Here is a 66,588-nt window from a genome sequence, read left to right as displayed (position 1 = left end):
GAGCATTTTCTGAGCGAAATCTTCCGAGCGTCCGAGCGAAGGAAAAAAAAAGCTTCCAACTATGCATAAATATGGCAAAAATCGATCAGAAGAAAACATAGTTTCACTTAGAAATATGCAAAGTATTATAGCAATGCCTATTTTATACAAAAATCTTTAGGTGAATCTTTAGGAGTGGTGAGAGCATAATGGGATGGCTTTTGAAGAAACCCACATTTAGAGTAGACTTCTCTATGAAAATTCCCTTATGATCCTTCTTACAACTTTTACTTAATAGGGGGTGACATTGAAAACCCTCTCTCAACCTATCTTCATGAAAGGGTTTCTTCAAAGAAAACTCATTGAAGCAAGCCATCCAGGTAGTTTCGCCAGCGAAACGCCTTTGAAGTAGGTCTCCCAAGGTAGTTTCGCTGGCGAAACTACCTTGAACAGCACTTTTAAAAGTAACATAACTTTCATATCCAATGTCCAAATATAGTCATTCAACCACTCAAATTGATCGGAACACCCCCTTTGAGCACATCTATGGAGTTATATTTTGGAAAATCTTGCATATATTGTATTAAATACTACATGTATTTTATGAGAGTGATATATAAGCCCAAGTTAATACTTATTTATAGTAATTTAAACTTCTTTAGAAACATGTCCATAAATATCTTGTTATTTATGCTATGAAAACACTAAAAAGACATTGCCATATGATATAAATGTGTTAATAAGTAATTATCTATGCATAGTATTATTACATTGAGAGTGATTATGAGGGATGTTTCTTAAAGGAATCAACACTTTTTTAAGGTAATAACAGGGGTACAAAGGGATGTCTCTAAATAAGAAATTTATGTTGTGTAAAAATGAATGAGTGACTAGTCTATATATTTTTATGATAAAGGGATCTAGTTCTAGTGAAAGTAAAAGTGTAAAAACCATATTTCCTAAAGAAATACATTTTTTTAAATCTCTTGAAAAACACGCTCGGATAAACCTGCTCATAGGTTTTTGCTCGTAAAATTGACGCATCCAATATGATGAAGTACTTTGTTAGCCAACCTCACACTAATAAGCGCCATTGCTTTGTTGTTCTGCTCATCCCAAGCTAATGGGTCTTCACCACGAGGATGAGGCTCCATAGTAGTAAACCGAGGTCAGATTTTATAATAGTAAATGAAGGTCCAACAAGACAAAATGAATAACTAGCCAATAGAGGGGCTGGTCTAAGGCCCTGAAATGAACCAACAGCCTAAGAAATGCTTGAATAAATGTGTCCAGCAGCAACAGCTGGTAGATGACCTTGGAAAATGCAAACCCTAATGAAAAAGCAGCAAGAATGCACCTCGAAATGTAGAACTGGCTGGATATGAATCAAAGAGCAGCAAGTATATGCCCCAAAATGCAATGTAGAAATAAATCAAGAGATGGACACTTATGGGCGTGGAAACTACTGGAAGTGCTACAACAAGTCCGAAATCCTCAAAGATGTAGCTGTAGGTGTACCAAATGCAAAAGTAGGTCTCGAAATTTGTAAAGCGGCTCAGCAAGATAGCTCCAAGGTACACTGAGGGGTTGTAGCAGGTGTGTAGGTGTACCAAAATGCACCAGAAGTCTCTAAAGTGAAAGGCGGCTGCCTACAACTCCGAATGTTGTAGCAGGCCACTATAATGACAAATGATTGTTGTAGATGAGTTGGAAGCAACAGACTACTTGAAAATGCCTTCAAATGACTCGAAATGCTACAGAGAATGCTGTCAGGTGGTCAACTACACAACAGTAGCAATATAGAGTTGTTCTTAGTGTTGAAAACCTTCGAAACTTGGCATGGAAACCTCTGAAATAACTCTATCAAAGGCGACTATGCAGCAGTACCCCAAAAACCCTAAATCCAATGATGGAGAGCTCCACAACAGCCTTGGGAACCACACGTGCATGAGCAACCTGAAGGAAGCACTGACCAGCAGGTAAAAGGGCTGCCTATAGCTTCAAAATGATCCAAATGAATGTGAAAAGAAGAGAGGAATAGAGGCAGTAGGCTATGGAAGTTGTAGACAGGTAGAAATGGAAGCAAGCGACTGAGAGGAGGCGGAAATGAGCTGAGAGGAAGCTGACTAGAATTAGGCTTAGGTTAGGAATATGATGATGTGGCAAGGTGGGCTAGGGTGAGACTGACTTGCTCTAATACCACATTGGAAACATGGTGAGAGTGAGAGAGAGAGATTGGCTAGAGAATGAAGAATTGATACAAAAATGTAGAAACCATGGAAGGCTTTCATTCATTCATCATCAACACTACGAAAATGTATTTCCTAACCATGACCAACCAAAAGTGAAGGAGAACTAAGGCATAACATGTGCTTAAGAGAGCAATTTGGCATACCTAAAATAACAGCTAGAGAGATTATGAAGTCTTCTACATCTAAGATACCCTATCGGACTCTAAACAACAGATACAAACTTTTTGAGGCCTTTTGTAGTGTGGGGCCACTACTAAATGGATATGACTAAAAAAATGAAAAACTGTGCTTAAGAAAGTGATTTTGGCTATTGTAGGATTGTCCAACAGACAAAATCACTTTCTTAAGCACATATTATAGAATCATTGCTTAGTATCCACACTCAATAGAGGCCCCACACTTTTGAAGGAGTCATGACATAGAAAAGGACACATAGAGTGATGAACATATCTAGTCTAGGATGGTCCATGACCCTAACCCCAGAAGTAAACTCCATTATCTTTTATGGGGGGCCTTTACCCTTATCTTTTTTATCTAGGAAGAAAACATATTTGCAAATCATGAGAAACCAAAATGGGAGCAAAACTAGAGTAGAAAATGTGTTTAAAGGAATAATTTGGCATACGTCAAGAATTGTGCTTAAGAAAGCGATTTGGTCTATTGGACAGATCTCCACAATCAAAATCATCACATTCTTAAGCAAACTTCGGCATTACTTAGTAGTCAAAATTAAACTATTAGAAGAATAGAACTCCTGACACAAAAAGTGTTCATCCTACCTGGTATAGGATGTTGCTTGGACATAATCTAAGAGGTGAAGTTTAGCTTCCTTGTTTGCGATACTCTGCCTAGATCCCTTTCATATGAAAGGAAATACAATAGTTTAGAGAGTTGAACCCAAGAAATAATGGAAGCAGAACAATCCTTAGAAATGAGCTTAAGAAGCGATTTGGCCTGTTGGCCATGTCTCTACATCCCAAAATCACTTCCTTAAGCACATTTTTAGGATTGTGCTTAAGAAAGCAATTTGGCGTGTTGGCTTGGCCTCCACAGCCCCAAATCACTTTCTTAAGCACATTTCCAAGATTGTGTTAAAGAAAGAGATTTGGCCTCTTGCCCAGGACTCCAAAAGCACAAATCCCATTCTCCAGATCGTTTAGTAAATGCATACCTCCTAACTACTGCTTCATTTCTAGGGCAGCCAATGTTGTTGCTACTGCAGCCTCAGAGTGGAGGTCAAAGAGTGTACATCGTGAAGAAGAAGGAGAGTACGACAGTGCTGTAGAAGGCTGTAAGGGAGAACCGAAGTAGGGAAGTGAGACATGAAGAGTAGGAGGCCAGAAGTAAGCAGTGCAGCCTTGTATATCACTGGGCACAACTACCGAGGTCCGTATCATATCCATACATGGGGCACTCGTCTCGAGGTTGATGTTATTATTGAGACATGCTTCTATTTATGGAATGTATGGTACTCATAACTAAGGTCTAAATGTGGCATCCTTCTATTATTGAGACATGCTTCTATTTATGGAATGTATGGTACTCATAACTAAGGTCTAAATATGGTACACACATGTACATGAGTTTCAAGGCAATTTGACCATTTTTGGAGGCAGTTGCATATAACTCTCCCGGTACCTCATTAATCTGGTTTACTCGAGATCCCTTCCTTCTAATTCTGTTCCCTTGCTTCGTTGCCTGCACTCCAGGATCTGTCACACTCACTCCACATCCATTAACCGTACATCTAGTCTATTCATGTATCATACAGATAGTCAAATGTGCTTAAGAAAGCAATTTGAGTTGTTGGTCTAGACTCCAACACTCAAAATTTCTTTCTTAAGCACATTTCTTGATTTCCCCTGGAAAGAGACTAGAATGCATTCATTTTTGAAATCTGGATAGTTAGTAACTCTCGAAAGGACACAAATGCACTCATGTAGTATTCACATTGGAAAGGCTCCCAAGGAAGTGATTTGGTCTATTGGACCTATCACCAACTCTGCAAATCGCTTTTTTAGGCAAACTTCTACAGTTGCTTTTTGTTTTGGATTTTCGATGCTGTTCTTCTCCTTAGGTTAGCTAGAAACTACAACAATGTGTGAAAAGCTTCAGGGACACGTGAAATGTTCTCAAGAAATTAATTGGGATGTTGGGCATCCCCCCAAACCTTAAAATATCTTTCTTAGGCACATCTATAAAGCAACGTTCTGAGGGTAAGTTGTTCTGAAGCAGGGTCATCAATTCCTTTTAGTTTAGTATTTGGATAAATATTTATTTATGTTGGAAGCATATTTGATCTTGTTTACCAGTGTTTTGGAAATATATTTTGCAAATGTGTTCAATAAAGCGATTTGGACTATTGGGCTCTCCCAAGTCTTAAAATCACTTTCTTAAGTACAATTCCATATTTGGGATGCTGCTCATTTTTCTACATTATTGTGTGTGTCATTTTTCAACTACTTTGGACTTTTGATCAATTTAATGTAATTTGGGAGACAAATGGATTGTGTGGGACAGTTTTTTAACAATGTGCTTAAGAAAGCAATTTGGCTTGTTGGAAAAGTCCCAACCCTCAAAAACACTTCCTTAAGCACACTTTTACATATGTTTTTGGTTGCAAGTTTTTTCTTTGTCTTCTTCCTCTATAGGATCAATTGGGACTACTTCTCTAATTAAGCTCTTACTTGCACGTTGGATGACTATCATGGCAAGGACAAAGAAAACAACCATGGTGGTTGGTAAGGGGCCTCCCATTGCTCAAGATTCCATTGTTGCCACACTGCCAGTGTCAGAGGTTCTCATAAGAGGAAGGGGAAGTCAGTTCATATCCTCAAACAAGCAAAGAAGAAGAGGTTTTCCTAGAAGGTGTCAATGCTTAGGGAGATAAGGAAGGCACAAAAGGCCATGGGATGTGCAATTCCAAAGGCTCCCTTTCAAAGGCTTGTGAGGGAGATCTATGATGATAATCTATTGGGATATAGATGGCATAGGTCTACAATGTTTGCCCTACAAGAGTCAGTTGAAAATTGGATGATAGAATTATTCTAAGATAGCATGATTATTGCTTCTCATACTCATAGACTCACCTTGATGGTGAAGGATTTCGAGACACTCAAGCGAGTTCATTAAAGATAGGACAGACTCCTTCATCCATGCAATCGGGTGGACTTGAAAATGAGGGATATTCTATTAGTGCCACTAGTGAGGAAACCAAAGGATGAAGGGATACAAATAGAGGACGTAACACACAACAAGGACACAAGGGGCAAGGCTTCTTATGAGTAGGCCATGAGAGAGCAGAGGGATGCTTCCAACTAGGAATTCGTCCAAGAGACTACGCTAAAGGACCTTAGAAATAATCAAAGGCCAATTGAGATGGGTTCCAATATTGTCATCAAGTTGCAAGATGCCACTTCTATAAGAGATATAAAACTGACCCAAGATTGTTTGCGAGCTTTGAGGTCACGAGGAGAGTGGGTGACTGATACAATTCTTTTGGTTGTTCTCAGGTAATTGATCTTCATGCTTAAGTGATGAATGTGGGTTGAGTATCTTGATTAATTGATGATATGGATTGAGTTTCTTATACAACTAATAACAATAGTTTTACTAGCATGTATAGAGCAAGGTTAAAAGAGCAGCATCAAATTGAGGTGCATGTACTTGATCCCTACATCTCTCCCTTACTAAGAAATCCAAAGGTTTCTCCAAATGATCTTGTCAAGCGGTTTAAACATTGTGACTTCACCGTGATCATAGTCACCCTCTTACCTTATCACTCTAAGTAAGTGAATAAGACATTTTACTTCATATCTTCTATCATTTGTTATTGTAATGTTGGCTGATTTATCTGTCTTTTTTTTGTAGCAACCATTGGAGCCTAGTGTGTATTAATCTAACAAAAACAAGTCTTTCGTATGAACTCTCTCTATGGAACACATAAGGAGCTTGACCTGTATGTTTCCTTTCTTTACTATAGCCCCATATAAATAAATCTTTGAGTTGTCACTTCACCATTGTTAAAAATAGCATTTAATCTTGCAGAGGTGTGAGATGGTTATTGGATGTCTTGGATCATTGTCCTCCAAATATAGACCTACTCTATTCAAACTATTGACTTAAGGATAAGGACATTTTTGAATGTTAAACAATGTTTTTGGCCTAATGAATTATATACCATATCTTAAGGTTGTTAAGTTTGTGAAGGCGCCACAATAGGATGATGCCCATTCATGTGGATGGAGGACAATGATCCATGCCAAGTATTTGTTAGATACTTACTTTGCAGATCTATAACCAGATAGGGTAAGTATATAAATCTATATATTCATAATGACTCTTGTACAAATACCATTATGAAACAAAATATAATCTAATCTTTCTTGTTCTCGATTGCGGGTTACAGAGGATAGCTTCGCATCAGTGTATGTGGATGCATATAGATACATGGTCATAGAAAAGCTCCTAGGTTATGCTCATAGAGAATCCTAAGGGAGACACATGGAGAGCTCCAGAGGTAGTGCTTTTAGAACCAAGGAGCCCACTGTCATGGAGGCTACTACTATCATGGAGCATGTTGCTAAAGGGAAGGAGCCTACCGCCACAAGTGGTATGAAGGAGCAGGGGGGTGAGGAAACCATTATAGCTGAGGACATTCCCAATGTGGAGGAGAAGCTTTCAAGTGAGGGCCATCATCTATGTAAGGAGGACCTACAGTGGCCTATTGAGCAGCCTCTGACTGCATTTGCATAAGAGTAGATACTGTCATCATAGTTGTACTTTAGATTTTGATTTTGACTCTCATTGTATTGATCCAATACCTGTAATAGGAGTTTTGATTTATTTCAACAATCCCATTTGGGTGGTCTTTGCTTATGTCTCACTGATTTTTGTATTGATACAATTGACCTGTAATATGGGTTTTGAATTCTCAAACAATTAATCCCATTTGGGATGTCTTTACATAGAATTATTCTTTCTCTTCCTTTCAATAAGTATAACATGTAGCATTAGTCAATGGTAGATACATTGAATTCAATTTAAGACATAAGGGTGCCTTCTTTGCGAGGATTTATAGATAGCATATGGGAAATCAATAAAATCAGCAAAGGTTGAGACCTTATCAATTAAAAAACCATAAGCTTTCCATTATGAATAATTCATGTATAAAAGTCTCATACAAGATTTAAAAATTTAGTTTGCATTACTGTTTGTTACAATTGAAGGAGGGCTGTTACAATTCAAAGTATGTATATAGCTTTAGAGCTAGACTAGTAGTAGCAAAGCTTTTGCAATATGTTTCCCCAATAGTTGAGAGTACAGGGCCAGACTAGTAGCAGAGGTTCTCTAGTATGCTTCTCTGATAGTTCAGAGTACACAAAGCAAAAAGCTCAAGAAGAGATGACAATGAGGTGTTGGAGAAGACTTTAGAGGAGAAAATGATACAAGAGGAGCAGGTGCACGAGGAGAAGATAGAGTATCGTGCAGGTGCATCACATGCTGAGAGTCCTCCTGAGGAGCGTCTAGGTACAACAAAAGCTGAAAGTCTCCACCGCAACAGTAAGAAAAATCACATGCAGAACGGGATCTAGAAAAGCAACAGCATGCAAATGAGGATCAGCCTCCTCCATGAGTTGGACCGTAAAAGATATCTACACATGTACACAATTACTAAGAGCAGTGTGGTCACAAAATCATTGAGAAGTACCAAACATGTACAAAAATCATGAGAAGTCCTATACATTGTTATTGAGAAGTAATATAAACATACTCTCCAGCGATGCTTTTGCATTTAATTGTGCTCTCTCCTATGCAGTAGTTGTTGCAATGTTTTGTTAGTAACAAGTGAAGACAATGAATGAATCATGTAAATATAACAAATGGAGATAATAAAGAACGGATTTGTAAACATTCAAGATACCTTTTTGTTGTTGATAATGAATGAGAATTCTTTCGAAATACTCTCTTCTGTCTCAACTTAAATGTTATGACGCAATTGGGCTAGCGTACAGCACTGTCTTATTGAGATTACACTTACTAGTATTCCATCTTCATAGACCTTGATCTCCAATATTTCATTTTCAGGGCCAAACCAGTTAAGGTCTTGGTCCATTGGAAAAAAATTGTCTACAATGAACCTACTTCATTTGTAGTAGAAAACAAATATAAAATCATGGCTTGCAATCATATGCTTAATGGTGATTGTACTTGGCACAACCTCTTAGACCTTATTAGATGTTGAAATATCCCAACCATCGTCCAAGAAGTCAAGGTTCTCATCATTTCCAATTGCTCTATAGGTGAGAATTGTTTTGCATACCTTGGCTGGATACTTGTTAAATAAGTCAACAAAAACAATGATTGGCATGCATACATTGATTTTTACAATTCTTGTAGCAATGCTTGGATGTAAAGATCATTGAACTTCTACAAATAGCTTGGCCCTATATGTCTCTGTCACACTACTAGGGCACTAGCTAGCCTATCGTATTCCAGGGTAGAAGATCTTGTTTCTCAACACACCGTGAGTGCTTGCTTTGTCCAACAGTTCGTAAAAATGGTCATACAATAAGATACCTGTCTGATCTAATTGAGTTGCAGATCTACCTTGATGTTGTAGTTCTCCTATTGCTCCATACAAGACATCCAAGAATCCCAAAATGCACTCGACCGCGTATGATGATGGATACAAATCTAAAAACCAAATCATGTTTTAGTTTACACAAAAAATAGCAATGCTCAAAACTACCATTCCAAAGCTGAAAGTTTAAAAACTCACAATTGGGCATGTGCCGTGGAAGATAATCTAGATAATCAAGCAACTGTGTATTCACATGCTCAACTAGTATTTCCTTGATACCTTTCTTACCATCTATTATTTTGAAATCTTTGTCCCTACCTTTCTAAGTGGCCAGAAATAGATTATTTAACCGTAGTATTTTCCTCCGTGTTTGCTGATATAGCACCCAACACAACCATCTTTTTCCATCGACCATTTGCATTCACCCTATTGACAAACTCTATAGATGATATGCATGTTTTAGGTTACCGAGAAACAACTCTTATCTCTATGTCAAGGTCTTCAGCATTCTGAGTTACACACCGCTTCACATTGGGACGCCCTCAGTTGCGTGTTACCATGGATGATTTGTGAAAGAGAACCAAACTTGCAAATGGGTGAAATGCAAGCGAGAGGACTAGGAGGAAAAGTAGGAACACAAGCAACAAAACATGTTTAGGTAAGAAAGACACCATGGGTTGTCTATTGCCATAGATGGAAGCAAGCAAGAGAACTAGGGGGAAAACCCGAAGAATCCTAGACTTGAGAAAGAACATTCGTACAAGCCGAAAAACTAGTTTAGGAGGGAAATCACATTTGAGTCCGTGATCTTTTTTGAAATTGACTCCTTGTCAGGTTACAGTTGTACATCCGTCAAGTTTTGTTTCTCTCTCTTAATATGTGAAATTATTTGGTATTTTCTTAATTGTCCCAACGTTACATTGACCCTCTTGTGATTGGTGAAGAGGGATTTTCGATTTTGGCCAAAAGGCCCCACAATGAGTTCCCTTTTTCCCTAATGCCTCAAGATTTATCTTCGGGGGAAGGAAGATAGGACGAAGATTGTTTGTGTTTCAAGAAACACAAATTGAAGCATCTTACTGGTTCAATTGGATTGCATGCAGAAGTGCCATGTTGGTCAACATCAATCTACTCGAAGGAGAGGATTTCCTACTATGGCGGGCAGTCCTTACTGCTCTGATTGTGATCGTTACTTTAGAAATGCGCTCAATGCCCTTCACAATCATCTTGCCTCCACGTCCATCCATCATCCAAGAAACTTCAAGTGTTGTCATTGCCTAACATCCTAACAATTGAAATTGTTGCGTTTTGCAGACTTGGAGAACAGATTCCGGAGACTGCATGCAAAGGGACAGGAGGACGATTCCAATTTTGTGTTTCGTAGTATTGCATCAAATCACTTGTGACTTCGATAATCCAATTTTCTGTATAATTCATGGAATTGTTTCTGAGTCGGAACTCAGTGTGACACTTGTAGAGTTCTAAAACATATTTGGGAACCATGCTAAGGGAGGTTTTGTTAGCACTCCAAAGGTGAGGGACAAACTTGACCATAATAAAAGCTAGTACTTAAAGGAAAGAAAATACATTAAAAGATCCACATTAAGAGGCTACAAGCAAACACATTGCACCAAGGGCTACACCTACATATCCAAAAGAAGGTCACTTACTCTCCTTTGAATGCTGTAAAGAATGAGAAATAAAGGATACTTAGATATCTATAAAAGACCTTTCATTCTCAAGATTGGCCAATTGGGGCTAGTCAAAGTTGGGTATTTGACTAGGTCAATCTAAGTTAATCCTTGACTTTTTGACCCAAAAATTCAACTTTATATGTTCTAGGTTATAACATATTTTGTATGTTTATGGACTCTTTTGAGTGTCCTAGAACCAAAAATGAACTTAGAATATCTAATGTAAGCCTCCTTTATTCTTCATAATACAAGCTAACACTGTGGAATAAACACAAGATTGCATGGGGAATATGTGTGGGTGTCTACCACACATATTGACTTTTTGACCCAAAAATTCAACTTTATATGTTCTAGGTTATAACATATTTTGTATGTTTATGGACTCTTTTGAGTGTCCTAGAGCCAAAAATGAACTTAGAAGATCTAATGTAAGCCTCCTTTCTTCTTCATAATACAAGCTAACACTTTGGAATAAACACAAGATTGCATGGGGAATATGTGGGTGTCTGCCATATGCTATACCAAGAATGTGTGTACACGTGCATGGGTGGACGTCTGTGTCTACATGCGTGCACGCACGTATGAGCGTGCATGTGTTGTGTTGTTTTTTTTTTTTTTTTGTTGGGGGGGAGATGCAATCTTTGCAAAGGGATTGGTAAGTTGCAACCCACCACCATAACCTTCACTTGGAGCCCATGCATGTTCAAGCTTGGTGTATTGCTTTAAGATCCAAAAGGTACATCTTATTGCTTTGCTAGAGATTTGGAAAGTTATATTGCTTAATCTCTCACTATCGAGTTAGTTTTTCACAATCAACGCAATAAGCATGATTGACATGATATTGCTTAGAGATTTTATTAAGCGAAAGACGCAATTGAGCTTCAATGTCCACAACTTGGCATGCTAGGCCCTTAGTTCCATTGCTTTTAGCTATTATAATCTCCTTGAGACCTTTGCTAGATTTGCATGGCTCTGTCTAAGATCTACTAGGCTACATGCATTTAGCATTTAAGCCATCGTGCTTCAATTTATGTTGTTGGCATTTCCATCTTGTTGAGCCTACACTAGCTGGAGCTTATGTGAACAGGTCTAGACCCTCAATACAAGGCACCTCCAGTAGAGCAAAGTTTTAAATCTCAAAGAGAAGCTCACTTTAGCTTCCCTTAGGAGTAGCAACACCCTATAAGCAAGAAAGTAACAAAAGAAAAAGCCTTTGTGTAGCTAGTCAAGCTCTACGCTGCAACCAAGTGATTGAGCTTCCATTTCCCTATACATTGCTATTGGTGATAAATAGAGTCAATTTCACTCTACATAGACAATCATTCTTCTTGCTTTGATGCTTAGCATCCATTCCAATTATTAAGCTTTAATGGGCTTGTTTCAAGCCCTTTGACTATGTAATCCCAGTGGCTGTAATCTTGGGTTTTTTTTTTTTTCCAAAATAACCTCAAAACAAAGAAGGCCCCCCCCAAAGAGAGAGACAGAGACAGAGGCAGAGAGAGATACAGAGAGAGAGCTTTGTACAAAGAGACAAGTACAAACAAAACAATTAGTGCAATTTTGACAGGTTTCTATAAGGTTGAAAACCTCCAACTCCATGCATAGTAAGGACTAGCTAAAATAACATTCCCACCAGAGTCATCAACGCCCACCTTGAATATATATGCATATGCCTGCAGAGCATTATATATATAAATATTCCAATGAGCTTGGAAACATGCCCAAAGCATCCCTGAAAAAAAAAGAACAAGTGTGCAGCTTAAACCTCACGATAGGCAGCAATAATCTTGAAAACCTCCCAAGTCTATTACATAGTAGGGACTAGGCTCTAGTAACTGTGACATCTCCATTTAAGTTATCAATGACCGACGTGGGTGTAGACCATTGTGCATCATATTGCCCTTGACCATGCACATATCCACAAACCCCCTTGTATAAGAATATCACCTCAGTTGCTGGACAAGCTTTGTTGGCGACATCATCCCAACATTGCAATGCTTTGATTCTCAAAAATTGCTTTCACAAAACTGTACTCTTGATAGTCTCATCCCAACATCCTGAGCTTTGTGGTTGCCTCAACTGTACCACAAGCATCCATGGCCGGAAAAACGAGCCTTTTCCCCTTTCGTGGACATACGTGCATTTCAGTTTATAGAAATCCAACAATAAACAAATAAAACATGCATGTGTTATAACACGTGCAAAGGACATACGTGCATTTGCTTTTACAATGAGATCCATCAAATAAACCAACAAAACGCCATGAGTGGAAGGACAAGGTGGGCCTGCCAACTGTGCATAATCCTGGGAACAGTTTGACGGCACACATGCTGTAGCAGGTTGCCACACTTCACACCGAGTCACACAAGCTGACTGAACCAACCAACGGGGAACCCACAAAAAAACATAGATGAATCTGCTAAACTTCATCACTATGCTAAGGCACATTAGATTGGACATAGTCTTTTAAAAAGAAGAAACCTCATGATTTACCTGCCTAAACGGGGAACAAGCAATCTGGTTTCAGAGTTACCAAAAGTTTTCAAATTGATTTCAGGAAGATAACATGACAACTGATTTTAAAAAAAGGTAAGCCGTCAGAGCTCTTCCCCTTATGCTTATATTAAGATTCTAGAAACAATCTCCTTGACAGCATTTATAAAGAGTCAAGCCAGTCGTCAAAATCGTCAGTAAGGCTTGATATGCCCTTTCCATTACCTGAAGTCGACAATGAAAGTGTTTGACCAGAAGGAACAGTACCTGACATTGTTCCCCTTCTAGCATTTTCCTTTGAATCCAGAAATGTGTCATCTAGGCATCCCAAATTTGAGCTTGTCAGCGTGTCTAAGAAAGCATCCTCCTTGGCTACCGTAAAAACATCTTTTTTAGGCAATTCTCGGTTGGATGCATCTGCTGAACTTGAACCTTGGCTATAAATGCTGTCAGAAAGTGTTCCTGATGGAATAATGGCAGAATCCCCAAGATGATCATTGTCAAGCATTTCAAGAAGAGCATCAAGCTCTGCCTCTGCAGCCTTGGCCTCAAACTTGATGCTTCCAGGATTTTGTGAGTATACTGTGGTCTCCTTCTGGTCCGTTCCTATCCCAAATTTCTGCAAGGAAGGTATCAGCCCTCCCATTTCTTCTGACGTAGACATTGGACTTTGTGGTTGTGCCTTCAAATTATCATCAATAACCCTTGTAACTATATAGTCATCCAATCCACGTCCAGCCTCTGAGGTGGGACTATCCTGAGAAACATCCCCACTAAGCCGCTTGGAAGGAGAAGAGGATTCCGCAAAGCAATCATCAGGAATTGTCTGTTCAGGGCATGTAGCTATTGAATCCAGTGCTCCTTGATTATTATCTTCTGCTTCCACAGTAAGATCATCGTAACACTGAAAAGACTTTACCTTCTGGAAGGGAGGTATAAATTAGATGCTCTCTCTCTCTCTCTCTCTCTCTCTCTCTCTCTCTCTCTCTCACACACACACACACAATGGAACGGAGCTATGCAAGGATTCCCCCTCTTCCCAAGTATTTTTTGACAAACTACACACACCGTGCTTAAGCAAGAGTAATTTCCGGTAATTCATTTAACTAGCTAGAGCACAAAATAACCTTTCGAAACTGAAATTCATAGAGTAGATACAGTCAACACCGCATGGGGAGTGATTGAGGTCCACACCCTACCAAGGCAAGCCTTCGTATATTTCTTTGATGCAGATTCTTGGACAGAACCCAAATAACCCTAGGAATCCAAAGCACACATCTTTGATCTTTTTACGAAGGAGCCTTGACTCAAAAGTTCAAAACTCAAACTATATCTATGTAAGCCTGAAGCAAAACTCTGGCAACAACTGGAAAACATAGCAGTGATCCAAAAGGGAGTAGAACTCAGCAAATGAACTCATCTAATCTAGAATATCTAGTAGGAATACCAATCTATCTCGTGGATTCTATCCCAAGCAAATCAAATTAGTAACGTAGATAACTAGCGACTATCATTTAGTAAGATTCCAGAGCTCAAAACAAACTAAGCTACAAAATATATAATTATGAGTAAATTTTAAATCTATAGTTAGCAAACCCGTGATAAATCTCATGACTATGCCTGAAAACCTAGGTTGGAAGCCTCCAGAAGTGCTTACGCAGACAAATAATTGCAATCACCCCTTCGCATCTGGGGTTAATTCTGAAAGTCCTTAACTCCTCGAGTATGAGAATCCTCATCCTTCATAATATTATAATTCAATTCAGCCTCTTTTAACCTTCTAGCCTCATTTGCCACTGCATGTCTTCCTACAAAAGATTTGCACTATTACAACCTCCGCTAACATCTGTGTGAACCATAAAGGGCTCCTACAAGTCAGGCATGACAAAAACAAAGGCTAAGGTTAGAGCTTTCTTTCACTCTTCAAAAGCTACCTTCTTTATAGTATATCCCAAGTAAAAGCTCTTGCTTCTTGGTCAAGTCATTTAAAGGAGCTGCCTTATGAGCAAAATGATGGCACCTGTAGAAAGAACACAGCCCTAAGAATGACCTCACTTCATGCACTCCCTTTAAATCAGGCCATTCCAAAATTACCTGCAGAGTCTCACCCCAAGAAGCGTACCTCTAGTAAGAAGAAGACATGAAATTCCATCAGGTAGAGAGTGTTTGGCATCACATAGAGTGTAAATGAGGCCCACTCCCTACCAAGGCAAACCTTATGTATTTGTTTATTACCAATGATGCTTATCCTCAATAACCAAGTAATACAGATTCTTCAACGGAACCCAACAAACTCTAGGAATCTAAACATGTATCTTTGTTTTCACAAGTCTTCTCCTTACTCGATAGTTCAAAACTGAAACTAAAACTGTAGAAGCTTGTAGAAGTATTCTGGCAACAACTAGAAGATGTAGGAATGATCAAAACCTAATAGAGGGAATAGAACTCCCCAGATGAGATAGAATATCTCAAGTAGGAACCACCAATCTATTTCGTAGACTCTGTAAGAATCAAATCAAATTAGTAACATATATTCCTAGCGATTCTAGTTTAGAAATATTCCGAAAGTCAAACAAAAACCTAGCGAATATATAATCATAAGTAAATCTGAAATCTAGACTTTTAAAAAGCATAAAACCTTGCTATGAGGTATTTAGAATATTCCAAAAGTCAAACAAATCCAAGCTAGAAAATATATAATCATAAGTAAATCTGAAATCTAGACTTATAAAAATCACTCCGATCACAGCTCATACAACACTCAGTAGGCTTGATAGATGATCACACACACACAAAACCTTTCTCAAGAGAGATAGAAAGAGATAGAGACCCAAAACTCAGATATATATTTCTCCACTGAATGTGGGCTGACAAAGCTCAGAGATGAGCAGAGAAGACAACAAAGGGTTGCTGTCACAAAAGGACTGAGCACTCTCTTCTCTTTAGACTGGCTGACTTGGCCAGTCAGTTTCCTTCTGCAGCACCGACCCTTGAAGGGCCCAAAATGGCCGACCCCTGGTCGGTAAACTGGGGCAGCCCCTTGGCCAGATGGTGCTGCATATGCCCACGCGGCCCCTGGTGCTGGCGCAATACTCAACGCAGATCCTGCTGCCACTTGCCATCTTCTGCCCCCTTGTCCCTTCAAGTCCGGGGCTCACAGGTGGGGATAGTGACATTCTAACACCCCCTCTCAATGACACAACTGTGGGCCGATCCCCATGCGTCAAATGAGGTGTTCCATCTGCTCCCTAGGAAGCGCCTTCTTGAAGACCTCCGAGATGTTGTCGTCGGTCGGACAGTACATCAACTCTATGACACCTTCGTCGACGAGTTCTCGAACAAAGTGATGTGCTTCGTCCGTGCATGAAACACGAGGTTGTTGGCAATTGCTTGCAACTTTGGTTGTCGCACATGATCACCGTCGCATTTTCTTGATGCCACGTTCATGTCCTCCAAGATCCACCTAAGCCACAATGTTTTGCATGCTGCTGTACAAGCAACCATGTACTCTGTCTCTGTTGATGAAAGGGCAACGGTAGGTTGTTTCTTACTCAGCCATGGCACGGCTCCTGATGAGAGTATGAAACAGTACCCAAAAGTCGATCTCCATGTGTCACCATCACCTGCCCAATCACTATCGCAAAAACCACCCTACTCAATGCCTCTCGTGTAAGTGATGCCATACGTGCAAGTATCTTTCAAGTATCTCAGCACCCTCATACCTGCGTCCCAATGGGCCTTCTTGGGTGTGGCAAAGAACTGGCACAGCAATCCAACTGAGAAAGAAATATCCGGTCTGGTATTGGTGAGGCAAAGAGCTGGCACAGCAATCCAACTGAGAAAGAAATATCGCAAAAACCGCCCAACTCAATGCCTCTCGTGCAAGTACCATTCAAGTATCTCAGCACCCTCATACCTGCGTCCCAATGGGCCTTCTTGGGTGTGGCAAAGAACTGGCACAGCAATCCAACTGAGAAAGAAATATCCGGTCTGGTATTGGTGAGGTAAAGCAAACTACTCACCATGCGTCGATACAATGATGAATCAACCGGCTGAGATGGATCATGTATACTCAGCTTCAGACCAGCTTCCATGGGAGTCACTCCTGCTTTGCAATCTTCCATCTGAAAGCATTTGAGTAGCTCCCTGTAATATTTCTCCTGTGATATAAAAATACAGCTCTTTCCCTACTTCACTTCAATCCCAATAAAGTAATGAAGTATTCCCAAGTCCGTCATCTCAAACTCCTCCATGAGAAGTCTCTTGACCTGAGCAATCTTCTTTGTATGATCTCCTGTAATGATGAGGTCATCCACATACAGGATTAATACCAACTCCAAATCCCCCTCTGAGACGAGATATAGATTTGCCTCTGATGGACTCCACTGAAGCCCGATTTTCTGAAAGAAAACATCTATCCGCTGGTACCGTGCTCTTGGGGCTTGTATCAGCAAGTATAAAGCCTTCTTCAACTTGCATACTTTTGATGGGGATCTTGGAATCTGAAATCATGGTGGCTGTGCCACATATACCTCCTCCTCCAGGGTTCCATTCAAAAATGCAAACTCGACGTCCATCTGAAAAATAGGCCAACTGTGATGAGCAGCCAAGGCAATGACTGTATGTATGGTCACCATCCTGGCTATGGGGGCGAACGTCTCGTCGAAGTCAAGTCCTTTTGACTGTGCATAGCCTTTCACTACCAATCTAGCTTTGTACTTCTCCAAGCTCCCATTAGACTTGAACTTAAGCTTGTACACCCATTTAGTACCAATTACCTTCCGCTTGGTCGACTTGTCTACCAAATCCTTCATTTTTTAAAATGGTATCCATCTCTACTTACATGGCATCCTACCATTCTAGAATATCCTTCGCTTCCTCGAAGGATTAGGGCTCCTCAAGCTGAGCCACCATAGCATAGTTCACGGAGGGAGTCTTCATGTTGCGTTGAGACCGCCGCCCTCCAAAACTACTCTCGGGAATGTCTGTGACGCATGAGTCTGCTAGTGTCTTCAAATACCACTCACGTAGCTTCTTCTCTGGCAGAGGTGCCTTTGTTGGAGTTGCCTTTGGAGCCGGAACTGGAACGTCCTACTCCTCCTCCTCCTCCTCAGGTTCTTCAGTCGTCTCCACCTCTTTGATGGTGACCTTGGGTGGGGTAATGTCGGAAGTTCCTTGACCTCTCCTACAGCCTGGGGCTCTGACACCTTGAAGATCACGTCTCTGCTGATAAGGATCTGTTTCTTCACCGGGTTGTAAAGGCGATAGGCCTTGGATTCCTCATTGTATCCCACAAAGATACATCTGCTGCTATGGGAATCAAGCTTCATCCGCTCATCTCTATGCAACCAAAAATCCGTAAATGCGATATGGTTGGTTTCTTACCATAGTAAGCTTCATATAAAGTCTTATCATCACCAGCCTTGGTCTTGGTTCTATTGAGGATGTGAACGGCAACGTTCACGGCTTCACCCCAATAAGCTATCGAAAGATTTCTCCCTCGCAACATGGTCAAACATGTCTCTGTGACAGTCCTGTGCTTTCTCTCAACAACTCCATTCTGCTAAGATGTGCGAGTTGTAATGAGTTGCCACTTAATCCCGTGCTTCTTGCAAAATCCATTGAACTCAGTAGAAGTGAACTCCCCCCCTTTGTCTATGCGGAAGACTCTGACGACCTCTTTTTCTACCTGGGCCTTCCATTCTTTGAATTTCTCATAAGCCTGAGATTTCTTGGCAAGGCAATATACTCAAGTAATTTGATTGAAATCATCCACAAATAAAAGAGAATATCGCAAACCTATGAATAAATTTGTTGACATCAGGCCGCAAATGTCGGCACGATAGGCTTCTTGGCCTGTGACGAGGCCTCATGTGGGAACTTGTCCCTATGTTGCTTGCCCTTCAAGCAAGCCCTGCAAACAAGCCCTGCAAACACAATCATTGCCTGCAATTAGTAGAAGTCCATCCACCATCTTGGACTTTCGCATCTCGATGAGAGTGCCATAATTAACGTGACCGAACCGCTCATGCCACAATTTGGATCTGCCCGTATACCAACAAAGCATTGAGCTGATATAGCCCATGCTCCTCAACGCCATGAACCACCACCTTTCCATTTCCCTTGGATGTGGCAGTGACTTTGCTGTCGTCAAATAGCACCGACATGTTGTGTTTGTCCATCTAGCTGACAGACAAAAGATTCTTCAGCAAAGTCGGTACATAGAGTACACCGAAAATTAGCTCCTCGTTTCTTGCAGTCGTGGAATGGGATACTTACCAACACCTTTTTCTTTTTCTTTTTTTACAGAGAGATACTATCAACATCTTTCACAAGGCATGTTTGGTTATCCCCCATAGTGACCTTACAGTCAGGATGCGTACTTTCCATGGTCTTGAACCACTTTTTCTTGTTGGACATGTGCTTTGAGGCTCCACTGTCCACGTACCAGCCTTCCTTTCCTTCACTGACTACGTAGGCTGAGCAATACTCAGTAATGATAAAGAGAGCACCGATAGTGACATTTGCCGATTCGGTCTTTGGCTCCTCCTTGGCTTTGGACTCCTTTCGCTTAAGGTCCACCTTCTTGTGGCATTCCTTAGCTGAATGGCCAAGCTTTTCACGGTAGAAGCATTTTATATGCTGTTGGGATATGTGTGATCAAGGGCTTGTTAGGTGCATGTGTGCATCCACTAGCAATCATATGGTTGTGAGTGTGTGTGTGTATAGGAGAGGCACACTTAGTGCCATAGACCATGACACAGGTGATGATGTAATGCAAAGGCCCCCACATGGGGTGGTGCCTTTGATTCTGGAGTTCCTATGATTTAGGAGTTACCTCCTTTGATGTAGGAGAGGTGCCATTGATTTAGGCCACCCACTCTCCCATTCTATAAAAGAGAGGGCTTCCTCTCAACTCAATGGAACATTTTGCCATTTTTTTCCACACTCTCTTCCATGATGTCCATCTTCTCTCCCACTCCCCAACATTTGGTATCAGAGCCTCCTTGAGTCCCTAGCCCATTCTAGCTGCAATATGCCACCTCATCATCTTCTTCTCCACCCTCCACCTTCTTCTTCATTTCTACCCTCTTTCTCTCCAGATTTTGCTTAGCTCTGTTCTCCTCCATTAAGCGACCATTCCCAAATCCCTCTAAGCTGAAGTATCCTCTACTTGGGGCGCACCTCTGACACCAAGCATTCTCTAAAATTTTGCTTCGTTTTCCCGTGCTGGCACGATCTCTGCTCGCCGATCTTTCATGCAATTCCGCCTACAGACGCGACCATTCGTTAATTCCTCTGAGCCACGGGTAGGCGACACTATGAGCTTGCTGCTGATGAAATTTGATCTCAAATGCTTGCTGGAGTAAGGAGAAACAAGCAAAATACCAGTCGGAGAAGACACTATTGTCATGAGCAATTCTGTGCGCTTTTTGGGCAATCCTCCTAGGTGGACAATCTCTGGTATAAGGTCCTCAAATGCGCATTAAAAGCCCTCTCAGTTATGCTTCATAGAGCTTAAATCAAGCCCTCCAAATTACTCTGTTTTTTACTCTTCAATTTTGGGCATTTTTTATTGTTGAATGCTTGATGCAAGCTTGGTGTTGAAAAATAGGAGGGAATGAATCACTCAAACCTCCACCCAAGATCTCTCCCACTCTTCTTACACTCAACTCAGATAACTGATCACAGATGCAATAAACACTCACTCAGAGATAACTTAAACGGAGAGACAGAATATATTCATGCACCGGATGGTGGGTAGAAAACTGGCTCCAGGGGAGCAATATAAAACTCAGCCAAGTGCTGAGGAGAACTGATGTAACTCTCTCTGTCAGACTGGACCAGCTCTGAGTGCACAGCACAACCTAGGAAGGAGGCTTTCTGTCCTGCACTGGATGCTGGATTGAAGGAAGGAGTGGGCCTTTTATAGGCACTGCCCAGGCCCTCTGGATTGGCCGACCAGTCCCCTGACTGGTGGCCGACCAGACTGTTCTGGAAATCCGACCAGGGTCGGCCCTGGTCGGTGGCCCTGGTTGGGCCGACTGGCCCTGCCACAGGCCCCTATAAAAGGGTGCCCTGTGCAGCCAGTCCATAGGACTGTTGATGCTTCCAGGGAGGCACAAGGCCCCCCTATTTCTCTGCTGTTTGCAGACAGCAACCAGCCCGTGTGCCGGTTGCCTATGATGTCTGCCTGGGTCTCTCTTTCCCAGCCCTCCTACCTCTCACTGCCCCTTGTCCCCTCAAAACAGGGGCTCACAGGTGGGCACAGTGAGTGGCAATTTGTGGAGTGTGAGCAACGCCAATTGACTCGTGTCCACCTTCTGACCAACCGCCGCTGCGAGCTGGTCCCGCACAACTTTCACCTTTGTCAGATGATCATGCACACTATCACCCTCATTCATATCAAGATTATAAAGCTGATGCTGAAGTGTAATGATACGAGCTGTATTATCGGTTTCATACAGCTCCTTCAATATGAGCATCCCTCTCCTCCCATGCACAGAGTTCATCCGCATCTGCTTCAACTAAAACTTCACCTCTTTTGTCCACAAGGTCCTCCGGCTTCTCTTCGGTCCCATTCAGAATCTTCCACAACCTCCGTGCCAACAGATGGCTTTGGATCTTGACTTTCCATATTGGATAGTTCGTTCCATCGAGCTTTCCAGCTTCACCGAAATTGGGGATAAATGAAGAAGGAAGATGACTGGAGAAGGAGGAAGGACGAGCAATGGATGTAGAGGCTTCTGAACGCTGATCCATCTCGGTGAATAGCAAAACTGAATAACTGAAACAGAAATAAATGTACTGACCTTCTGTACTAGCCTGAGCTGAAAACAGAGTCGCCTTACTGCCAAGGGACTCCTTCCTTCAGAGAGTGCTTTGATGAGGAAGAGTTGAGAGCCTATGGCTCTGATACCATGTTGAAAAATAGGAGGGAATGAATCACTCAAACCTCCACCCAAGATCTCTCCCACTCTTCTTACACTCAACTCAGATAACTGATCACAGATGCAATAAACACTCACTCAGAGATAACTTAAACGGAGAGAGAGAATATATTCATGCACCGGATGGTGGGCAGAAAACTGGCTCCAGCGGAGCAATACAAAACTCAGCCAAGTGCTGAGGAGAACTGATGTAACTCTCTCTGTCAGACTGGACCAGCTCTGAGTGCACAGCACAGCCTAGGAAGGAGGCTTTCTGTCCTGCACTGGATGCTGGATTGAAGGAAGGAGTGGGCCTTTTATAGGCACTGCCCAGGCCCTCTGGATTGGCCGACCAGCAGGGTCGGTCCCCTGACTGGTGGCCGACCAGACTGTTCTGGAAATCCGACCAGGGTCGGCCCTAGTCGGTGGCCCTGGTTGGGCCGACTGGCCCTGCCACAGGTCCCTATAAAAGGGTGCCCTGTGCAGCCAGTCCATAGGACTGTTGATGCTTCCAGGGAGGCACAGGGCCCCCCTATCTCTCTGCTGTTTGCAGACAGCAACCCGCCCGTGTGCTGGTTGCCTATGATGTCTGCCTGGGTCTCTCTTTCCCAGCCCTCCTACCTCTCACTGCCCCTTGTCCCCTCAAAACTCACAGGTGGGCACAGTGAGTCTCTAACACTTGAGATGACTTATTGACAGAAAATTATTGGATAATAATGCCTAGCTCTAGTTCATCTTCCAATGCTTCATATGTAAAAGCAAAGAAGAAGAAACAAGCACCTAGATATGTCAATAGAAGGTAATAAAACTTGTGAAGGAAAAGTCACATAAACCATATTTTTATTTTAATGCAAAAAGTTGAGGATTTTCTGCTTTTATGGCTTGCAATATGCACTTGTATGGTTGAGAGTCCTAAGCCATTTGTAAGAGAGCAGACACTACCTAAACATAAAGGTGAGACCTTCTCATGGCCACCTTTAAGATAGACAAGTTCAATGGCCAAGGTTTTCACACTCAGTAAATGAAAATCAAATTTGTGCTTATGAAAGAGAATTTGTGGGACTTGGTCAAGTCAAGGAATCAATCATCTCAAGAAGGTGAATCCACCACAACCAAAGGTAAAGGGAAGGTAAGTGACTCTTCTTCAACTACACCTGCAGATGCTAAAAGGCTAGATAAAGCTTATGCAATTATTGCATTAGGTTTAGGAGATGATTATGTGCATCATATTTCAAATTTGGAATCCCCTTTTGAGGCCTAGCATAAGTTAGATGTGTTATTTGGTGCTAGCTCTCATACTTCTAAGTTGAATTTGAAAATTAAGTTCTTTGAACTTAAGATGGATGGAGACAATGTTGCAGCTCATGTTAATACTTTGAGGAGTCTTATGACACAATTGGCCTCAATCAACTCTCCAGTTACTGAAGATGATGCTATGGCTATGCTCCTCAAGAGTATGCCTCAAAACTATGATCATGTTGTGACTACCTTGAAGAATCTTCCCCAGCCCACACTAGAGGGCATCATCAGTGCTCTACGAGAGCAAGAGAGAAAGAACACTTTAAGAATGGGTGAAGTGCACACATAAGCACTTGCAGTAAAGTTTTCATCAAAGAGCAAGTACAAGGCATGCAAGCATTGTGGAAAGACCAATCATCTTGAAAAATATTGTTACAAGATCAATCCTTGCACTTATTGTGGCAAGAACATCATTCAAAGAAGTTTTGCAATAAGAAGAAGAAAAACATGGCAAATCTGGTAGAAGAGAGAACTCCATCAACAAATGAAGAATCAAACTTTGTGGTAGAAGATAAAGACTATGTCTTTTGAGCACTTTGTCTTTTGAACTTTATTTATCATCACTTGGTCAAATTTTGAGATTCTCTGCCTAGAATAGTACTCCAAAAAGAATGTTATGTGTTTTGTCTTTTGTAAATCACCTCTGGTCACCATATGATGTAGGCCATGTGATATGTGTTTGCCCCCATGGTACCTCTTGCAGACATGAGAAACTAGGTCTACACAAAGGCCTAAGATTCATCCTTGTGCATGCAAGGGAGAGAACCATTTGGGGGGGTCTATCCCATTTTTGTAAACCTTGACCCTTGGGCACCTTTGCTAGAATGAGATCCTAGCCATAGATTTATCCTTGACCACCATGAGATGGCATGAGAAACTATGTGACTAGATGTATCCTTGACATAGCAAGAGGCAAACCCTTGAGGAGGGGTATGTTGGGATATGTGTGATCAAGGGCTTGCTAGGTGCATGTGTGCATCCACTAGCAGTCATATGGTTGTGTGTGTGTGTGTGTGTGTGTGTGTGTGTAGGAGAGGCACACTTAGTGCCATAGACCGTGACACAGGTGATGATGTAATGCAAAGGCCCCCACATGGGGTGGTACCTTTGATTGTGGAGTTCCTATGATTTAGGAGTTACCTCCTTTAATGTAGAGAGGTGCCATTGATTTAGGCCACCCTCTCTCCCATTCTATAAAAGAGAGGACTTCCTCTCAACTCAATGGAACATTTTGCCATTTGGTTCCCACACTCTCTTCCATGATGTCCATTTCTCTCCCACTCCCCAACATCTGCCTCTTTTTTTCTGCATCCTCGGTCTTGTTGTTCTTGGAGTCTTTGAACTTGCCCTTGCCTAGCTTATCCCTTGCCACGAGAGCCTTCTCATCCGATTGATTGAATAGTTTTTCCCAAGCCTCTTCCTGCAATAGTAAGGGCCAAGCTCTTCAAAGGTGAGAGGCTTGGTCCTCTCTCCTGCGGTGACTGTCATCACGAAACTCTTGAAACTGCGAGGTAGCTTGTCTAGAGTCAACAAAGCAAGATGACTTGAGTCTACCTTCTGAGCAGTTGTTGAGTCTACCTTCTGACCAACTGCTGCGAGCTGATCCCTAACAATGTTCATGACCATCTGACGAAAGTCAAGGTGGTGCACCTCACTCATATCCAAATTGTATTATTGATGCTGGAGAGTGAGGATGCGAGACATGTTACCTATTTTGTATAGACCCTTCAGGATGGCCCACGCCTCGACAGACATCTCTGCCATCTAAATGTTGGAAATTATTGCATCTGCCGTCGTCGGCCAAGGCTTGGGCATCTCTTTCTTCCTACGCTGTGAGCTCGTCTGCATCTACTGGAATCAAAATTCTCTCTTTCTTGTCCAGAAAATCCTCCGGCCTCTCTTCCACACCCGTCATGAGCTTCCATAACTTCCGGGCCACGAGATGGCTCCCGATCTTCACCTTCCATATGGGATAGTTCGTCCCATCCAACTTCCCAAACTCGCCAAAGTTAGGGATGAATGAAGAAGGAAGATGAGAAAAGGAGAAGGAAGGGCGAGCGTGGGATGAAGAGGCTATCGATGGTTCCTTCTCTACCATCTCTGCTGTAATAGCAAACAGCAAACTGAAAATGAACTTGCAGTAGAGAACTTGACCACGCAGCAAAACTGAGTGTCGATTGGAGTCGCCTTCTTGCTGAGGAACTATCTTCTAGAGCTGGAAACCCTGCTCTGATACCATGTTGGAAAGTAGAGGATAGAATCTCTCACACCTCTCACTCCGATCGCGCAGCTTATACAACACTCAATAGACTTGATAGATGATCACACTCACACACAAAACCTTTCTCAAGAGAGATAGAAAGAGATAGAGACCAAAACTCAGATATATATTCCTCCACTGGATGTGGGCTGACAAAGCTCAAAGATGAGCAGAGAAGACAGCAAAGGGTTGCTGTCACAAAAGGACTGAGCACTCTCTTCTCTTCCTAGCACGCTACCTGTTGCAAGGCTGTCAGTGTAGGCTGGTGGAGAATGAAGTAGGGGAAGGCGGGTTTATATAGGTGGGCAGCAAGCCCACAGACTGGACAACTTGGCCAGTCGGTTTCCTTCTGCAGCACCGACCCCTGAAGGGCCCAAAATGGCCGACCCCTTTGGGCAGCCCCTTGGCCTATATAAGGCCCCATATGCTGGTACAGATGGTGCTGCATACGCCCACGCATGGGCCCCTGGTGCTGACGCAATACTCCACGCCGATCCTGCTGCCACTTGCCTCAAATCTGCTCCAATAGAAGCCAGGTATAATAGCCTCCACCCCCCTATTGTCTTCTGCCCCCTTGTCCCCTCAAATCGGGGGCTCACAGGTGGGAACAGTGACATTCTAACACTTGCTTCAGCCCATGGCGGCTTGTATGAGATGTCTCATAGGTCCATGAGACCTCCAAAAGACGTTTATATATATATATATATATATATCTCACACACACACACACAAGCTTATAAACAAGATGGAAAATGAAGCCCATGAGCTGCTTAGCAACAACAACTATGACCATAAATAGTAAGATATTCTTTCTCGTCTGCATTATATTATGAACCAACCCGAGGACCTAGGCAAACCACTAAGGCAGCTTTTGAAAATGGGAAAATCTCTAACAACTGAAATCAGAGGCAGCTAGTTAAGAGGATAGGTTCTACACATTTATTATTTTCCCTTGAGAGCACCAATAACAAGAGAATGGGAGCCCTGACGGCTGCCTGCAGTATACAGTAGTTTTCTGGCTGTTCCATACATCCTGTTCAGTCTTCAGTCTTCTTGGACCTCTCTCTCTCTCTCTCTCTCTCTCTCTCCAGTTTGAGTACTACCGTACATTTATCAACCCCGAATATTGGGCTACTTATACAGGAAGAGAAACAGCCACGCAGAAGTACATTTGCACACCTATGGCAATACATAAGCGAAGAGCTTTGGCCTCACTTCGCACCCGATCACACCAGCTGCAGATTGAAATAGGAGGATGGAAAGATATGCCAAAAGAGAGCAGAATATGCCAATTATGTGACCAGGGAATGGCAGAAACTGAAGAACACATGGTAATGATATGCCCTTACTGTACTCACATCCGGAAAGCATTTAGCTCTCTTCTCGAGGGACATAACAGACTGGCTGATATGCTACATAGCGGGTCACCCCCAGCTTTAGGAACGTTTGTCTATAAGCTTTTCAAGCACAGGAACTCACCTAAGACATAAAGGTAGTTTCTCTTAATACCCTCCCCTCCAAGGGAGGAGTCTTTGTGTACGAGGATTTTGTATTGCTCAGGTCCCATAGGCCGATTTTTGGTCTTCAAAGGACGATAATATATTCTTCTTCTTCTTCTTCTTCTTCTTCTCTCTCTCTCTCACACACAAACACACATAGCTACTTTGTCACACACACTCAAAGAACAGAAAGCCAAACTTGACTAGAACATAGCAACAGTGGAATAATTGCACAGTACCTTTTCGGCCTGGATGAACTCAGGATCAATAAGCAGTCTTTCTGCCAAGTCGACTTTAGCAAGTTCGTTGCCTAGAAAATCCATATCCAAGGAGAGAAAAGATTCCTGAATAATATAATCCCTCCTCATAAGTTGGCTTAAAACATATACGCTGTCAGCCGAAAGCATATATTTTACTATGCAAGTTGCTTGATCAAGAAGCGCACCTCTTCAGCAGGTTTATCCCAGAAGCTATCCGCATCTAGTCCCGAAGCCAACAAATTCAGCCCTCGTGCTAGCATCAGGGATATCCTTCCGCCCGGCAAGTCTGCATGCGGACATTTATTAACATTTTGACACAGACGTCTCGCCAGTGATTTTCCAAAGGTCCTCATTTCATAGGTCGATAAGCAACGACACGGGCAGGGGAAGCTATAGGTTACCAGGGTTCTCATAGCGAGAAGTCAAAGATTGCTGCGAGAGAAGGTCACGGTAATCTGCTCCAGTGCTTTTGACAGCCGGAAGTCCAGTCAAAGATTGGGCTTCCGGCAGATCCTGGTCGTCGTAGCGGCTCCAGTTAGAGGGTAAAGCAGGAGCTTTAAGGTGCGAGGGGGCGGGGGACGAGGAGGGATGGTGTTGCTGGTTTGGAAGGGGCTTGTGAGAATGCTTAGGATTGGCATGACGGGAACGACCACGCTGGGACGAGGCATGCTTCGATCGAGCAGAAAGCTTGACATCCATGCTCCTACAAAATTAAAGCTCGAGATTTCATTAGGTCTGCCAAGTAACTTCTCAAGACCAAGCTAGGCTTCAAGGGTTAGCGTGGAGTGCACATCTTGTGGCAACATGTGCAACCCTTAGCTCCACAAGTGTAGAAGCTTGTTTAGGCCAGTGCATGCTTGACGCTACAACAGTTATGAAGACGGGGACATTTTTGATAACAGAGTGTTAGACCATGCATGTAGTTTTGCCTCAGTTCACTCTTGTAAAGGTCAGCCTGTGTCCCGTCTCCGCGAGACAGGTCTACGTGCACATCTTGTTTTGATTGTCGGCAACATGTGCCAATCTTGAGCTCCACAAGGGTAGAAGCTTCAAGCAAGTGCATGCGTGACGCTACAATAGTTATGAAGATGAGTAGCATGACCCGTCTACGACAGGTCAGAGATCTGCTCCATTGGGTCTCAAGGTGGGATCTTAATTTTAAGAAAATAAAATTTCAAGTCTTAATTTGTCAGTTGCGAGTGTTGTGATTGTGCCATTAATTTAGTATCAATCTCATTGTGCTGCTACTTAGGAAATAGAGGAAGCAAAATTTTGAAAGTGAGGAACCAAAAATTTGGAGTAGTTATTGAGACCTTTCTCTCAAATGCTTGGAAGATTAATGTGTTATGCATCATGGCTTAGTAGACTCTTGAATGCCTCAAGTAGTAACCATGGGTTTCAAGCTTACTTTTCTATGCTATTGGATGCAAGAAATTCATCATGTTTGGGTCCAATGGGATCAAGAATAGAAAATCGATAGGGAAGGGGGATAAGCGCTCAAAAATGGAAAATGTATTTAACATGTGTATGTGTTGATTATTTGTACATATGTGAGCATTATTTTGTGGCAAAGATCGATGGTACAGAGAGCATCACTCCTGTGGTGGCTGGAAGCGAAATTAGCAATAAGTGATATGAGTTATATAAGATGCGAGTGAGATTTCTTCCATCCACAATCAAAACCTCAAGCCTTACATAACAACTTTTATTAAATGTTCCACATGATTTAAAGTTTGATTTAAAGATGTGCATATACCAAGTGCCTGTGGATTGGAACAGTTCTCAAGAAATGGGGATTGCATGGGTGACTATTTTCAATGTTTCAAAAAAATCAAAGAGCTTCTTAAGTTTCAAATCGTACTTCTTGCGTCCTACCTTTATGCTTGAGCAGCAGCGCACCGCCAAGGCCATTTCTAGAATTCAAAGAGTAGAGAGAAGAGCCCATTTTATTGAGATGAAAGCTTTCCACAACCATAGTTGCCACAATAATAGGATTAAAATAGTTCCAAAATTAACAAGGTGAACGATATTCATTAGGCTGCCACAAAAAGTAGCATCATGGTGATGCGTACCTTCTTCAAATCGAGTACAAAAAAAAACATGATTCTTACAGTGCTCCTATGTTATTGACAGATATGCAAGCCCGGTTGAGCAGGCCAAGCTCAAGTCACAAGTGTTTCCACTCTAATTTTCAAGATGCCACTCTGATTTACTTTAATAGAGGACAAAAGTATTTGTTTTGTTACTGTCTAGAGACTCTCAAATTTTATAGGGCAACAAGAACGTAGGACAAACAATGCAAAACTTTGTAGGGTCTATCTTGTTACATGATCTCTTTTCTTGATTAACGAGAGGTTTCAGTTATGACTATTGTTACATGATCTCTTTTCTTGATTAACAAGAGGTTTCAGTTACGACTATTGGAGAATCTTGGAGCGTTGGATTTCGATTATCTCGGACCATTTTAGATCTCTTTCTTGAATGTAGCAACTTCTTTGGCCTCCTCCTGCATCCTTGCTCGGAAGAAAGCTTCTAAGTCTCCCATGAAGATCCTCCTTGCTTTACTTTCGCCGTTCATTGTTTATTCATCTTTTCTGGCTTCACACAATGCACACTACTTTCTTCCTACCCCATTGGGTGAGGTGATGAGGCTGCTTTTGAGCATCTGTAGTGGTACACAACTATATCCTCGAATTAAGGATTCAAGAGATTTAAGAATCATGAAGATATTTATGGCACTTCTACAACCAACCATCTGGCCATCTATGGTGCTTCCGCAATTGCCCATCATACCTCCCCTCGCCTCTCATTTGCTTCTTGTTATTATGACAAATTTCAAAGACAGAAGATTGGAACTATCATTACTACCGAAAGCTCTCCATACTCAAAATTGTGATTAGATCTCTTGACAAATCATTGTTCTCAAATGTATGCGATGGAGTTTCAGATTACTGCTCATAAATGTATGTAATTGAAGACATGTAGATCTAAATCGTAAAGTAGAAATTAATATTCATTTTATGTTTAGGCTGACGAATCGCATTTGCAGGAGAATGATTCCTCAATTGGTCCATCATGGTTGTACATTATTCAATCCATAGTCCACTTGAACCCTTGCAAAATCTACAAAATCTGGCAAAACTATAAAAATTGTGTTCGCAATCATACATGCTTCCAACTGATGGGAAACAATCTACAATGTGTCATAGGTGGATGGAATTATACATAACTTTCTTGAGGGCTTCATCTTGGGCGTTGCAACTTCTTATCAAGTGTGAATTCATTCAAAAATTGTAATCATGAGAAATCAGTTTCATGAATTCATCGCAATTTCATAGTCTCACCTCCTTAGGGCATGTAGAACTTGACCCTTCTCTCTTGCTTGGAAACAATGCTTGAGTCAAAGAGTTTTGCTTTACTTAGAAATCCCCATGTCCCAGGAAACATTCAAAAACTCCAAGCAACATTTGTGTAGAAGACATCCCTTTGGTGCAACAGTAAAAATATGCATGTACTGTTTTGAATTTTAGTGGCTCATAGGGTCTAGAACAGATTATGCAATCGAGGTAACTTTAAGTTCAAACTACGAAGGGGAAAGAAGGACTAAGAACTGAGTCAATGAGGAATGTAACGGCCTCCCTCATTCATGTTACATCTAAATACTAGAACTAAATGTGCATGAAGAATTGTCAGTGAATTATCACATCCTCGCATTTTAGCTTGCTGTCTCACCTACATATCAGCCCACATTTGGCTCATCATTTCCACTAATAGATGATCCATCATCTGCCCTTGATTGTGTACCTGTGGGAGTACTTGGTGGCACCATTTCCTACACATTCGGTGCTGCACATTCGGTGCATGGACAGCTTGTTGTCTATCAACATAGGCAAGTGGATTCACATCTTGGAAAGTGATTCTTCTCATTTCCACATCCCTCATGGGTGTCTTATACATCTTCTTCTCATTGAAGACCACATCATGGCTTCGTATGATCTTCTTTGCTTCTGGATCCCAGAGACCCGATAGCCCATTTCTCCACTTTCACCATAACCCCAAAAGATGCATGTCTAAGACTTAGGATCTAGCTTCTTTCAAAGCTCTTTTGGCACACGTGCATATGCCTCACACCAAAACATACGCAAGTGAGAGTAAAAGGGTTTCTTGCCACTCCATGCCTCTTTAGGAATACCACCATCCAAACTCTTACTAGGTGATCTATTGATCACATGCACTGCAGCCTTCATTGCCTCAATCCAAAAACCACCAGAAAGACTTGCATTGGAAAGCATACATTGCAACCTTTCCTGAATGGTGCGGTTCATCTGTTCTGCAACTGGATTTTGCTCTAGAGTATGAGGGGATGTGAGCTCCCTCTTAATCCCACATGTATCATAAAAATGCTGAAAGTCATGAGAGAGATACTCTCCACCATTGTCAGTCTACCATTGTCAGTCTGTAGGCATTTAAGCGTTCTATTTGACATATTTTCAACCAAAGCCAGCGATTTTTGAAATACCTGGAACACATCACTCTTGCGAGCTATAGCATAAGCCCACACTTTCCTAGTTGCATCATCAATGAGTGCCACATAGTATTCAGCCCCATATAATGATTGTGTAGGCATGGGACCACATACATCTGAATGCACCAAATCAAGCCTTTCAAGCTCTTTCTTTCCCCTTCTTTTATGGATTGATTTAGGCTTCTTCCCATAGAGACAGTACTCACAAAATTCAAACTCAGAAAAAACTTAAAGGCGGTACATAACCCAAACGGCATAAGAGTTTCATTCCATTCTAGCTCATGTGCCCCAACTAGCAATGCCACAAAGAAGTACTTGGTTGCTCAGTTATTGCAACAAAATGATCAAACACCCTTGATACATGTAAGGGATACAATGTCCCACACTTGGCACCCCTTGCCAAAACCATAGAGCCCTTCTGAATTTTCCAACTCTGAAAGCCAAAGGTGGTCTAAAAACCAGCATCATCTAGCTGACCCATTGAAATAACACTCTTGGTTAGCTTAGGCACATGTCTCACATTTTTTAAAACAAATGCAGACCCATTTGCAAAAGAAAACTTTAGGTCACCTACTCCCACTATGTCACATGCATAGTTATTTACAAGATGCACACAACTTGTCTTTCCACTGTCATAAGTGGAGAACCATTCCCTATGGGGAGTAACATGGAATGAAGCACCAGAATCCGAAATCCAATCCTAGGAATATGCATCATATGAAGTGGTAAGCAAGTCTGCAGGTAGACTAGACATAAAGAGAATGTTATTGTCACTATTATCAGTGTGACTGCATTGATCTCCTCGATCTTCATTTTTCCTTTGTCCTCCCTTGGACTCTCATCCTTCTTATTTGCACCTCAATTTGCATTCTTTTTCTTATCCTTTTGCTCTCTTTTTAGCTTGTAGTAATCCTTTTTCATGTGGCCCTTCTTACCACAATGGTAACACTCAATATTGTGTGCCCTAGATTTGCTACGAGACTTCCCTCTTTCTTGGGACTCCCCCCTGAACTGTGATCTTCCCCTTTTCACATTTAAGGTTGCATCCTGCTTGTTGCCATCCATAGACTTTCGTCTAATCTCCTCAGCCAACAAGCTACCCACAACATCATCAAACTTCAGTACTCCACTAGGTGCAAAGTTACTGAGACAATTGTACGAAAGATATCCCATGAGGATGGCAATGAACATAAGAGGAATATTGCCTTAGTCTCCACATCAAAATTCATCTTCTAAGCCTGAAGCTGGCTGAAAATAATATTGAATTCATTTAAGTGAGAAGCAATGGAGACCCCTTCCTTCATTTGCGGCTCAAACAACCTCTTCATGAGGTAAACTTTATTAGAGGCAGTTTCCTTCTCATAAGTGGCACATAATTTCTTCCACAACTCTTCCATAGTTTGCTCATTTACTACTGTGAAATAGAATGACTCTGCAAGATGAAGTCTAATAGTAGACTTTTCTAATGCATCCAACTCATTCCAATATCTGCAGGCTTAGCTTTAATCCCTGCTAAGGGTTTAATTTGCTTCTTAATTTGCTTCTTTTGAATAAGCACATCCCTTATCTGTTCTTTCCACAAAGAAAAGTTTGTCCCATCAAACTTTTTAATGCTAAAAAAATCCTTTTCAGACATGGAAGAGGATGCCATGATGAAAATGAAACAAAATCCCAAATGCTAGTACCTGTAAGAGAGAAATCACACCAAATATTAGGTGCACCCAAATATGTCTGCCTTAACGAAGGATAGTGTCACAAAAACTCAAGGCTCAAAGCATCAAAATGCATTTGACTCGTGTGCATATACTATGCATCCAAATGAGCAAATCTGGCCCAAAAGAAAATGTCAACCTGCAATGACAAAGCAGTGGCAAACCCAATGCTAATAAGAGCCAAATGCCTCAAGCATAAACACCGTCCATGGGCATAAGCATTTATAATGTCTCTTCCAAGAGAGCATAGCACTATGAGTGCATCACCTGCAATGTGTCGAACCTTTCCCTCAACATAAAATGGCATTTGCGTGCTAAACGTCCTTCAATAAAGCATCCCACAAGGAAATCTGGGCCTATGAACGCATCCAACAAGGATCACAATGCATCTAAATGGCCTATAAAGCATCCATTACAACCCAATGTAGACAACAAATGAGTGCACATGGCTCAAACTGCAACTAGATTAATCTGCATAAGGTATGTCCCAAAAATCATAGCTCCACAGCAATGACCGCTACTGAAAATAGGACCTGAGATGCCTCAAAACATGGGCATCACTGCATAATTGGACTCAGCAAGACAATTTGCAAAAATCTCTCTTTTACTAGAACTCCAAAATCCCAACCGATGAATGGGAAATGGGGAGTCAACCCTTGCAATTGATCTATAATCAAGAAATCAAAGGTTTGAACCTTTGAATGGAATTTTGATAGAGAAATTGTCGATTCAGCATCTCAAAGAGATGGAACTTCTCCAAATCTCCACGGAATTGTGCAAGAGCTGAAAAAGATTGGGGTTTTTGGGCCTCTGGAATGCAATGGAACAGACGGTTTTGGAAATTGTGGTTCCAATCACCGGGTCCTACACACAGACCAAAAAACTTTTTTGCAAACAGACCTATTTGTAAACACCACTAGAGTGTGAATGATGAGCAACACAGAAGTTTTAGGACCTCCTGAGTGCACCGAAACTGACAGATCTGTAAATGGTTGCTTCAAACTTGAATTCCAACACACTGGCAGAGACAGTGAGTCAGAAATCCAATGCAATGATACCAAATTCAAGAATGAAGGAGTCTTTGAACTCCCAAAGTGTAATGGATACTAAAAGCAAGCAATGGTTGCCTCCACAAGTCATTCTGGACACTCAGTCTCGTCGAAAGCAATAGGGGAATCATCAAAAAACGTCTTTTTTTGCTTCAAAACCACTCAAAGAACTTTCCAAAGGTTTTTGCAAGGTCTCTGCACACCAGGATGCAAGTAAAGTCACCTAAGAGAGCTTCTCCATCCTCCCACGGAGCTACAACCCCAGTAGACTTTAGGTTGCAAGCCCACACCTGGGCTTAGCTAGAACACTCGCACTCTGCTATCGTTGAGAGTGCTCTCAAAACGGAAGTAGAACGGAAGAGGGTGAGAGAGAGGGCGAGGGAGAAGAGAGACACACAAGTTTTTGGTGGGTATAGAGAACCTTAATCTTCTATGTCATCCATATTTATATGTGTTTGAGTATTGTGCATAATCGAGGTTAAGCTACAGCGGCCTTTAACCCCCACATTATCTTCATTTGTTATATTTACATGATTCATTCATTATCTTCATTTGTTACTAACAAAACATTGCAATAGCTATAGCGTAGGAGGGAGAGCACAATTCAATGCAAAATCATCGCTGGTGAGATTGTTTATATTACTTCTCAATGACAATGTATAGGACTTCTCATAATTTTTGTACATGTATAGTACTTCTCAATGATTTTGTGACCAACAACCACACTAATCTCAGTAATTGTGTACATGTGTAGATATCTACTACGGTCCAACTCATAGAGGAGGCTGATCCTCATTCACATACTGCTGCTTTTCTAGATCTTGTTCTACATGCAATTTCTATTGTTGTTGTGGTGGAGACTTTCAGCTTCTCTTGTACCTGGACGCTCCTTAGGAGAACTCTAAGCATGTGATGCACTTGCACGATCCTCTATCTTCTCCTCATACACCAACTCCTCTTGTACCATTTGCTCCTCTAAAGTTTGATCCAATACCTCATTGTCATCTCTTCTTGAGGTTTCTGCTTCTGTACTCTGAACTATTGGAGAAGCATACTAGAGAACCTCTACTACTACTCTAGCCCTGTGCTCTCAACTATTGGGGAAACATACTGGAGAAGCTATGCTACTACTCTAGCTCTAAAGCTGCTGCTCCATACCACTTGTGGTGGTAGGCTCCTTCCCTTAGCAATAGGCTCCATGATAGTGGTAGCCTCCATGACATTGGGCTCCTTGGTTCCAAAAGCACTACCTCTAGATCTCTCTCTATGTCTCCTTTGGGATGCTCTATGAGCATAACCTAGGAGCTTTTATATGACCATGGATCCATATGCATCCACATACACTGATGTAAAGCTATCCTTTATAACTTGCAACCAAGAACAAGAATAAGAAACATTATATTATAATTTGTTTCACAATGGCATTTGTACAAGAGTCATTATGAATATATAGATTTATATACTTACCCTGTCTGGTTGCGGATCTACAAAGTGAGTATCTAACAAATACTTGGCATGGATCATTGTCCTCCATCCACATGAATGGGCGTCATCCTGTTGTGGCGCCTACACAAACTTAACAACTTTAAGATATGTTATATAATTCAGGAGGCCAAAAACATCGTTGAACATTCATTACCCTTAAGTCAACAGTTTGAACAGTATCTAGCAGGTCTATATTTGGAGGACAATGATCCAAGACATCAAATAACCTTTTCACGCCTCTCACTACATCGGGTTACCATGCATATCCTGTTTGTGGTCCTTCGCTAGTTGCCTCATGGGTAGACGCATTGAATAAGGTCATCTATGAGAATTACCATCGATTTCTCCCACCTGATCATCCTAGATATGTTGCCCCTAGTTGGAATGAAGTCCTCCCACAATCACTCACCACGGGAGATTGGATGAGAATTTGGGACGGTTCCACGACTCCTCCACCAAGATAAAATGCTACTTTTAACAATGGTGAAGTAACAACTCAAAGCTTTATTTATATAGGGCTATAGTAAAGAAAAGAAACATACAGGTCAAGCTCCTTATATGTTCCATAGAGAGAGTTTATACGAAAGACTTGTTTTTGTTGAAGATTAATACACACTAGTCTCCAATGGTTGCTGTAAAAATAAGACAGATACATCAGTCAACATTACAATAACAAATGATAGAAGATATGAAGTAAAATTTCTTATTCACATACTTAGAGTGATAAGGTAAGAGGATGAAAGTGATCACGGTGAAGTCACAGTGTTTAAACCACTTGACAAGATCATTTGTAGGAACATTTGGATTTCTTAGTAAGGGAGAGATGCAGGGATCAAGTACATGAACATCAATTTGATGCTGCTCTTTTAACCTTGCTTTATACATGCTGGTGAAAATATTGTTATCAGTGCATTGTATAAAAAACTCAGTCCATATCATCAATTAATCAAGAAACTCAACCCATATTCATCACTTAAGCATGAATATCAATTACCTAAGAACAATCAAAAGAGTTGTATTAGTCAGCTACTCCCCTCATGACCTCAAAGCTCGCAAACAATCTTGGTTCAATTTTATATCTCTTACAGAAGTGGCATCTTGCAACTTGATGACAATATTTGACCCCATCTGAGTTAGCCTTTGATTATTTCTAAGGTCCCTTAGGGCAGTCTCTTGGATGAATTTTTTTGCCGAAAAAAAGGTCAGCTTGTAGCTGACGGGCTGCGTTCACAAATCGGACACAGCCCTAAAAGGTAACAAAATAAATCATACTCTCACGGAGGGATAAGGCGAGTGTGAATGAACAGCCAACGGGGTGGTGAGTAGTGCCACCGAAGGCCCTGCGAAGTCTGCTCAAAGAAGAGGCCCTGTGTGTCCCAAGCCCGGAGGAAGCGTCTCCGCTTCTCTTGACCGGCCCGGGAATCTCCCTGAATCTGGTCCCACTGGCCTCTGAGGGTATGAATAATCTCGCTCCAAATCTCCGTCATGATCTGGGCAGTCGATAAGGAGGTGCCACCGAGGATCTGCGCGCAGCGCGAGGTCCAGATGTGCCACCCTGCAATGCTGCTAATAATCTCCCAGACTGGCTGCCTCTCCCGAACTCCTGTATCAGCCTCTGCTAGGTGCTGCGGGATACCCTCGAGCGGCCCCCACGTCCCCTGTGTGATAAGGAAAGTGGGGTCCTGCTGGCATGCCTCGAATAAGTGATGAAGACCAGGTGCGGTACTGCACCAACAGAACGCGCCCCAAGTGATCAATCCTAGCTCTGGTGCTGCGCGAGTAAGAATCCCGAAAGTCCACCTCCACACTTCCTGGGCGCGAGTGCAGCTCCACAGGCAGTGTTTTGGTGACTCCTCATCCTCATGGCAAATCTGGCAGCATCCGTCCTGGCCTATCTGCCGCAACCAGCTCCCCACTGGAAGACCTTTGTGGGCAAGAAGCCACAGGAAGTATGAGATCTTCCGCGGCCGCCAGCTCTCCCACAAGGCCTTCCAGAATGCCTGCAAAAAGAACCTGGAAATACCCTGTGCATACCAGCTGGGCCGCTGGGTGGGGGGGCGGCTCTGCATCCTCCCAAGAACTCGCCTGGCTGCCCAGAGTCGTGCTGTAGGCAAAGAAGGAGGTCGGCCCCTGTCCTGTCACAATCTCTGGCCACCACCACTCTCCTGGGTCCCAATCAAGCTCTGACAAGACCCGCCCCTCCCAGAGCCAGAGACGCCAAAGCTGCGTCTGGTCCTGCTCGATGCTAGGATCGGTACGCCAGACCTTCCCCAAAAGGCCTACGACCCGAACCCTCTGCCATGGGAGTAGGGGGTCGATGAGCGCATCCTCTCTCCTGAGTCGTCCATCCCCAAAAACCGCGAAGAAGGAGATAGAGGAGTCATCCATACGTCCTGCGATCACCAGTGGGATGCCACGGGGGGTGAACTGTCCCAGCCAGCGGGCGTCACCAGGCATGAGGTCCTGAGGCTCAGGTGGAACCAACCAATCAGCTAGGATCGCGCCGTCGATCTCCGTGCATCTCGCTTGGGCTCCACGTGCACCTCCAGCTGCGTCTGCAAGATCAGCCGTCTCCAGATGTCTGTACGTATCCCTCCAAACTCGAAGGGACCGGGCTGGCCCCCTCATCCAGCCATCCCACCTGATATGTGATCTCTCCCCCAACTGAAGGCCCTCGGCATCTCTGACTTGACCGTTCCAGATAAGCGGCTGGCGATCGATCTCCTCCTGACAGCTAGGAGGGGAGTGAATGAGACTGAGGCAGAGCCGCCTCCAAACCATGAGGAGGCTACGAACGAGTGGGGAACGGGGCTGAGTGAGCGGGGCGGAAGTGAAGATCCACCTGAGGGACGGTAGCCACTCTCCACCTCGGCGCGGGACACAAGAACCGACTCCCTTGCTGAAGTAACATCTTCCACGTCTGCCCCCCCGGGGTCAAACCACGGATGACAAGCTTGCCTAACAAGGCCTGACTCTGAAGCTTTGGATCGATGACCCCCAGGCCACCCTCAGCCTGCGGAAGAATGACTGTCTGCCAAGCAACCCTGGCTCTGGTATCTCTGAGACCATCCTCCCCGGACCAAAGGAAGTTTCGAACCAGCCTCCTGAGCTGTGCCACGCTGGATCTCGAGAAACACCAGCAGGAAGCCACATACCAAGCCGTGGCTAGGAGGACCTGGTTAACTACCAGGGCACGACCTGCAAGGGAAAGCTTAGCAGTGCTCCAGAAAGCCAGCTTGGAGTCTAGCACCGAGAGAAACTGCTGAGCTGGCATGATGTCTAGGCCAACCTGAAAACCAAGGTATCTAGCTGTCTGTCCCCGTGGGATCCATCTGAAACCCAAAAACCTCCCCCACTGAGAACACGCCCCGGGGTCTGTGAGAAAACCAACTGATTTGTTCCAGTTGATTTTCGCACCAGCGGCCGAGCAGAAGACCTCCAGGGCCATCCGCACCCTCTCTAGCATCCTCTCATCGTCCTGGACATACAGGGCTGTATCATCTGCGTACTCCGAGTCCAAAAGCTCCGTGTCCTCCCGGAGTGGAAGGCGAACACCCCTGATCCCTGTAGACCTCGCCCGAAGGTAGTAAGTCATAGCCTCGGCGAAGAAGAGAAACAGGTAAGGAGCAAGGGGGCAGCCCTGACGCACTGATCTCTCCAAGCTAAAGCACTCACCCATCCTGCCTCCAATGATGACCCTGCTAGAAGCTGTCCTGTACAAAGCTGAGATACCCTGAATCCAACCTGCTGGGAAACCTAGCCGCTCCAGAGTCCCCTCCAAAAAGGACCAGTCCACTCGATCGTAGGCCTTCTCAAAGTCGAGAAGTAGAATGGCAAGGTGTGATCCGCTGTGCTGAGCCCACTCCGCCGCCTCTGAAAAGGTGAAGACATTATCCAGGATACTGCGATCCTGGACAACGCCTGTCTGAGTATCATGGATGAGGTCTAGGAGTAGAGGCCGAATTCTGGCGCTGATCATCTTGGCGAGGATTTTGTAGGCAGTGGTAAGGAGAGTGATCGGGCGCCACTGACGGATCTCCTGTCTATCTCCTCCCTTCGGGATGAGGCAAATCAGTCCCGAGGAAAGGCTCTCTGGCATCTGACCGCTGCTGAAAATCCTTTGCAGAGCTGCAAGGAGGGGCTGATGGATCTGGTCCCAGAAGGAGGTGAAGAATGCCCGGGATAGCCCATCCTCACCTGGGCATTTCTGTCCGTCGATGGCCATCAAGGCCTCCAACATCTCATCCATGGTGAACGGTGCCAACAACGTTGCCTGCATGCTAGGCTGGACCAGGGATGGAGTGTGCCTCCACACCTCCTCATGGGCACGTCGAGTACGAGGGGCAAGCGGCTCCTGCTGGAAGAGGGTCCTGTAGAAGTCAGTGGCCAACCCCAATACCTCCCCCGGATCCGTAACGATGTGACCATCCGCTATCCTGAGACTCCGAAGCTGATCACCTGCAGCTCTCTGGCCATGCGTCCTGAAGAACTCCCTGCACATCCGGTCACCCTTCCGGGCCCAGAAGGAGAGAGAGGCGTGATAGGAAAACTCTGATCGACGCTGGAGTGTCTCCTCCAGAAGGGCTCTGGCTCGAAGGGCCTGGATCCGAAGCTCCTCCGAACCTGGGGAAGCTTGCTGGAGTCGCTGAATGGAGGCAAGGTCCCTTCGAAGAGCTCTCTCTCTGCCCCACCAATCCTGTCGAACCTGTAGGGCTGCGAGCTAGCAAATCTGGCTGGACTCCTGCAAAGCCTGCGCCACCGAGCCAACCAGATCCACGCACTCGCCCCAGTCTCTGTCCCAAAGACTGCAAATACTGCTACGCACATCCTCCCTCGAGAAAATGGAGTCAGGAATCCGGCATGAGTGGGGGGGAAGGGACTGAGCTGCGGAATCTAATGATAAGAACACAGGCGCATGGTCGGACAGTGTCGTCCCTGGAACTATACCCGCCTGACCGCCTCTGCCGATGGCCCAATCACTAACATAAAATCTATCCAGCCTCTCCAGGAGTCTACCTCCTTCCCTGCGGAAGCCCCACGAAAAGTCCAAGCTCCCGTGCCAGCGTCGGAAGGACGGGTCTCGCCAACTGTCCCTTCCTCCTGTCTCAAAGATAAAAGAGTCCCAAGCTGACTGCTCTGCCTGAGACATACCTGTAAACTCCGCTCCTCTGCCCTGCTGGTCCTCCAAGGTCTCCAGATTGTTGAAGTCACCTCCAACAATCCAGGAATCCATGTCTGGGAGAATCCCTGTAAGTGTCCTCCAGAAGGTGGCTCTACAACGGAGATCTGTGGGAGCATAAATGTTGAGGACTCCAACTCTGGATCCCTCCTGTTCCAGGCCTACCCAAAGGGCACGGCCTGGTATCAGCGTGCCATGACCGAAAACTCCCTGGGCTAGCTGCTCGCCCACGGAGGTACAAACACCACCACTCCTCCCCAGTGCGCCGATCGAGGGCTCCCAATAAGTGTGAGAACGTCCAGGGAGAATCTTCCCGCATCTGCGGGAGTGAGCCGCAGAAATCTTGTGCTCCTGGAGCAGAAGTACATCCAAACGACCTATCACTGCTGGCTGAAGTTCCTGTCTCAAAATGAGCTTCCTAGGACCACGGGTTCCAGAAGAGTGAAACCCGTTCACATTCCAGGAAACGAGGTGTAGGCTCATGGTGAGGGCTGGGGGGCTGCGAATAGCTGTCTGCTCGCGGTCGAAGTCAAAGAAGAAGCTGACCTCTTGGAGTGGAGGCGCTGACGCTTATGGGAAGGTTTGGAGGGGGAGGCGGGGTCATCCTGCCCGTCCTTCAACACCTTCAGCAAAGGCGAGAGGCCTTTGGTACCATGAACGAAAGCATTCTCGAGCCAGCTCGAGATCTCTGAGGTGGTCATGCCGTAGAAAACGCGGAGTTTCTGAGGGGTCCAGGCTCTGACATCTTGGGGGAGGGGCCAAGACAGGGGGGGCCTGAGGATCACAATCAGTCTGAAGCGTTTGGCGGCGCAACGCCACCGCAGGCGCACGTCACCCTCGGACCACTGAGTCTCGAGAAGCTGCCCACCGGACGGGCCTATCCAGGAGCAAACCTGAGCATGTGTCTACTCCCTGAGAGCCTCCCAGACCGAGTCGTCTGTCCAGGTCTCGGTGCCGTCGCTAAGGAACGTGAAAGCAAAGCTAGGGCCATCCCTGGGGGCCAAGGCGGCTATCCTCCCATCCGCCCCTTTGCGGAGCAGGAAGATACTGATGTCGAGGCAAGCAGGGAAAGCCCCGAGGTCGGCCACATCCAAGTAGTCCCAGGGGCCAGATCTGTAAAAGTCGCGGGGGAGCTCTCTCTCCTGAAGCTGAGACCCGTCGGAGTCTGCTACTGAGGGGCTAGCGGACAGAGAAGCCTGCTCCGGTGAAGGTGTAGACTCAGGGTGTCCTGCCAGCGGAGGGGGAGGGGGAGGAGGCTGGGGAATAGGCAACACAGACTCCTCAGGGGCGACTAGTGGAGGAGGAGGAGGAGGGGGAGCGGGGGCTGCCCTCGGCTGAGGAACCGTCGGTGCAACTAGCTCTGCGGGAGAGCTGAAAGAGGCGGGGGGGGGAGGGATGGGGATGCATCTGGAACTGGGGCTGAGAAGGAGGGGGAGAAGACTGAGGAGGACGAGGAGGGGGCTGAAGCTGCGGGTCGGGAGAAATGGGGTGCAAATGGGGGATGGCCTGGGGCTGAATGGGAAGAGGCTGGGGAGAGGAGGAGAGGGGGACCTGAGTCTGTGGAGGGCGGGCTACTGTCGAAGAAGATGCTCTCCCAGGTCCCTGGGGCGGCTGCCTGTCAGGTCTCTGAGGTGCAGCTGCAGGTTGGGTAACCTCAGCCTCTTTGCCTTTATCAAAAATCTTCTTGTTCTTTCCTCATTTCCTTCTAACCTCAGTCCAGCCGCCAGCTAACTCTGGTCCGGGCTTCGGCTGCCTCTGCTCCTCTTGGCGTGGCTGCCCGGAGGGGGGGGAGGGGGCGGAGAGGGGGGGGGCGGAGGGGGTCGAGAAGAGCTGGCGAAGCGTGGACAAACAGCCGCCAGGTGCCCGAAGCCGTGACACCTCAAACACTGCCCTGGCTGTCCGGTGACTACCATGCTCTGGGTGATGCTGCCGGCATCTGTCACGATCTCGATCATTGTCGGGAGAGTCGCAGGATCCGCCACAGCCACACGGACTCGGGGGGCTCCTACCGTAGTCACCGCATCGGCGAAAGTATCGTGCATAACCCAGCCAAAGTGGGAGCCCAGGTCCCTGACAATCGGCCGTAGCTCAGCAGCAAGACCTGGAAAAACTAGCGTCACTGGATGACGAGGTATACGGAACCGAGCATCAAAATCCGCTGCACTAAATCCGTGGTACCACGGGACTATCATGACAATCTTTCCATCCACAGTCGTGGGGGAGCCAGCAATCAGGTTGCTCGTAGCTTTCGCATTGGAGAGTTTGAGCCAGAAGATGCCCCTTCCCATAAGGGCCACCTCCTCAATATGGCCGTCCTCTAGCATGAGAGTGGACTGGAGCCAGTCCCTGATGGCTGATCTGGAGGGGGAATGTCCAATGACTCTGCCATAAACAGAGGTAAGGGCAAAGTCATTGGCAACCTCCTGAACCCGAGATGATTGTTGCTCTGTCAGGATGACGCGGTAGGCATCTGGAGAGGGAGGGTCCGTCTGGGCCTCCGGTTCCGGGCAAGGGGCCGCCATACCGCCAAGACAAACTGCGAGGCTTCCGATGAGGAGAAGGCTACCACCCAAAAAGGGGGGGGGGGGGGGGTAGATGCGGGAGGGTGGAGCCTGGGTGTGGCGGGAAGGATGGAGGGCGAGGGGCGGAGGAAGCGGGATGGGGGGGCAGGAAGCGGAGATGGCGCGGGGTGGAGGAGTGGGGGCGGGGATCGGGGGCGGTGGAGAGGAGGCAGGAACGGAAGCGGGGGCGGGGGAGAGGCGGAGTGGGGCGAGAGGCGGACGGGGGGCGGGGGGAAGGGTTAAAAAAAAAAAAAAAGTGGAGCGAGGGGGCGGGGGGGGCGGGGGGCGGAGAGCGGGAAGGGGAGACGGGGGAGAAATGGAGGGGGGGCGGTGAGGCGAAAGGGGGCGGGGGCGGGGGGCGAGGGGTGGGTGGGCGGAGCGGGAGGCGGGGGGGGTGTGAGTGGAGCGGAAACGGGGAGGGGTGGAGCGGAGGGGCAAGGGGGGAGAGACGGAGCGGGGGGGGGGTGAGCGTGGCGAGGGGGGGCGGAGCGAGGCGGGGAGGGTGAGGTGAGGTGAGGGGGTGAGGGTGGGGTGAGGTGGGGTTGCGAGGAGGGTGAGCGGAGGTGCGAGGGGGGGTGAGGCAGAGGTGAGCGGGGATGGCGAGGGAGGGCGCAGCGGCAGCGGGTGAGGGGGAGGTGAAGTCGAGGCGAGGAGGAGGAGGGCTAGGGGAGGTAGAGGTACGGAGGGGGAGGGGGAAGCTCGCAGGAGCCGTCTCTTGGATGAATTACCTGTTGGAAGCATCCCTTTACTCTCTCATGGCTTGCTCATAAGCAGCCTTGCCCCTTGTTGTGTGTTACCTCCTCTATTTGTGTCCTTGTTTTGTGTTACCTCCTCTATTTGTATCCCTTCATCCTTTGGTTTCCTCGTTGGTGGCACTAATAGAATATCCCTCATTTTCAAGTCCAGCCAATCACATGGATGAAGGAGTCTATCGTATCTATACCAAACTTACTTGAGTGTCTCAAAATCCTTCACCATCAAGGTGACTCTATGAGTATGAGAGGCAACAATCATGCTATCTTGGAAGAATTCTATTTTCCAATCTTCAGCTGACTCTTGTAGGGCAAACATTGCAGACCTATGCCATCTATATCCCAACACATTATCATCACAAATCTCCCTCACAAGCCTTTGAAAGGGAGCCTTTGGAATTCCACATCCCATGGCCTTTTGTGCCTTCCTTATCTCCCTAAGCACTGACACCTACTGGGAAAACCCTTTCTTCTTTGCCTGTTTGAGGATATGAACTGACTTCCCCTTCCTCTTATGAGAACCTCTGACACTGACAGTTGGCTACTTAAGAAGCAACAGGAGGCACCTTGCCAACATTTGCTTTGTCCTTGCCATGATAGTCTTCCAATAGATGGCTCGATGGGCACTTTCATTTTACTTTTTGATTTTTTCAGATCTGTTGTAATATGAATGTCTCCTCCATGGAGGCCAATGTCCGACAATAATTTCTTGATTGCTTGAAGTTCCTCCTTCCTACACTTTTGTATTGAGGGTTTTGAAGGGGCTGATTGGGTTGGATTTGTAGGTTCAGAGGAAACGTTGAACCTCCTTCATAGATGCCTCTACAAGTAGCTCAAAACACTTTGCAAACTATCATCAGATAACAAAGACATGATATGAAATATTCAATCATGTATAGGAATGTGCCTTGAAATGGGCTTTGCACTGATATAAGTTTTGTAGAAAAGTTATGGACATTTTACTGCAAGGGGGTAAAAACTATCTTGAAAATAAATAGTCACACACAAAGAGTGATAACTTTTTGGTCTAACATTTGATACACAAACTAAATCCATAGGATGATGCGGCTTATAGAGAACTTGGTGTTGATATAAGTTTCATCAAAATCAAAGCATTAAGCAAAGAGTTATGATTAAAATACTGATAGGAGGTCAAACCGTCATGAAAAACACCTACTCCTTCTACTGATGCTGACCTGGGAGAATACTCCATACTCATACTACATCAATGATCCAAGTCCCATAGAGGTCGCCTAAGAGGGAAGGAAGAGCTCCCTTTGTGGCTCAAGAAATGGATAAACCATGTATGCACAATGAGCGGCCGAATAGACAGCACTTTTGAAGACTTTAAAAGAGAGAGCAATGTAAAAAGGGGAGAGACACTCAAGAGAGAGAACTTGAAGTTACCTTCATTACCAATAGAGTGAGACTTCACTCAAATGCAACTCAAAATACTATAAAAACAAGGAAGAAGAAGAGATTGCATACATACAAGAGGGAGCGGGAGCTCCCAGACTACTCACCATACCAAGGTATTTATCATTCATACACATGGTATTTACAATGATCCATTCCACTCATCCTCTCAAGCCCATACAATATCTTAGAAAATAGAAATAAGTGATAGCCACTAGGCTATCACTTGATATTGACACTCTTATCAAACATAGAGAAAAGAAATACTAATGCCAAATAAAAGATATCAATTTTCGGCGTCACATCTTTCCCCCCCCAGCAGATCCTCTCTGGTAACATAGAGGGTTTGCTGGCCCTCAAGGGGTTGAGCATAGAAGAACTTTAAGTGATACTCATTGGTGCATCCAAGAATAACCATGCCATCACTTAACATCCTCAAGATGATGGGTTTCATTGATGAAATTCTTCTTAACTCGATATGGTCCCTCCCATCGCCCGATAAACTTTTTGTCTAGCCGCTTATCCAAACGGCTATCAAATCTCATGACTAAATCTCCTTTTGCAGTATCCTTCTTCTTGAGTAATTTGGTGTCAAAACAGGCCTTGCACCTTTTTTGAGAAGGTAGAGAACCTACTTACACATGTAGTGCTCGTATACTTTGCACCTCAAAAGACTTTCGTATGAGCAATAAATATCCTAGCATGATCATGGACTCCACTTTGGGTAACGAAGTCACTGAGACCTTCTTCTTGAGTAATTTGGTGTCAAAACGGGCCTTGCACCTTTTTTGAGAAGCTTCCAAGTCTAGTAAATCCTGTAACCTGCATTCATCCAAGGCTTCTAATTGTACCAAGTGTTGAGCATAGGCATATTCATGTCCTCCTATTCTTGCAACAGCAGTGCGAAGACTGTGTATCTCCAATTCAATGGGCAAAATGGCTTCTATCCCATACACTAGTTGGAATGGTGTAAACCCAATAGCTAGTTTGTATGTGGTTCTGTAAGCCCATAAAACTTCTATCAAGTGCCTATCCCAATGCCTTTTCTTAGTGTCTAAAGGCTTTCCCATTGAATTGCACAACAATCTATTTGTTTTCTCAGCCAAGCCATTACATTGGGGATAGTATCATGTAGACATGCTATGATTTATCTTTAGATTATGCACCACATCTTCAATTAGTTCATTTCTAAAAGAGGTTCCTCCATCAATGAGAATTTCCAAAGGATAACCAAAGCGTGAACAAATTTGGTCAAAGAGAAATTTTGCAAGTGTTCTTGCCTTGTTGTTGACTATGGCCTTGGCCTCTGCCCCCTGAGTCGCATAATCTATGGCCACTTATAAATAATGCTTGCTCTAAGATGAGTGAGTGGTCCCTCAAAGTCCAACCCCCACCTCTCAAAAGCTCCATATGCTAGAATAGGCTTCAAGGGCCCAAGGATCAATTGTCATCTTCCAAACTTTCGGTATATTGTACAACTTTGACACCATTCATATACATCATTATGGAGGAGTGGCCAAAAGTAACCTGCATAAAGAATTCTCCTAGCTGTGCTTTGCTGAAACAAAATGACCGGAGCATTCATGACATATTTCTAGGATTCTCCTAGTTTATGTGGGATGGACCACCTGACAGAGCACCTTATCTTTTCCTAATTTATAAAGAATGTCATTAACAATAGTATAGGGGCAAGCCCTACTTACCAATCTCTGCTTTTATTGTGGCGTTAACCCTTGAGCAAACATGCCTACTTCCACATGTTGCTGAACATCTTATAGTTATGGCCATCTAGTGTCTATACCAAAGAAACCACCCCCTTGTCTTGGACCGCAATGGCTTCAGTAGCTAACTCATCTGCTCTTTGATTTTCTTTTCTGTTTATATGAACAAACTAAAAATCAAATTGACCACATCGTGCCATAGCCTTCTGATTAAGCTCCTTCAAATGAGGACTTGTCTTGTAATGCCCTTGCATTTGTTTATAATAAGTTGAGAATCTCCTCTTACTTCCAATCCTTTAGGATGACTTTGAAGACAAACCTGCAAATGAAGAATCAAAGCATTATACTCAGCTGCATTATTAGTTGTGATACCTAGAAGCTCTTGTCCTATTGCCCATACCTCTTGACCTTCAAAAATCATCAAGACCATCCCCCGGCTCCTTGTTGGCATGAAGGACTAAAAGCCCCATCAAAATGCAAAACAAAAGCTGTTAGTGGTGTATCCCTTTCATCCTTAATGCCCTCCTTACATTTCTTTTCTTCTCCCAGATCCTCCCATGCTGTGAGCAAATCTACCATAGTGGACCTAGTGGTGTTTTCAGTGACAAAAGAGAAAGAGAACTCTTGAATCTCTGACAACCATTTTGCAAATCTCCCCTAGGACTAGGCTTGCAAACTAGATTTGCTAATACATACTAAGAGGTAAGGAAGAAAACTGGATGAGGCAATAAATAGGAGTGAAACGTTCTGGTTGAAAACACCAAAGAGAGAGCTTGCTACTCCATTTCTTCATAGCTTGTTTCCACCTCTGTAAGCTATCGACAATCATAATAGATGAGTTGCATTCTACCTGCCTCTCCTTGGTATAGCAATATAGCACCAATTGAATGCAAAGGTATACTTGGATTTACATAAAAGTCTTGGGACCAATCAGGGGGCTTCAATATTGGGCCCTTACTCATGGCCTCCTTAAGTTGCTTAAAAGACTCTTGTTGCTCCACATCCCATTGGAAAGAAAATCCTTTTCTTGTGAACAAATTTATTGGATGCACTATCTTTCTGAAATCATCACAAAAGGGTTGATAATACTTGCTCTTTTCTAGAATTCTACGAACACCATTCACACTGTCAGGAGTTGGCAATGACATGATTGCTTGAACCTTGTTAGGATCCATTTGCAAGCCTTCTTCAGACGCAATATGCCCCAACAAGACTACTTTTATTTGAGCCAAATGACACTTGCTAGGATTTAGACACCTTTTTGCTTCATCAATCCTGGCTAAGGCCATCTTTAACTTCTCCATGTGATCTATGCACCGAGAATAAATGTAGAAATCATATAAAAACACCCTTATGAACTTTCCCAACAAGTAAGGCTCAAGCACTTGGAGTGGACATATCAGTTATAGGATATGTTCTATCATGATCATATGGGATAAGTCTGTGGTCTGCAGCTTAAGAAATCCAAATGCGGAAATCATTTTGTCTCCTGAGCTGTTTACTATCTATCTAGTAGGTTAGCAGAATCTACACGTTGTAAGGAATTGGTAATAGTAATATGATGAATATATGGAAGTATTCTTTGATCTCATACCTTTTCAGATTGATTTTGAAATCCGGATAGTATTTATATATTGCTTAAATGATGCATTATTTCAATTGAACCCTGTTCCTTTCAATAGGTAGATTTGGGAATACATCTGTACCTGTTACATTAGCGATCCTGCAAATAATTGGGTGCACATATTTCATGCCTTGAAAGGATGTTGCAAAGTATTGGGCGCAAGAAGAAGGAAGCGAATGTGTGGCTCAAGTAGCGGTGCACTGGAGCATGAAACGAAAACAATTCAAATAGGATTTTGAAGGAGTTTGTGTGTAAGTATTGCAGCTAATGTCGCCATAGAGCAGAAGGGCATGCTGAGCCAAAGATGGATAATGGGGAGGTGTGCTGTCTCTTCGCAGAAGCAGATTAGGATTCTGGAGGATAGAATTTGGTATTTGAAAGCTCTTCAACTTAAAGCAGTCTGGCAAGGCAAGGCATTGAGGAAGTTGCAATTGATTTCGTAGTGTCAAGTCATGCTATGTGATCTGCAACTGTTATTATGTGATTTGCATTGAGAATTGGTCGGTTCATAGGAAGTGGACGATGGTTATTGCATGTGGGGGTTGCGGGAAGTTGATGAGTTTTCGTATGAGTTTCATGGATTTCTCGGTGGCAAACATCGAACGTGGAGGAATCTTATGTTTCTCCTCGATGAGTGGGTCGATTCTATTTCACACAATCCCAAGCAAGGGCACAGTCATATTCTTCTGAACAAGGGGCAATTGAGAGGTCACCATTTCCGAATGAAAGCCCAGAGGTTCCTTTGTTGGAGCAGTTGGTAAATGAAGGGAGTGAAGAGAAGGAAGATCTAGATTGGTGGGTTTCGGGTGATGGACAGTCGGGAGCAGATACTTCGACCAGGTCAGGTGGAAGCTTCGAGTATCAAGATGTAGATGGACAAGAACCAGTATGCACACCGTGGTCTCCATCCGAAGCTTTTATCTGAGCCACTTATGGAACTCATGCTGCATTTGGACTGTATATAGCAGCAAGAAGGCAATTGTTTGATCCACTCCCACCCCAACCAAGGAGAACAAGACCGATTGTTCAAATCATTTCTCCAATCATCATGCAGAACCCAAGAGTCTGCTCGAAAAAATATAGTGGCAAATAAAAAGAAGACCCTGGTAGCCACATTGGGCAATTTGAGTCCCGATGGGTAGCAAGGGGTTTTGAAGGACAGCTTGATGATGCAGTGAAGAAAGAGCAATTGGTAGCTACTTTGGTGGGGAAGGCAATGAGTTGGTTCATACAATAGGGCTTGAATCATTTTGCTTAATATGATGCATTGAAGCAAGCATTTATTTCAAGGTTTCGACATGAAAAAACACAAGAAGCTATTCTTAAAAAATTCTGGCAGTTGAAACAGAGGAATCTGTTGGTCAAAGACTATGCTCAAAAGTTTCATAATTTAAATAGAGGCTGGCTGCCCCTCAGAAACCCACTCAGAAGCAACTCGGAGATTATTTCTGTAAAGGTTTGCAAAAAGAATTAAGGAGTGCTGTTGTTGGGAGGGATATCCTTGTAGGAGCCAATGATTTTGATAACATGGTAGTAGCTACACAACGTGCTAAATGGAGATTTGGCATGACTAAAATGAGATCTAAGAGAGACAAAAAGAAAGAATCAGAACATCTTGATTTTGACTTAGACTCTGATATTGAATCATATTTTGACAGTGTGAGGGAGACATACTCAACAGTGTGGAGAGATTCCACTTGGACACACAATAATAGTGATAAACTATTTTATCTTTAAGTAAATATAGAAGGACATATAATAAACTCAAAAGTGTAGTTGTAAATAACCGCCTTTGGACTGGACATATCAGTTATATGATATGTTCTATCATGATCATACGGGATGAGTCTGTCTGTGTGTAGTCCGCAGTTTAAGAAATCCAAATGGGGAAATCATTTTGTCTTCTAAGCTATTTACTATCTAGTAGTGTTAGTAGAATCTACATGTTGTAAGGAATTGGTAACAGTAATATGATGAATATATGGAAGTATTCTTTGCTCTCATACCTTTTCAAATTGATTTCGGAATCCAGATAGTATTTATCTATTACTTGAATGATGCATATCAATTGAGTCCTGTTCCATTTAATAAGTAGATTTGGGAATACATTTGTACCTATTATATATAGTCTCAGACTTCAAGTTGATTGTTGTACTTTAGCCTTTCAAGTGTAAGGAAACAATCACAGCTAGCAATGACGATCTATATTTCAGAATTCAAACAAATGATAAAAGTAAATTATTATATCATAAACAATAGGACTACTTAAGAAGACTTATACAATTATCATGTTTAAAAACCACTATTCAACTAACATACATGAAAGAGATTGCGATAGCATCTTGATTGGCTTTTTCTCATATGTAGATCTTCATGCTTCATATAAGAAAAAATTCAAAAGAGCCTTAATGCAACTCATGGTTGTAGCAACCATTCACAAATCTTGTAATTGGCGCAATGTCTTAATTCATAATGTTCAATCTATAAAAGACACTAGAAATCACTATGCATCATCATTGCAAGCATGCTTAAGTACAATCGTCTAATTGTAGACTTACACTCATCCTATCAACTATTCATAAATTTTCCATGCAGTAATATAATCGTTTTATTGTAAACACCAAATCTTATTGTGTCAATCATTCATGAATCTTGTGATTGGTGCAACGTCTTGATTATGAAATATTCTAGCATTTCAATTGATGAACATCTCCATTCGCAATAGATCACCCATGTTCACTATGCACTCTCTCTACATGCTCTACAATAATCCTAAAACTAGAAAAGATAGATCTTGTCTTATTAGATCTTACATAAATCTTCATCCTATCGATCATTCATAAATTATTAATGAATAGGTGGCCATAATGATCATCCTAGTTTCACATAACTGCAAAAAAGGATAATCCTCTTGCAACTCATGCAAGTAGCAAGCAACATATGATTCTTTCAAGCAATATCTGTTATTATATTTTACTCGTCTGACTCGTCCTATCGATAATTGCCATGTTGGATTAAGGCTAGTCATTCATCCCATTATTCATGAATCATATGAATGGTGCAACACCTTCATTCACATCTAAATGTCACTATATTGCATACATAAAAATGAAGCTATCAACATCGACATCATCCTTGATTGATCCCCAACACTTTCACTCATCGACCCTACTATAGGCCTATATCCACTCGCTGATGTGGATGCTCCATCAGAAGCATTCTCTGGAATGGGTCTAGAACCATTTGAAGGCATCCTCGATGTTTGGTCCTTAAACCCAGAACTCTCCAAGTCTAAGTCTACAAGTGTAAGCCATCCTAGGACACAGTACCATCCTTAGTAGCACCAAACATCCATGCACCACACTTCTTGATCACATACATACCAACATTCTCAAGCAATCTTGGTACTTTCATTAAATTCATCTAGCTATCCATCTCATAAGCCAAGGATAGCTTGGATCGCCAAGCATCTCTCTTAACCCATCATCATCCCAGCACCATCCACAACTAGGTAGCACAACAACTTGATGTACAAGTTGTAGGCTAAGAGATGGGCTAAACCTGATGAGTGCTACAAGTACAACTTGATGTACAAACTAGTGGTTGGGTAGAGTAGGGGCTCTCTAGCTATACACTCTGAAAATGTTCAGATTGGAACATGACACAATGCTATGAAACCCAAAATCAGAAGTTCATATCCCGAAACATAGAAGCTTTTGCATAGAACCAAAATATATATATATATATATATATAAATTGTGCATAGTGCTGCACTGACTCAGGCTGGGGTGTGTAAGCTCTTGCTCGATAAATAAAATACGCAGGCTACTGCTCGACTGTAAAGATGAAGAACCATCCATCCGCCAAAGATAAGGAGCCCGTGTGTTACTTGAATAACCTGTTCCCAACCCGATCCTGTATCAAGTTCAAGCCAAAGCTTCGACCATGACAACATCAACATGGCCAACAAATCCACAAGCAAAAAGAGGAGGAACGCCAGCAACTTCTTCCCTTTCACGAGCAGCATACTCCTCTCCACAGCCTCCAAGCCCCATTTCTCCTCAAGGACAGCTATCACCAATGCCATACCGCATAGGACGTTGAAAGCTAAACATACGGCGGCCGCCAAGATAGGATCCAGGACCAGAAATACGCTGAAGAAGTCGAACCGATAGCCTCCGTGTTGTGTTGGGACAAGGAAGTATATAGAGGCACAGAAAAGAAACACAATGAGAGATCCCTGAGAAAGAATTCCGATGCACACACCTGTGGAGCTCCATTTGGCTATTCCTGTGAGAAAAAGACGGATAAGGGCCTTGGGGATGGAATTGAGTGATATCTGCAGAGAAGGCTCCTTATCAAGGTAGGCTCGGAAGACGCTTTGCGTTATGGCTGCCGTCGAGGCGAGAGAGAAGGCAGCAAAGATGCACCCATTGAGCAGATGCAGGGCTAAATTGGACTGGATTGGCGTGGTGTGAGGAGGGGAGTAGTGGTGGAAATCGGTCTGGAAGAGGCGGCTGATTTGGGGGAACGATATGAGATACGAGTCAATCCAGGTGAGTGTGGTCGGACAGATGACGGTGGAGGCGGACAGGGGGAGGAGCAAGACGAGAGAGAGAGAGAAGAAGTGTTTATGATTGGAGGAGATGATTCGATCAGCTTCTTCCAATATGGCCAATAAACCAATTCTCTGCTTCTCCCATGGAGAAAACATTGCAACGAAGCCTGCCATCTCTCGGTCTCTGTACTGCAGCTCGAATGGAAGATCTCTTTCTCTCTCTTGTACACTCTTAATCACACAGACACCAACAGAGAGCGCACACAGAGTCTCCCACAATCTTTCACACAGACCCACAAACAACACACGCACAAAGAGATCATAGACTCCCGTCCTGACGTCCCTAGCTTGTGCCACTAACCTGATAATCCCTCTCCCTCGTTCTCTCCCTCACTCCCATCGCTTCCCTCTGCTCTTCTCACAAGAAAAAAATGCCGGGAGTCTTTGAGTCCTTGTCGCCACTCGTTTGTCAAGTCGGCGGGTCAAGGCCTCGTGCCTGTGGCGAAGATACCAAGGTAAAAAGAAGAACAAATAGGTGCACAGGAGCCGTCGAGATCGAATAGAGGATAAACAAAAAGCGCACCTCCAATCAGTATGACAACATTTTTCTTTTTTTTGCTTGAAAAATGCTATGACAAAAAATGAAAATTCACATTAATTCACTTTCAGCTCCGGCAATTAGCTTAATAAACTAAACGAGATCAACATTGACTAATGAAGGAGCTACCTATGATTGCCTCTTGATGGGGGGGAAGGGAAGGGAAGGCAAAAGGCAAGGAGAAGGGCAGAAGGGGAAGTGAAGGTGTAGGTAGAGGACGAGGGGGGAGAATGGGAGAGAGGGGGAAGGCAGGGGCGGGGAGGGGTGGGGAGGGCCGAGAGGAGAGGAGGGTTGGGCAAGGGGGAGAGACCACAAGGGTGGGTTGAAGGGGAGAGGCGATGTGATGGATGGGAGAGGGAGAGGACGGGGGAGGGTGATCGAACAAAGGGGAGAGGTAGCAAAAGGAGAGGCCACAAGGGAGGCATAAGAGGAGAGGTAGCAAGGAAAGGAGTGCGATGGGATGATGGAAAAAGGAGAAAAAGTGTGGGAGGGAGGGAGGTGGTAAGGGAGAGGCACACAGGGGGCGGGATCGGTAGAGAGGAAAAGGGGACGAGGGAGGTTGCGAGACAAAGAGAGGGAGGTGGGGAGCAAGGAGAGAGGGAGGGAGCAGGAGGTGGAGGAGAAAGGGATGAACAAAGAGGGAGGAGAGAGACCTCCCCCTAAAGCTTACTCAATCATATCATGATAGTAGAGAGGAAGAGGGAGGTGGGGAGCAGAGAGAGAGAGAGGAAGCAGGAGGACCAAGGGACAAGCAGAGAGGGAGGAGAGAGTCCCCCCCCCGCCAAACCAAAACTTAGTCAATCATATCATGATAGTAGGGGGGAGATTAATCAATAGGGATTTCCCATTTTTTGTTTGAAGGGGGGACATAGCGCGTTGATGTTACGTGGAGAAATAGGAAAACTGGAACCCTTGAAGTATTTAATGGAAAGATCATGTAGCATTTGAGCAACAGAGATGGAGAGCAGTGTGACAATTGTTGCAAGACTACAAGGAGCAAAGTCACATGTGTTTACTTGTTGCCATGAGCTTTTCTAGCCATGAAAGCCTCCTACATAATAGCTAAGAGGTAGGAATGCATATCACCTCTAGAGAAGATCATGTCAACCTCGGGAATTTGGGTGAGAGTTCTTGCCTAAAGGAGATCTCCCTAAATCATGATTTCTGAGGAGCTCACATGCCGCTTTGATTGAAGTAGTCATTCCCCCGTGTCAAGATCTGTCTAGTGATATGTACCTGTTACAACCTTCTGTTGAGTCCTTGATTCGCTCTCCCTAAAAATCACTCTTAACATCATCCATTTTTTCGATGTTAGTGCACTCTTTCTTTCAACCTTCATTGTAGGCAAAGGATGCAGAACCCAGTGTGGACGTAGTGGTAGATGATGCTCCATGGAAATAGTAGATGCAGAACATAGTGTAGGGTAGTGGTAGATGATGCTCCATGAAAATAATACTTCCAAATCTTAGGCCTAGGAATGTGCTCTTAGATGTGAAGGTAAGGAGGGAGTAAATTTTGAGGAGATTGAGCCAATCCGTTGCTTCTTTTGCATACAATAACAAACCAAAAACTAACGGACCACACTAGAGGCATGAGCATCACTTGAATTAAAGGTGAACCTTTAGCAATTTTGTTTGTTGCATAGCACCCTCGCAAATATCCAAGAATGTTCTTTCATTCTTGAGAAATCCCAAAGTTGACCATTGTAGTACTGGCTGTAACAGTTGGGATCGATGCTTCTTGCTAAATCTTCCTTACTCTATCAATGTCCCTAGTCGTGGAAGACACACAAAATCTGTGATGTTGGATCTATGGACATTATTAAGTAGAATTGGAGTGATATAGGGTTAGGCTCTTGAATGTAAAGCCCATATGCACTCCAATGTATAGCCTCATTATATTTCACATCTTCTACTTTAGATTTAATAGAATTCTGCATTATTAAGTATACTTGGAGTGATGTTGGATAGGCACTTGACTGTAAAGCCCATATGCACTCCAATATATGGCCTCATTATATTTTGCATCTTCTACTTTAGCTAATAGAATTGCTTCTCTTTATTGAATGTTCCTAGTATCTTCCTCATTTCCATTTCTTTTTGTGAAAGTGGATCCATCAGATTCAAAGTTATTGTTTAAATATCAGATTCAAAGTTATTTCTTTTTATGGTATTCCATCAGATTCGAAGTTATTAAAAAGAAAAGTGTGTGGATTTTTGCAAGCTCTGTCTATTTTTGGAGTTAGATTTTTCAAAAAGTGTAAGGTAGATTTGGTAAGTGCAGTTAGGATGCTTTTCACATGGTACTAATGGTATAACTTCATTTTGGCATTAGGCAATCAAGGTGGAGCATCCCACTTGATGGTTGTTAGCAAAGTTGCATGCTTCTTGTGATCACGACTTTCTTTGTACTTTTCTCCTGATAGTGGGAGAAAATGGTAGAAGTCCCTATCTTTTGGGGCAAAATTGATGAAAGCCTAGAAAATTATCTGGTTTTGGTTTAAGTATCATCGCATTGCATTTAATTTGTTTAAATATCATTCCATTGCACTTAATTTGTTGACAGAGGATCATGGTGGGCCTTTTGAAACATTGGTTCAAGAAACAACTCGAGGAGATTAAGCAAAGTTGCTCATTAGTAATGCAGCTATTGTGTAGCATTTTGGCAAGAAGTATAACCCCACTTGTGTATATTTGCAGGTCGATTGACTAGTTAATATTAGAGGCTAGAGAGACAATGCATCAATTTGTGGACCAAGGAGTTATTCTTTTGGAGAGTCGTGAGGGAATGTATATTGACAATGAAGGCTGTGGAGTCTTTTGGTTAAACAACACCTTGATCAAATTTGCCATCTCTTGATATCTTTTTGAAGATCTTTCAAGCATTGGTACTAAGAACTTCTCATGATGTTTTCTTTGGGGGCAGTGGGGTTTAAAGAGACTCTTGTAGCCTCTTTGGATAGTATCAATGTCAAAGGGCTTGCCTTGTAGCTGGCACATGGGTTGGCTCCTTGGCTTGTCCTTCTAATTCTATTGCATGTTGGAAGAAGAGAGCTTATTTGTTCCTTTGGCATTCTATGTAAGCACCGTTCGAGGATGCTAGCTATCATGGGTCAAAGTAGAAAACGTGCTTGTCTTTTGTTGTTGACCTTTGCGGTGCCACTGATTTTAGCTAAGAAGCATTTGAGATCCTCTATTTTCTTGGACCTGTCACGTAGGTCATTTTCCTCTAGATGCAAAGTGAATCTAAGGAATGAGATGAAATAACCCGGGATGTGATCTTCCTCATTGTCTTCATCCATATCAATGTCATTCTCTACTAGTAATGAGGAGGTTTGATGCATGAGTGAGACTTCAAAGGATGCAAATAGATTCATTGGTGGCCCGTCACTGCCAGTCTTGTCATTGGAAATTGGAGTCAAAGAGATAGTAGGCACTTTGGTGATGGTGGTGGGGACTGCCCGATCTCCCCCATTGGTAGAGGAAGCCATCATGTCTCTGTGCTACTTTGGTACTTGTGTAGCACGCTATGTACACTCTATTCACAAAATCACATAATCGTGATGTATAGAATTTAAATTTAAAAAAACACATTTTTAAGGACTTATGCCAATAAGCTTATTATTGATCCATTAGGCAATCCATGTCTCCCATTGGTGTTCAAAATGGTCCAAAGTCACTCTCAACTATTGCTTCTTCCCTCTTGGTGAGGATCCACGGTGCCTTTGGAAGCACAAAGTTGTTGCCATTGCTTTATGGCCACAACTACCTCATCTTGGAGCTTAAGATATTGGTTTTGATCTATAACAAACCCCAATAATGTAGCTTATGGAAGATTGACCATCTCTTCATCCAATTGGGGATGCTCTCCATTATCTCTCCACACTTAAAGCCAATCAATTCCTTCAAGTGGGGTGTTTTGGGACCTATGATCCCATCATTTGTAGCATGATCACGTGGTATCATCTTGTTTCGATGTGGAGAGTATCATTTCAATAATTGATCTCACCATAAATAAGACATGCATGGTACCCACTTGTTGATAGACCTACATGCACACATAAAAGTAAGCGTATTCATGAAAGGGGAGGGGAATCACTCCTAAGAATTATCCATATATAGGGAAGTCATGCACATCAACATTCCCCTAATCAAAGCATCATGACTGTGCCTCAGAGCTCTATAAAAGACATGAATCCCTCTCCATAGGGTTTGGAGCTCCTCTATTAATGGTGCCATGTACATGTCCATATTCTTTGCCTTGTATTTCCTTGGGATAAGAAGGACAAGCATAAGGTGTCCCTTCTTAATGGCCCAAACTACTGGCCATGTTGCTAATATGTTTAGTGTAGTCTGAAAAGATTCATGCCATCCATGGCAAAACCAAAATGCAAGCTATATGGCTCCATTGTAAGTCCAACCATATGCTCAACCATTGCAAGTTATATGGCTCTATTGTAAGTCCAACCATATGTTCTTTATGTGCATCCATGCTACACAATTAATAGGAACCCTCAAATTATTATTGGTGGCAAACATAGCATGCTATGCCATCAATTTTGCTATGGACTTGCACTTGGACCTATGTGGAACCTAAATATATGTGGAGATGGACTTGCACCATTACATATGTTGAATCCTCTAAATGATAGGAAAGTGTCTCAATTTCTTTACTAGAATGGTTTAGCCCTATAAGGCCTATCTATAATGAAGAGTCCCACAATCTAGACAACTAAACAAATCCCCATACCCCACGTTGAATTAGTATGTAATCATTAAGACAAGCTTGGAATTCCATGCCAACACTCGTCAATAGCTTGTTTGCTATGTTTCTTGATGGCGTTAGGGTATTTTCTCATGGCAACATCTTTTGAAGAAACCTATTCCAAATTATAATCTCAAAAAAATGTTAGTAACATGATGAGAATTATTGATAAAACCCTAGCTCTAAACCCTTAACCCTAAGTCCTAATCTCCAAACTCTAAAGCTACCTCCATAAAATGAGACACTAGTGTCTGGCCACCATAAGTGACTTGCAAATTTAGGTCAAAAGGCACGCCCATAGCTTTGGCATAGGTTCTCCAAGTTATACAAGGGGTTTGATTGCAACTCCCTCATCATTTTAAAATCTTAAACACACAAAAAAAGAGAACATGCTCTTTTTTACTAGTATACTGCCTTGGGAAGGAAGGGTGGGGAAGGGAGGGGGAGGGTCCATCTATATGTCAATTCTCTATATCACATGCATTCAAGGCCTAATTTAAAAGTCCTTTACCTATGAATTTTTCATGAATAAAATGCACCCTTGTTTTATTCAATATATGAACACCCCCTTTAAATGGTACCCTTTTGTATGTGAAAAATGTGTTTACAAATTGTTTTTGTTGAACCAACATGCTATGATTACATATGTATGAGTAAACTCCCCATGGTTAGAGTGGGTCTTTATCATTGATATATATTGGATATATTGATAGAATATTTAAATTTTCATATATATATTGCTATTTTGAGAATCTGCAACTAGAATACTAGCGCACTTTGACATTGGAAATCATGAACTTTTTAGTTTTTCTTTTTCTCTTTAAGATTTTCCCTCCCTCCCTTGCTTTCTTAAAATTCCTCAACCTTGAAATACCTTTTGCCCCCTCACACCCAACACTCTTTTCTACCCTTTTCTATTGATCTTCACAAAGAAGGAGCAAGGAGGAAGGAGCTTGGAGGTTATCAATCAAGTTGAATGGCTTGCCTTCCTCTAGATGAGGAGGTCTATCTACATGGCCCTCCCACCAATGACTTAAGGAGCAAGACTATGGTTGAGTGGTAGAGCCAATGTGTACTACGATTACACGCTGTTGCTAAGTGTTTTGTTTGCCTAAAGTGAAGGCAATGCCCTGGGAATCTGAAACCTCAATCCATTCCAAGATGCATCGCCATCCAAGGTCCCATGAAATATCTCCTTGAGTACTCTACACTCACCAAGCTGAGGAACCAAGGCCACTATAAGCAGGGGCTCCAATACTATACCTATCATCCTTTGATAGAACATAGGATGGAATATTACTCCTTCAAAAGCATGAGGAAAAAAAGCATCATGATCAACTGTGAAGTCGTGGTATTATGCTACAAAGAACACCCTATGTGGGCCAAGAAAAATCAAATTGTGCTCCAGAAGAACCTACAAGATGTCTTGAAAGCTCAATGGGAGAAGGAAAACACCTCTCTAAAGATGATGACCTCCTAAATGTGGTCACTTTGTATGGAAAAACTTGCCTATATTCAATCACAAACCTAGCTCTGATTGAGTGTAAGGAAAAAAATCCAGCCCCACAATGCTTTTCTTGAAGGGAACAAGCAATAATATTCACCTCTTGGTTTTTCTTCAAGGAAAATGTTAAAGTATATGGGAGTCAAGGGAATTGCCATGAGAGCTCTCTTGTTAGACCAAAGAAGTCACCACCAAGATTTTGATCCCTGAAACCAAGAACAAAAGATGTGCTTGCTAGCTTGGAAGGTGGAGGGAGAGGAGAGGAAAAAGAGAAAAGGGAATGGAGGGGTGGGAAATGGCTGCTATAGAAGTAATAGGCCCAAAAAAAGGGGCTCCAAATAGGGAATTTTAAGCAAAACATAGTGTCCCTACTTGGTCCTCGCACCTAGTAGCCAACCTCACTAGTTTACAACAACCAACATGGTCAGGGGAAAGGGTCAGGCTACTATGAATAAACGACATAGCACAATGCTAAAGAAAAGGTCCTTGAGTAGCTACCAATGACTAGTGGGGGAAGGAAAAAAGCACTTGGACAAGATGTAGTAGCAAGGGGCAGCAAGAAGTGTGCAATGTGTGTTGAAGGTGGAGGGGAAGCAAAAGAGGAAAAGTAGGGGGCACAAAAGAAATAGTGGGGGGCAAGTAGAGAGAGAAAGAGGGCGGGCACACAAGGAACATTGGGAGGAGGCAAATGGAGAGGCAATGCAGAGCAGGTTGAGGCAAAGGGGTGTAGAGGGGGGCTAGTAGCTCTAGCAGTAGCAAGCAGATGGACACTAGAAATCGTAAAAGAAGAGACCAGTTCTTTTGGACTGACTAATGCTTTAGCTACTTGCAATACAATGATAAATCACATATTTCTTAAACATCAAGACTATGTAATAGTATTCTTTGATGATATTTTGGGCTTCAGCAAAAACTTGGAAGAACATAGAAACACCTTGGAATTAGTATTTACATTTTTTAATACAAAATCAATTATACCTTAATCCTAAAAGATTAGTTTCTTTACACTCTTGAAGGAAAACTAGATACATATTAATCTTGAAAAGAGAAGGTTCTTTTAAGACCAAATAGAATACTTGGGTTATATAATATTAGATGATTGAGTTCGAGTGGATACAAAGAAGATATAATGTATAGTTACATGGCCATGACCTGAGATATACATGATTTGAGATCAGTACTGGGATTATGCAGCATTTATAAGAAGTTGTCAAGAACTTTTCACTCATTACAAATCCATTTATAGAATTTTTGTGAAAATCTAGTAGATAAATGGCAAGACAAACCTTTTGAAGCTTTGAAAGAAACTCCCAAAGGGTCCTATGTTAGAACTACTAAAGTCCATTCTTTGTAGTTGTAATAACGAATGCTTGTGGTTATGGGATTGGAGCACTCCTTATGTAGGATGGACATTCTAAAGCATATGAAAGAAAAAATTAAAACTAGTGGAGTTAATAATAGTACATAAGACAAAGAATTAACTTTTTTTTTTCATGCTTTGCGTTGTGGACACATTACTTGATGGGAGCTGAATTCCTTATCAAAATGGATCAACAAAATATTAAACATGTGTTTCCTATAATCCAGCATGCAACTGAGGCTAGTTGCAATCCAAGCAAGAGGCAAGTTACAAAAGTCATATTTCTTACACCAATCGCTAGGGATATTGTAGTATGGAAAAGTATTCCATAAGACTCTCTGCACTGGACACAATGGAGGTTCTAGTGGATACTTGGCATGGTTGAGTTGGGGATGTCTAACTAAACTTGTGTTATTGCCATGCTAGATTGGTCAATATTGTGAGGGATTCCATATTAATACCGAGTCAAGAGTTATAATTGGCGTTGTGTTTGTTTATTGTAGAATGAGCACAGCTGTATTGGGGTCCATTTATTTAGTGATTTCTTCACTTAATTGTTACAAAGATCATTACATCTTGTGTACAAGTGATAGAGATTATGATGACTGGATTGGGGATAGTGCAATGATACTGACTGAGATATCACATGGTGCATATCATATGGACATAGGAAAAAATTTCTATTACATTAATATTGTATGTGGGCAATCTTTTTTGTGAGGACATAAATTTTTTATATGAACTCAAGCTCGAAGAGTATATGTAAAAAAGAATCCCTAATTCTTGTGGAGAGAAGGGATAATTTTGGCTCGTCTCAAATACTCAAGATCAAAAAATTAGTCACACATCTAGGGGGGGATATTCTACCTAGTTGGTATTACTGTGCTTTTGGTTCTTTCTCAATTCATCAAGTGGTGTCACTACTAGTCTCAAGATCATCACTTGTATAAACATCAACTACAAGGACCTCTAGCTTTTCAACACTGTCTTCATTGAATAATTCATTCATTCCTTCAAGCATTACTTCTACATCAACATCTTTCACAAAAGGAGAAAGGGCACTGACGGAACAAGAGTGCCTTGCTTAAGCTTGGCATGGAATAACCTATCAACTCTCCATTTGAAGGTGGATGGGAGGAGAAGAGACATACCTTTTGACATCCTTCACTTGTATTCCCATGATGATGGCCTCTAACATGTACATCATGTCATCATCTCTGTGGTAGCACCCTCTCTGGTTGCAACAATCATGCTATCTCAAGCTTAAACTCTTATCATGAAATAATCTTATAGCCTTGGTCTTCAAATCCATTAACTCTAGTAGAAGCTTAGCCATTTCCTTTATAAGATCGAGAATTAAAGTATCAAGTGTAGGAAGAAGAGAAACTGTAGAATAAAAAATAGATAGGGGACAAAGAGGTTGAGCCAAGGCAACTACATAGAGCTACCCAAGCTGTTGCTAAATAGGGGAAGGGGGATGATGTTTGAACAAGGGCCTATCAAACTTCATGGCAATTACACTTACTTGCTCCATGGTCATGGGTCTCCTTTACTTTAACTTCAATTAACACTCATTACTAGCTCCGTTCATCATTTGACTCAGAGCCACTTCCCTCTTCCAAGTAAGCTTCCTTGTGTCAAGATTCACAACAGAATTTTAAATGAGATGATAAAATGGCTAAGCTCTTGTGTCATTGGACACATTCATGGTCATTGGTCCTAGACCACCAGTAGTGTTTTTGGAAGGTTGGGTTTGCAATGCTTGGACCTAGAAAGGGAAGATTGTCATGAAGATTCATTTCCTTAGGAAGGGGTTCATTGTGTTCTTGTTTGAGAAGCCTAACATGGCTAGCACAATTGTGTAGAATGAGTCCTAGATGTCCAAATGTGGGATCCTTCCCTCAAACACCTCCTTCAAAGGTGTTCCATCTACTAGGTGGAATTCCTAGATTTGCCTCTTCCTCTATTCTTTCAGATAGATATTTTGTGTGCACCGCTTAGTCAACTCTTGAGTTTGAAAGTAGAAAAGTTCACTAGCCCAAGATGCAACCCACATGCTTGTGTCTTTATAGAGTAGAAATCGACCCCCCATCTACCATAAGAGTGGTAGATGGTGATGTATGTGAACTGGTTTAGAAAGTTTTCTTTAAAAACATCATGAACTCTTATTTTTTGTGTGGTTTAGGGGGCATTTTCTTAGAGATTGTCCCTCTAGATTGGGCTGTAAGAGAAACGAAGAAGTTAAGGATGATGAAAACACTAATCAATAAAAAAAGGAGGGAAAGGAAACATCTGAGGAACTTAAGGTAAATCTACCTCCAACAAAGAGGGAACCAGAGAAGGGAAAAGGAAAGTTATTTGAGTCAAAGAACTCCTTTGATGTCTTGAGTGAGGAGGCTATAGATGAGTCAAGATCAAATGAAAGGTGGAGGAAGTGGTTCCAAACAACAAAATTTTGAAGATCAACTTTTACAGATAGATAGAGCTAATGTACAAAATGAGGGCCCACATTTCATGGTGGTTAAAAGAAGAAGAACAGTGTAGCTAGAGAAGAAATCAACAAGCTAAAGAGACAGGCTCAAAGCTGAGTTTAATGGACACGACTAGTTTGGAAACAAGGGAGAAGAGAAGATTGTCATGGTGGGGATTTTCCTTTACTTCAATCCAAAGGCTACTACAATTCAAGAAGAAGAGGAATAAAAACACCCAATAATTATGGAGAATAACAGCAAAGACAAAAAAAAAATTTGGGCAAAAGAAAAGTATTTATATTATCATCATGAAACATTGTATATTAAAATGCTATCTTATCAAGATAAGACCAGATTCAAGCTATAAGCATAAGCTATTTCAAAACCGAAAAATTGGGGTAGCACCAAGCTTCAGTGAAGATTGTAAGAAGGAAAGCAGGTTGATAGCTCAATTTTTCCTATATAAACAAAAAGCGACCTGAAAAGAAAACCCCTAAGTAGCATCTTCAATAGTATTAACATCCTGAGCAGTGGTAGTAGTAGCAGCAAACTGGGAAGCAACACCTTGTGTAGGATCAATAGAGATGTCCTGTACAACATGACTATGAGAAGAAGCACCCTGATCATAAGATTCAGCAGAGTTTTGAGTAGTAACACCTTGTGGAGGGGGGGTCCTGTGATAGTACTTTGGTGGTTTATCATGAGTAGCATCCAAAGAGCATCTACTAATGTCACCAACAAGATCCTTGCTAAGCTTAGTGTGTTCCAAATTAAAGCATCTATTTGGAAATCAAGCCTTCTTTTTTCCCATCCCACCATGACATAAACAACAGTATTCATCACACAATCATTAAACTAGAAATTGTTCCTAGATATCCAAATGAACCACAAAGCATGGGATCTAATTTCTAACCACTCTTGCTTGGTCTTTAAGACATCTCCTAATAGAATAGCTTTCCAATTTAATAGTTCCCTCGCTTCTATCTAAATCAATTTCCACACTTTTCTAGCATGAGGGAAAGCAATAAAAAGGTGTAAATAATACCAAAATATCTCTTGCATTTTCCATCACCTCTCCCTATATTGAGACCCCTTGCATTGGTCCACACAACTTTGTGAAATATAAGCCAAGGTAAGCAAGACATTTTCTCAGGCACCTTATTTGTTCCATATCCTCCCATATCTATCATACCATTTGTCTCTGCTATCCTGTAAGTACCACCTTGCATTTAGAGTTCTAAAAATGTCCTTAATATCAGAGGATCTGGTGGGGATTGGGAGAAGTGAAGCTCTACCCACCCAACTACATTCCATGTGATAGATTAAAAAAGCACCTCCTTTCCATTGTGTGTTACCTTGCCAAAGGTCTAATCTACTAAAGACCAAGAGCTGGCATTGATTATTTAAAGCAAAATCTCTTTTGACTTCTAGCCATGTTTTCCATCTTAACTGCTCCTTGTTCCGTAATTGCCCCCAAGTTTGTAGCCTTTTCTAATAAATAAAGCTAGCTAGGAGAAATTGATCATCATTAAGTTGGGCATTTCTAAAAATAGTGGAAACCTAGATAGAGTCAATAGCCATAAAGGATCCCTTTCTATAGAATCGCATAAAGGCATTTATTTCCTCAAAAGCTTTCCATATGGATTTCCAAAGAAGACTCCCTTTGGTATTGCACGGTTCAAGATTACAGAAAGAAAAAAGAACAGGGTAGTTTTTCCAAAGAAGAAGACTCCCTTTGGTTTTGCATGGTTCAAGATTACAAAGAGCAGAAAGAATAGGGTAGTTTTTCCATTTAGGAGATGTGATTGGTCCGACTAGTCTCATGTTCCTTAAAAGAAGTTGAGCCCAATATGGTTCATTATGGCCTTAATCACCCATGTAGTAGAAAGTTTTCTGATAGCTAGTACTATGTAAATCACTCCTAGGCCACCTTCTTACCTAGCCTTGGTACAAAAAGTCCATCTTACCTTGGATATTCTAGAATTACCTCCCTAGAGAGGATCTGTAGATCCTGATGAATCTGTCCAGTCCAGCTTTAGAAGGGGACCAGCAAGATAAGT

At 43.0% G+C, this 66,588-nt stretch overlaps 2 protein-coding genes across 2 annotated transcripts; both read right to left on the bottom strand.

Moving 5' to 3' along the window:
* Positions 1-13,029: 13,029 nt before the first annotated feature.
* LOC147883667 (phosphorelay protein) lies at positions 13,030-28,147 on the bottom strand. Its single transcript, XM_087399212.1, has 4 exons — positions 27,651-28,147; positions 27,435-27,535; positions 27,229-27,333; positions 13,030-13,923 (listed from the first exon to the last, which is right to left on the bottom strand). The coding sequence occupies exons 1-4, from the start codon at positions 27,946-27,948 to the stop codon at positions 13,165-13,167; spliced, it is 1,263 nt and encodes a 420-aa protein (XP_087255338.1). The 5' UTR covers positions 27,949-28,147; the 3' UTR covers positions 13,030-13,164.
* Positions 28,148-52,977: 24,830 nt separating this feature from the next.
* On the bottom strand, positions 52,978-54,372 carry LOC147883666 (uncharacterized). The gene has a single exon (XM_087399847.1). The coding sequence runs from the start codon at positions 54,003-54,005 to the stop codon at positions 53,052-53,054; it is 954 nt and encodes a 317-aa protein (XP_087255973.1). The 5' UTR covers positions 54,006-54,372; the 3' UTR covers positions 52,978-53,051.
* Between the last annotated feature and the right edge of the window lie 12,216 nt (positions 54,373-66,588).

The sequence above is a fragment of the Dipteris shenzhenensis genome, chromosome 28, assembly GCF_047967505.1.
Source record: "Dipteris shenzhenensis isolate YYH24624 ecotype China chromosome 28, Dip_SZ_1.0, whole genome shotgun sequence".
Classification (NCBI taxonomy): domain Eukaryota; kingdom Viridiplantae; phylum Streptophyta; class Polypodiopsida; order Gleicheniales; family Dipteridaceae; genus Dipteris; species Dipteris shenzhenensis.
The sequence above is the reverse complement of the archived record's forward strand: the minus strand, read 5'-3'. Positions and strand labels throughout refer to the sequence as shown.

Excerpts from the sequence above, each read along its gene's own strand:
- LOC147883667 (XM_087399212.1), bottom strand. The coding sequence starts at position 27,948 with ATGGATGTCAAGCTTTCTGCTCGATCGAAGCATGCCTCGTCCCAGCGT. Across the intron at positions 27,334-27,434 it reads GGGATAAACCTGCTGAAGAG|GAATCTTTTCTCTCCTTGGA; the intron begins GTGCGCTTCTTG and ends TATATTATTCAG. Across the intron at positions 13,924-27,228 it reads AGTTCATCCAGGCCGAAAAG|AAGGTAAAGTCTTTTCAGTG; the intron begins GTACTGTGCAAT and ends CCTCCCTTCCAG.
- LOC147883666 (XM_087399847.1), bottom strand. The coding sequence starts at position 54,005 with ATGGCAGGCTTCGTTGCAATGTTTTCTCCATGGGAGAAGCAGAGAATT.